Genomic DNA, 72,089 nt, shown 5'->3' on the forward strand with positions numbered 1-72,089 from the left:
AGTATAGTCGCATAGATCGGCATTTCCAACAGACAGGGTTTGTGCGAAGTGCTAACGAACCGATGGTGTATAGAAAGCTTTAAGGGAACTCAGACATTCTGTTGCTATGACTGTATGTAGACATTGTTATTTATATGAGCTCATCATCAAAAATGTTGATCAAATTCAAAGAAGAAATGTTGAGAACCTTTGAGATGCCGGATCTCGGGCTGCTAAGATATTTCTTGGGTCTAGAGGTAAAGCAGAAACCAGGTTCCCTGTTTGTGTCTCAACATAAATATGCCGAAGATTTATTGAAGAAAACTGGAATGTTACAGGCAAGGCAATCTCTACTCCTATGAATTCAAATGAAAAACTTTATATGAAGGATAACTGCGGGAATGCGAGACTCATCTCGCTATAGAAGAATTGTGGGAAGCTTATCAGTATCTAACACACACGGACCCAGGACCTTATGTACGCCGTTGGGGTGGTTTCTCGGTTCATGCAAGTTCTTACATCATATCACATGGGCGTTGTTAAATAAATACTACACTATATATCAGGAACAATGAGTTTTGGACTTCATTACACCAACAATGATCAGTTCAAGCTCCTTTGGTTATATAGATAGTGACTGGGGAGGCTCGCTAGACGATCGGAAGAGCACCACCAGTTGGGTTTTCTCTCTTGGATCAGCTGCAGTTGCTTGGAGCTCAAAGAAGCAACGAGATCACGGCTACATCGATCTTGAAGCCGAGTACATCTCTGCTACCTCGGCGGCGTGTGAAACTGTGTGGTTGAGACGTTTGCTTGAAGGCTTGGGAGAAAAGCAGTCACGGCAGAGCATCATCTATTGCGACAACATGTCGGCTATATCCATCACCCGAAACCCAACCTTGTACGGCCGCACGAAGCACATCGACACTCGATTTCCACTTCATCCGTGATTTGGTGAAAGACGACGCACTCGATGTAATTCACTGCAACACAAATGAGCAAATCGTTGACATTCTTACCAAGGCGTTGCCTATTCATAAACACGAGTACTTTCGAAATGCTCTCGGGATGAAAGAGTTCTGAGTAAGGGGAGGATGTTGAGATTGTCAGGCTGTTGCTCATAACTAAAGAAGCTAAGGAAGAGTTGACAATTCACAAAGATGAGCTACTGTGTACATGCATGGCTTAGGGTGGCTCTGATTGGATGGAACGTATGGGTAAAATGCAAGCTGATTGGATGTTCCCTTTCTCTGTTCTTACTTTATGTTTTTTCTTCTTTGCTAGTTGTTTAGCTGGCATGCCTTTTGTTGTCTTTATATTATGTTGACTCTGTAGTACTTCAAGTATGCTCAATAGATTACCAGCTTCAACTACTTCTTTGTCCAAAGAGTGAAAACCTGGAGAGAGTGTAAGTTAACATATTAGTCTTATTCTCATCAGTTGAGCTCATTGGTTGAAGACATCCCTTTAAATTAAATGCTTCTCTTAATAGCAGTGGAAGACTCCTTCAACTTTTGTCTCTAGATTTTAGGAGTTGTAGACACCAGCAAAAAAAAAATAAAATATGCCACTAATTCTCTAAATGATCAGAGAAGGTGTAAGTGTCATAAAGTTGAAGATGTGGGCATTTTTCTCAAGCCAAATATGCCAAGTGATGGCACTAGCTTGCAAATCCCATGTGAAAAAATATGCCACTAATTCTTTAAGTGATTGGAGAAGGTATAAGTGTCATAAAACTGAAGATATGGGCATTTTTTCAAGTCAAATATGCCAAGTGATGGCACTAGCTAGTAAATCCCAAGTGACTTTACTTGGGAATATAAGATTTCAAAGCTAAGCTTTCTAGAGATCGGTCAAGGATAAAGGAGTCTGAGGCAGCATCTAGACATGCGCAAATTGATACCTAATGGATGATGCAAAAGGGCGATTGATGAGAAGATGGTCCACCATCTCAATTGCAGTGTGATAAAAAACACAAGTGATTATTGGAAGCTTATTACAACACCTAAAAGAGAGGTTGTCAACATGAAAATTCTATTGTTTCAGGCAAGCTAATTAAATATATTAATTTTTCGGAGACAAGCATCTTGGGATAGTAGGAGTCACTGAAAAATAATATCCTCTATCATTTAAAAACCCATAATAGGAGCTAATAAAGAATCTATCCTTAGGGCCAGGTTTTAGAGTTTGTTGTCAGGTTACAGAATTTACCACAAAAGGGACACTCTATTAGAGGCTAGAAAATTACAACATGCTCGTTAACAAACCCCATTGGGTAACGAGAAGTTCAGAATTCTTCTAGCAAGAGGTTGTTACTATCATTTTATGAGTCAAATGTTTTTATATTTACTTTCTTTTGAAGTTAAAATAAATAAATGAAAGATCCTGGCTAATTTTTTTATCAATTGAGTTTAATGATGGTTCTTATCAAATATTTTTATTTTTATAAAGTAAAAATAATAAATTAGAAAAAAAAAGTATTAATATATAATTTACAATATATGAAGAAACCTATTAAATATGCAATTTCAACTTTTACAAAACATTAATATTTAAAATTTACTGCAATAAAAATATTAAAACAATACCGATATCTTATTATGCCAAATGCAAACTTAGAAAGTTCATATATTAAAATTTAATCAGTTTCATTTAACAATTTCATACGAACCCTTTTTAAAATAAATGTAATAATTCTTTTTAACAATTATATTATGTATACAAATAAATATATCATTAAGCTAACTACTGACCAAAGTAAGCTGGAGCTTAGATTATCTGAATTTTCTGGGCCTCGATACTATTTGTGGTATTGTTTAAATGAGTCTAATATATCCCCCTATAGGAGGTACCGTATCTTTCCCCTCCAAAGTTGTGTAATAAGGGGATTTATTATTATTATTTTTTTTTTGGTTCTTGAACATTTTCTTAGCATGTACGTGGTAGCACTTTTATCACCTCATATGATGTCTATCTAGATTAATAAATTTCTAGGTGAGTAATAAGTCACAGTAACTAGTGCAACACCATACCACCTATCCCTTGATAACTTTTTAATAGGGCGGCACTTGTCGCCGCTATCCAAAACTAAAAAAATAAAAAATAAAATCTAGTACAGAAACACATACACTTTCCTTTTAAAAGTAATCTTGAAAATATTATTTAGACTTCATGCGACAATGCAAAAGTTGAGCCTTGACCATGCAAAAGTTAACAGTCACGTCTGAGAAAACACAAGCATGCTCATTGAGCTATAGTAGGCATTCCTATTCATGACCCTTATCATATGATACAGTGCCGCTTGGAATCACTGTGTCTCTACCCAATTAGGCATCTATCATGTCACGTCACTCATGCATATTAGTCTCGGTCACACGTTCGCCTGCCACACCATGCTCATTGGCCTCGGCACAGTGAGTTCCTTCTTGATCATGAACTTGCCTCGCCCGTGTGCCACTGTCATAGCTTAACCCCAACTTGCCTTGTGTACGCCTGCCCCACATAAGAAAATGATTAAGTGCTGGTTGTCAACCTTTATTCTTTCACGTCTGCTCGTGTTGCTCTCAGTCAAGCCTGTACGCCCACGCCCTCTCGTGGGCTACTAGGTTTTGGCCAATATTTTTAAAACCGGACCTGATTATGAACCTGTCTCATATTTGGGTCACGGATCAATCGGTCCGACCGGATGATCCATTCTGGTCGGATCGAATGTCGTCATATATATATATATATATATATATATAATAACAAACGTTATAATATTTTTAATCATAATTATCTTAAATATTTATTTTAGTATTATTATGATTTTATGATAATCGTTGAAGATTCAAATAATTAATCTAGAAGAAGCAACAAATACAACTCCCTTGATTTTTTGTTTCTTAATCTATTAATCATAAACGGATGATGATAACCACATAAGTTAAACCACCAATTAAGTTACTAATTATGTGAGGATAAGACAAGACATGAACAAAAAAATTCAAACTAAAGCTAAAACTAAGTATGCTTAATTTAATTCTCAGATTTGATAGACATTACCATTAAAATAAAAGTATAGAATAAAATAAGTCCTAAATAATCTATATCTCTTAAACAATCTACAAGTTTCTTCTTCTGCTCATTTTCTTATACCTCCAAACTCCAAAGTTCCAAGAATCCAAACAACATTTTCAACAAATCAAGACTCAAAGAGCATCATTAAATCAAGAAAAAGAGCTGATTCATGCCCTAAGTCCTTTCCTAAAAAAAAATGAAAACGGAAAACTGTGTTTTATCCGCTTTTGGTCCGACCGACCGGTTTGTCGGGTTTGACCGGTTAGCAAATTGGTCAACAATTATACTAAAACCAGATCGGGCTATAGGCGGTTCTCGGTTTTTATCCGACCGGCTGGTTCGGTCCAGCTTTTAAAAAAACATTGGTCTTGGCCCATGATTGTATGAGATGACACACCTACTCTTCAGCAAATGCCCCGGCCACACGCTTACATGTGGTGCCCAATTCATGTAGCTCTATGCTCACGCGTGCTAACTACCAACCTGCCTCACTCACTTGGGTAGGCTACCCTGATCGAGAGCGGCACTCGCCCATGCCTAAGTGATCAGATTGATCTCGTTGATTTTGGCACATCAAAAGATCATGACTAAGTGTAAGGGCACAATCCTTACAAACTACCCAACTTTTTGAACCTAACGCTCTCATCATCTTGTTTTTAAGATGACTTAAACTAATTCCTCGAATTACCAAAGAGATTTTGACAATTCCTTCCATTTCACAAGGAAGAAGACTCGTAGTTTCTTGTTACTTTGGCCTTTGACCTTTTGGTCTAAAATCCATTTATCCACTCGATTGACCTCCTTATGAATTGTTGGAGGTACCCAACTTACCTTAGACCACTGTAGATCACTAAGATCTTCATGCCATTTTTTTCAAAAAGCTGACATGGAAAGTGGGGTGAAGTTTTAATCTATCATAGAGATTTAGTCTATAAGTCACATTGCCAACTCGTTGGACCACATCAAATGGACCATCAAATCGGGAAAACAACCCCTTGTGCATAAATGTACGTATGGTTGATTAGATTTGATATTAAAGTTATGTTATAACAATCAAAAAAATTTAATTTAATATTTTTGTTGGGTGTTATAGCAATACATGAACTAATATATTTACTTATAACAAACAATGATTAATTGTGAATGTACATATAATAAAAAAAGTTTTTCAAAAAAACAAATATAAACATAGTCTTATTAGTAAAAACATTAACAAAACCATCCAAAATATATGTACAAAGTCCCCCAGAAGAACACATATATTTGACATATTAAATACAAAAAATAAAAAATATATATACAAATCCCCAAATCCCTTACCATGTTTTGTCATTAAGTCCTCAGGAAATCCATTTCTTCTTCTAATCTATAAATTAAATTACTCCATAAAAATGTTTCTTAATTCCCAAGCTATTTTGAAGCTGGAATCTCAAATATTCATACTAACCACTATATGAGTCGGTGGCATATAGACATCAACAATAGCTTGTCTTTTCATACTAGGCTCTAAAGTAGATTGACTTATTAACCCTAAGCTAGAAGTTTCTAAGTTAGAAGATTCTTTGGAGGCAACTTGGCTCTAAATATTAAGCTCTGGAGTGGACTGATTTATTAATTTATGGGTCCCACCATATTTTTTTAAATTCTAATGTTAAATTCAGTGTTACTTTTTTTAAAAAATTTTATACTTTATGTTTCAATTACTTATTTCAAACCCTACCCACCTCTTCGTCTCCTTCTGTCTTAGTCTTGTCATTTGAGAAAAGTTAGATCTAGTGTCTCTCCTTGATTACGTGTAGTATCGAGAACGAGGAAGAGGAAAGGATCTCACCGTCAAGGGTTTATTTCACTATTATTATTCAGGTAAGGTTCTAATTTATTTTGTTTCTGCTCTTTCTTATGATTGTTGTGACATGATACTAGTTAGGGTTAGGGTTTGGTTGAGAATTTCGATTTGATTTAATTTGAGGATAAGATTCATAAATTTCCTGTTAGCGTAGCAAAGATCCCTCTTTAATTTGGGTGACCTAGAGACTGGTTTTGGAGGAGATCAAAACACGGAATTTGTAGATATCAATCTTAAATATCTTACTGAAAAATTTCAGAATGTTTGCAGTTATATCCTGTAAGATATAGTTTTTGAATACAGGTGCCTCTAGTAGGATTTTTGTGTAGGCCTTTAAGCATTTTTTATTTTCGTTATAGGTTTGAGTTTGATTTAGACATGGATTTATATAAGAAAGTTGTAGAATATAATTTTTTATTTGGCTCTACAAAATTTCAGAATTGTTATGCATGTAGGTTATGAGATATGACTTTATTAGTAAACTAACTCGGATGGGATGTTTGTGCAGAACATCAAGATTAATGGGTATTTTTGGTGGTCATAAGATTGAATTGGGTAAGGTGAAAAATAAAAAAAGTTGTTTATTATTAAGTTATCTGATTTTTAGTAAAATATTGCTAATTTTTGAGCTACAGGTTGAGATATATGCATGTTTGAAAGGAGTATGTCAAAATTGCAAGTCTACAGGAATAGCTGGGCATTCAAATAAATTTATGCATTGAGTAGTGCTCTAAACCATGTGAAGTTTGGATATGTTATAGCCTTGGTTGTCTAATATCCTTAGAGTTTATAATTTTGTGATTTGGGAAAAGATAGACAAACTTATGGCTGATTTAGTACTCATGGGTCATGATAGAATTCTAATATGATTATTTAGAGTGGTTAAATGCTATTATACCCTTGGAAATAACCAATATTTGGGAGAGCAAAGTGATAGCTTGACATTTTGCATTTGTATCCTTCTTTCAATTTTCTTGCTTGTGTTAAAAAGGCTTTTGATATCTTTGGAAATTATTCTCAAATATAGGGTATTATTAGAAAACTTGTTTGATTTGGGATTTAGAGTTTTGGGCATTAACCAGGTAAGTACCCGTATATAAATTATACTATATATATAAACTTAAAAAGTTTTGGCTTTTTCGTACCTCTAAAACTGTCAAAAAGAAAAGAAAAAAAAATTATTATTATTAGTATATATTATTACTGCTACTTGGAAGCTTTGATATTTAATGTTATTCTGTTTATAATTTTTATTTTTATTCATTAAATTATGTATTATTGAAATTCTCTATGAGATATTTGTTTTCTTAAATAAATGGAAATATTTTTTTAGTGAAATTGGGATCATTTGAACCTTGGTATTTTCGACTTTGTTGAATGTTTGGATAAGAAATATTTTTGACGCGAGCACTCGTAGTCCCTAGGATTAACTTTGCAATAACTCTCGTTATTGGGGTAAACACCCGACCATGTCGACATGTATTTTTGATCTAGAAATTATAATTTCACACTCGTCTCCGTCGGTGAAGAATAATGGCCTCTGATAAATCTAGCTCGGGTCTCTGAGGTTAAATAAATGAGCTCTGATATTTTGGCTATGGCACCAAGGGTAATTATATGAATTCTATTATTTTGCCTTGACAATAGGAATGCAAGTGGAGTGGGGCGGGCGGAGGCGGGCGGGGGCGGGGAATGGGATCCCCATCCCCATCCCCGCTTCCCACGGGGCGAGGATTCCCCGCCTCAAAATTCCCCGCGGGGGAGAAATTGCCCCCACTCACTCCCCCGCGGGGATCCTCGTAGGTCGGGGAATCCTCACGAGGGACGAGGAATTCCTATTCCACTAAATTGTTTTTTTCCAAATTACACATATAACACATCATATATGAAATTACAAAATATTCCTCAAAATAAGTATTATTTAATGTATAAAAATAACAAACTAACAAAGTAATCGATGGTATGAAGAATTGAAGATGGGGAACTCATGGAAGTTGGGATTTCATAAGAGATGTTCTACTTACAAGTTGAGATTTTATAAGAGATGTTATACTTACAAATTGAGATTTCAATAAAGTTGATAAATTTATCAATTTAATATTAATTTTAATATAACATATTTATCAATAATAGGAAATAAAAAGTTTTCAATAAAATTTTTAAATAATTTTTCATATAATTATCTCCAAGTATTACATTGAAGTAATACTTAGTTTGAATTTTAATTTTGTAAATATATTATATAATAATTTTATTAAAATAATTTAATATTTTATTAAATAAATATGTTTTAATGAAATATATAAATATAAATAGTTAATAAGTCGTATGGAATAATTGTGAGTCCCATTTTATAATATAAAGATAAATTAATGAGCAAGAGTTTAAATGTTTAATGGATTGAAAAAATAATATTTATAATATATAATGTTATTTCAAATTTATTGTTACGATTATATTTAAACTCAGTTATTTAAATTAAGTTTTTGTTAAATATGATAGTTATATTTACTAAAACTTATTAATAACTAAAAAATATTTATTGATTATATATATATAATCTTATATTAATGTTGAAATAATCTTAATTAAATATACTAAAAATATATAATTTTTGTTGGGGAATCCCTGGGGTTCCCGAGGAGCAGGGCGGGAGAGCATTCCCGCCCCGCCCCGCCCCACTAGGCAAGGAAGAATTTTTTTCCCCGCTCCCGCCTGGTGGGATGTTTCGAGAATCCACTCCCATCGAGGGCTCAGGGGCTCGAGCAGGGGATTCCCGCCCCACTTGCATCCCTACTTGGCAGTAGTTGTTTTGGGGATCTATATGCTCAGTTTTTGACATCTGTGTTTATTTGAAATAAATTTGATTAATGGTTTTTTATTTTGATAAATTATGATTTTTGTAAATGATCACAATATTTTTAGTGGGTGCTTACTGAATTGTCAAGTTCATAAATGTTGTTGATATCTCTTTTTAAATCAGGAGTATAGTTGAGTGGTGGATAGCTTAGCAAGGATTATTAGTCAATGCCTAATAATTAGCTTATTATATGAATTCTGTTATTTTGTTTTGGTAATAGTTGTTTGGGGGGACCTATATGCTCGGTTTTTGACACTGTGTTTATTTGAAATAAATTTGATTACTGATTTTTTATTTTGATATATTATGATTTTTGTAAATGATCACAATATTTTTAGTGGGTGCTTACTGGACTGTCAAGCTCATAAATGTTGTTGATATCTCTTTTCTGATCAGGAGTAAAGTTGAGTGACGGATAGCTTAGCGGGGATCATTTAATAATCGCCAAATAATTAGCTTGTAATAAGTTCCGTTTATTGTAGGCCTAGGTTTTATTTGAATAAGTTTGTATTGTTTTTGCAAAACACTTAGTATGGTTCTTTGTTCTTTTTTTATAAGGTTTTGAGGCCTTATATGTCTACTTGGCTTCGGCCTTGTAGGTGTACGGCTGTTTGTCGGCGTATCGGGTCAATTGAGCCGGGTTCGGGGCGTGACATAATTATAAGGTAAAAGACACTTCGGAAACAACCCGAGCTTCTTCTGCCTCTTCTCTTTTTGCTCTTCTAGGAAATACCTTTCTGTTCTTTCCATTATAAAAGGCACATCATCTAACGTAATATAATTGACATAAAAAATCCAAATCCAAAAATAATAATTTATTTAAGGAAAAAAAGAAGATTCGCACACACAAAAAAAACCTTCATATCATATGTAACATAGTTTTCGGCAGAAAATAATAATGATAATCGATCAGGAAAAACAAAATTAAAAACCAACAATATAAAGGACTATATCATAAAAAAAAATTAATATTTGCACTTAATTCCACATTTTTGTGCAAGATAAATATGGCATTATCTTAAATCTTTATGTTATAACGCTATACTTAGGGGGTGTTTGGTTGCAAGGAATGGAATGTGAATGGTTCTTTACATGGTGTAATCCCTTGTTTGGGTGTGCATTAATGGGGGGATTGTTGGTTGATTCATGGATGAAAAAATGACAGTATTACCCTTGATTAAAAAGTTTCTCCATCACTGAGAGGTCTATATCTCCATTGTCCTGGCAACTGTGATAGAACACCAACCATTATGGCTACAATTTGGTGAGCTAATTTGGCTTTCTAATGGTTGGATCTTTTCTATCTTCTGATTTTCAATATTTTTTTGGAATTTGGATTGATTTCTTTATCCAGAAGGTTGTGCAATTGTTTTTTAGGAATGAAAAGTTTGGTTTTTTGGAATGAATCATCACCTTTTTTAATCAAATCTTCATGAAAGTTAGCATCTTGGGATGTTCCACTAGTTAGCATCAAACTCTCATGCAGTATGCTTTAAATGGTGAATTTGATGAAATTTAGTGAGACACTAATTTGTTGAAATGATTTGATAAGTCAAAATGAGAATATTAAGAGAAGTATGTTTGTAGAAGAAAGGATGGGTGTTTTTTTGTTTCTAGAAGGGGATGTCTCACTTTCAAGTGTATTAGTAAATTCTTTTTTATGAAGATTGTTTTGAAATGACCTTCTTTTGCTTTGTATAGGATTGTGTATGATTGAAGAACATGCAACCATTTAAATTTTAAATTTGTGGTTACATTTGCTAATGTTATTCATGGATCAATAAGGTCTTGTGAATAGTGGTAGTTGTTGGAGGTGGAGTTAGGTATGTTTCTGTAGTTACTTTTGCTTAATGTAGCATAGCTGATTAAATCTATCTTATATGTTTATACTTCTTAATGGTGTGAATTTTGTTATATTATTTTAAACAAACCTCTCTAATGGTTGTGAAATTTTATCGTGCTTTCTTGTTGTGGTGATACATCTATCTTTGTTTGGTTTAACATAGTTAAAAGTCATAATTTTTTGTCTTAAATATGGAAGTTTTCATCTTGTACTTTGATAAAATTTCCCCTTTTCTTATGGAAATCTGGGATGCGACAATAGCACAAGGACTTGTATGAATATATTTCACAAGCTTAAAAATTATAGGAATGCCCCAAGACATTTGTTTTGATTGTCCACATCAGTTGGACCCATTAAGCTCCTTAAGAAAAATTAAAATTAAAAAACTCAAAAGTTTGAAGGCTGAAAGAAAAGATCATCCTCACAACAACAACAACAACAACAACAACAACAACAACAACAACAACAACAAGCCTCTTTGACACAATAAGATAAAGAGTAGAGTGACAGTCCTCAATTGGTTCATCTTTTATTTTTTCTTTTCAAAATAAGAGAAGGAAAATAATTTATTGTATGTCTTACAGAAATGCTTTACTTGAGTTGGTTGGTTTTCTTCTCATCATTTATAGTTGCATTTCCCATGGCTGAAGATTGTTTCTTTTTTTTCATTTTCTTTTTTATCATTTATTGTTTTTATTTCACTATATCTTTCTGTGTATATATATTGTGTGGTTTCATGTTTATAGAAAGAGAAAGAGATAAATGGAGAGAGTTTTAATTTCTTTTTTCAATTTCTTTCTCATCATTTATTCATATATTATTTCACTGAATCTTTCTTATATGTCAAGTTTCAATTTAATAGTGTCTCTTAAATCCTATGTATCCATTACAAAGTCTTTTATTATATCTATTCTCTTTTCTATTATACCTTTTTACATATTCCATGATAATAAGATGCCATTCGTTCCAGCATTGGTTTCAATTGAAAATGTATACGAATTAAAAAAAAATTGCTAGAATTAATATATGTGTTAATGTTCACTTTAGATTTTGACAACATAACCAAGATTAAACAACTTCGACTATATTGCACAATGATCATATGCTACTTCTATGTAATGACAATCATGATCACTACATGTTTGACGAAACTACATAATGATAGACAAAGAATGATTTGACATGAGATTTTTGTGAACATCTATTAGATCCTCAGTAAGCAACTTAAGTACTTCCACTGTATAGTTTTCAAAAGTGATAATAAGTGCATTGACAAGATACATATGGATCAATGTTGTTTTCATAATTTGTGTCAAGTGTTAAGTACAATTGATGGGCTATGAAGCAATGTTTCTAAACATCCTACCCCACCATGTCAAGAATATAGTAATTAAATTTGACTTTCTCCAATTGGACGAGATCGTTAGTCGGCAATTCCATGCCGTGTTAAAAGTTAGTCAGTCTACGCCATTACGTTCTTTTTGAAGAAAACTAGAACATGTACCAGAAAAATTCAAATAACTTTTAGATGGAAGTGGTTTAAGGTAAGAATCTATGCCCACATACTCTATTACTCATAGAAATTTCGTAACTAACAATTCATTTTTTATTCAATGAGTAATTCACTTGGAGCATTAGATGGGACACATATACACTTGTATGCACCTAAAGTTGATCGTCCAAGATATAGATCAAGAAAGTCCAAAATTACTACTAATATCCTCGTTGTTTGCAGTCAAGACATGCAATTTATATATGTATTGTCTGGATGGGAAAGGTCAACTCATGATGGTCGGGTCATTAGGGACCCAGTAACAAAGCCTAATGGATTGAAGGTTCCAAACGGTAAAAAACAAATCATGTTTCAATTGCTTTTCAAATACTGCCAATAAATTAATTGTAAAACATTAACTAACAAGAAATGTTTATCTATTAACTATGTTTTTACTACTTAGTGGATGCCGGCTATGCAAATCACCTAGGTTTTCTTGCACCTTTCCAAGCATCAATAACTTTTAAGATTGCTTCGGCCTTTACCGTTTCCCAAGTGGAAGTGGGAACATGTGACCATGGATTTTATGGTTGGTTTGCCACATCTACCTCAAGGTCTTGAAGCATTGTGGGTGATCATTGACCGTTTGACTAAGTTAGGAGACCGCGTGTTCTTAAAAATTTCACCTTGGAAAGGGTGATTCATTTCTGTAGTGGAGTGAAGTTAAATTCCCCGTATATTGGACCTTTTCCCATTGTTGAGAGGATTGGATCAGTCGCCTACCACTTTGAGTTATGGGCAAAGTTGGAGAAGATCCACAATGTCTTCCATATCTCCGTATTGAAGAAGTATGTGCCCGATTCGTCGCACACACTTGAAGCCCCTCTGGTATAGTTGCAAGAAGACTTGAGTTTTGCTATGCAGCTGGTGAAGATCCTTAATTGGCAAGAGAAGATACTCTGTTGGAAGATGATCCCAATGGTTAAAGTGATTTGGAGGAGTTACTATGTGGAAAAGTTAACGTGGGCGCCTAAGGCGGCATTGAAGTGAAGTCATCCTTTTTTTATTCAAGAGCAATATAAGCTAGAAATTTTGAGGATGAAATTTCTTAAGGGAGGTAGGATGTTATAACCCAGCTTTCCAAGCCTATTACTGTAATACTTTTAACCAGTATTGTAGCTATTACGTGGCACTATAGACTGATACTGTAGTAACCAGAGGTTTTCTTTGCAAGTTCAGCCCTTGTTTGTAACAACGCCTCTTGCGTATGTTCCGCAAGTGCACGGGTTTGTCAAGTAATAAAATCCCAGGTGAGTGTGTATCATATCCACAGGGAGTAGGGAGTAAAAAATACTTAAATTGTTTCTTAACTAAGTGAAGATGAATAAAGATTGTGTTGACAAGATGTAATGTAAACAAGAATAAAAGAAACAAGAGAGAGAAAAGCACAAGTAAGTGAGAGATAAGGCAATCGATATAAACGGGATACTCGGATATTATTCCGCCTAGGACAATCGTTTCAAGTGCAAAACTGACTATTATGCCTCCCAACTAATGCATTAATGAGTCATAGAAATCCTTCAATATACGGTCCCAAATCTAAGGTCAACCATGACTAACTCTATACCATGTCCCGGAGGAGAATCGAACAATCTCAACACCTCTTACTCGGATAGAATCGCATGGAGTTCTAGAGATTCCAAGTGATAAACCCTCTTCCTAGAAATAGACCTAACCATTTGGTCTAGGTGAGAGGCCCCTAGTCACAATTAAGCCCTAGGTGCTAAAATCACTTCAACACTTCACTCCGTTGCCTCTGCAACTAAGCCCCAATGGAAGGCCATCCCTTAGCCCATTCACTCTACTATGACTGCAAAGAGATCAAGGAAATGGAGTTAGGATAAATCACATCGGAGGGGAAAGGGGACGCTCCACTACCTCTCGACTCACCATCTCGACCCTTTGCAAACTAGCTTTGTCAAACCTTCGTAGTGTGTCACTCACTCATAAGGGTTACTAATATGAACTCTCAACCCTAGTGTCACTCTAAGGGAGGATTCAATCAATCAAGCATTCAAGATTGGAACTCAAATAAAATATCAATTAATGAAAGCATAATAGAAGGTTTAATGAAACAAATACATCCTAGGGTTCACAAATCCAAGTACGTACCCACTAGGGGGTTTAGCTCTCCATGGAGCTCATTACAATCAATAATGAAATCGAATGTAAAAACAAGTAATCCATAGAAAACCCCCTCGATAGCCATGACGATGGTCTTGTGGAGAAGCCTCGGCTCCTCCAAAGGTCCCCTTATCCCGCCTAGGACACACCTCGCCGGATCGGTGCCGACAAAAGCTCTCCTAATAACCTTCTTCCAAGTGGAGCGCGATGTCGAAGCCAAAAAACCTCTCCAAAAACCCTGCCAATACCTCTCAAAACCCTAGCCGCAGCCCCCTCTCAAGTTTGGGAAAAAATAGAGAAAAGAATGCTGAATCAGGGCTGAATCAGGGCTGAATCGCGGCTTAAATCAGGCTGGAATCGGGCATCCACACGCTCCTGTGGATTTGCCACACGGGCCTGTGGAATTTCCGCACTTGCGTGGATAATTTCCACATGCCTGTGTGGATTCTCTGGAATTCTCTTTTTCAACCGGTTGTGAACAGTACCTGCTACAATAATTTGCTATAGTGTCCTTCTACAGTACCTGCCCGAAACACTCCCGAATCCATGTTTTTCATCGAGGTAACGCCAACGAGCACACGCTCACGTCGTAGATCGCTTTGTTTTTCAATAATCGACCCTCATTGGTGAAGATCTTACTATCAATGCACAAGCCAGGATACTCGAATGTGACTGTCTTTGTGCCCCTCCAAACCATTGTGCTAGCTTGAATACACTGAGGTTAGCACATATTCTTGCATCTTAAACCCGACTTATGTCTTCGCGTTTGATCCTTCTCAAGATTTCCTCCAAATACTGCACTCACGATCTACATTAGCTTCTTTCTTTAACATTCGACTTCACAACCTTATATGCATGAAAGTAACACAAATGCACAAGTATTAGCACTAAAACCTGATAAAAGTAATGCTCATCATAAGGAAAGAACACTTCGCATTCTTATCAGACAAGCACTTATCAGTTTGCTTTGTGTTTTCTTTTCTCTCTCTTTTCCTGTCTTCCTCTCATCTTTCTTGAATTTCTCTTGGAGGAACAGAATTTGGGATGATCCCTTTTTTCTTGCTAGTTTGAAGCTTTAAGATCCTTCATCCTTTCTCCCTGAACCTAGAGGTAAGTTGTCCATCCTCTCTTGGTTTTCCTTGGTGCTTGGATGGAAAGATGGAGCTAGGATTTGAGTTATGAGTTTGAGAAAGCTTGAAATTTATCCTCCTTTCTTGCTTGATGATTGTTAGAATTTGAGAAGATGTTTTACATTGTTATTCTTCCATAGTTGAATGTAACCTAAAACAAGATTTGTTTTGCAGGAAAACTGTGGTTACTGTAGCAGTATTATAATACCGGTAAACTATGATTGTTTCTTTGGCTTCTTTGGTTTAGAGTAAACCTCAGACCCTTATGAGTTCATTGAAAACCCTAGAACCTTGTTTTGAGTCAACCCTAGGCCAACGTTCTTGGTATTTCTTTTGCTTACTTTGTTGCTTGTGTGTGCGTGATTGGTCAGTTAGGTGGTGAGGACTCGTCACGAGGCCAGGAGCTAGCAGACGAGTAGTTTGTATGTGGGTTTCTCGCCTGAGTTTGTGAGTGGGTTATGTGATCGCATAATTCTATTAGATTATATTGTTTGCATACCTTAATCTAATGAATGAAAATGATTCTTGGCTTTATCATATTGAACAAAGGTTGTGATTGATTTGGATTGATTTTCCATATTATTGAGGTATTTATGAAATCCTTAACATTTGAGTGAAAATGTTAATGACCATATATATATATATTGAGATTGAAATAATTTATGAAACCGTGCTTACATATTAATGTGCTTTTTCCATCGACACTTGCGAAATCGGTTTTCATTCTCAGTATAGGGATGTTGCCTTGGATCTGGACTTTAGGTATGATATGCATATTTTGTATTATTGAGCTTCTAAAAGTTTTGATGGAGACCGGACAGTCTTTACGGCTAGCCTGTAGAGGTGGCGTTGATAAGTGCTTGAATATGTATATTTTACATATCATTTACACTACATATAGCATGAAATTTCTTATGTTTAGCACAAAACTAGTACCGAATTACATTCTTTCGTTCACCATGGGATCTAATTGTATTTTAGGGCCAAAGAAGCATATATTGACCCAATTTCTGGTAAATCGGGCTAAAATATAACTTTCCGAACATCACCAAGGCCTCATCACAGCCATGGTTCAATCGTGAAAGTGTATAAATCCATAGGAAGACATCACTGGAGCCACAATGGCCTTCACAACGGCCATTGTGTATATAATGCCCGTGGTTAGTGCATGAAACACCTAGAACCAGACCTTGCTAGGACATAGCTTATGGCCCTAGAAATCAACTTTGATCACAACGGCCGTTGTGACCCCGTAGTGGACTTGGACTATAAGTAACCCTAGATTTTACTATTTGAGGGGGATTCTTTTGCTAAATATATTCAGAGATAGCTGGATTTCTAGAGAGCCGTGCAGCTAAAGACGAGGATTCAACTTCTTTTAGCGGATTTCTCAAGAGGGATTCAACGTATATTGGTAGTGGAAGGTGTGTGAAAAGATTCGGTGTTGTCTTGACATTATTAGGATCTTCTCAACCTCAACCATGAGAGAACCATTGGAGAGAGTTAGTTTTAGGATTCTTTTTAATTTTCTTGTGGATGATTTATTCTTTAATCCTTAATCTTTATCCATAAGAGACCCCAATTCGAGTGGAATTGTATGCCGTTGTACCTAAGTATTTCTTGCGAATATTGATTTCCATTGGTAATATATTTTCATCTAGTTAATTGTGATTTATTGCATATTTTCTTATTGATTAATGTGTTGATGTTGTGAGGAAGATATTCCCACTCATTAGAACACACATGCCTTGTTAGATCTATGCATGTGCTGACACACCCCTTGCGTGTGACCCGAAAGTGCACGGGTTTGTCGAAGTAATAAATCCCAGGTGAGTGGGTATTATATCCACAGAGAGTAGGGAATAAAAACACCAAGATTGCTACTTAACCAAGTGAAGATGAAACAATGATTGTGTTGATAAGATGTAATGTAGATAAAATAAAAGAAATAAGAAAGAGAGGCACAAATAAGTGAGAGGAAAGACAATCGATAAGAAGTGGGGTACTCGGATATTGTTCCGCCTAGGATTATCGCTTCAAGTGCAAAACCAACTATTATGCTTCCTAACTAATGCTCAATGAGTCGTGGACATCCTAAAATACACGGTCCCAAACCTAAGGTCAACCGTGACTAACTCTACACTATATCCCAGAGGAGAAATCAATTAGTCTCAACACCTCACACTGTGCAAAGTTGCAAGACGGTCTAGGGATTCCAAATGATAAACCCTATTCTTATATGTAGACCTAACCCTTTGGTCCAGGTGAAAGGCCCTTAGTCACAATAAAGCCCCAGATACTAAAGTTCACTTCAATGCTTCACTATGTCGCTCGCGCAACTAAGCCCCAGCGGAGTTCATCCTTTAGCACTTCACTCTATTGTGACCGCAAAGAACTTTATGAAATGGAGGTAGGATAAATCACATCAGAAGGGAAAGGGAACGCTCTGCTACCTCTCGACTCACCCTCTTGACCCTCTCCAATCTAGCTTTGCCTAGCCCTCGTGGTATGTCACTCTAATATGAACTCTCAACCCTAGTGTCACTCTAATGGAGAAATCATTCAACAAGCATTCAAGATTGGAAATCAATTAAAACATCAATTAAGGAAAGCATAATAAAAGGTTAATGAAACAAATACATCCTAGGGTCAACAAATCCAAGTACCCACTAGGGATTTAGCTCTCCATAAAGCAAGATACAATCAATAGTAAAATCAAAAGTAAAAATAAGTAATCCATAGGAAAACCCCCTTGGTAGTCATGTCGATGGTATTGTAGAATAGCCTCGTCCTCTCCAAAGGTCCCCTCATCAAGCCTAGAACACACCTCACCAGATCGGTGCCGAAGAAAGCTCCCCCAATAGCTATCTTCTAAGAGAAATGCGGTGTTGAAGCCGTAGAACCACTCCAAAAGCCTTGCCAATACCTTTCTAAACCCTAGCCGCAACCTCTCAAATGTTAGAGAAAAGATGGGGAAAAGGATTCTGAAATCGGGCTGAATCGTGGCTTTAAATAGGCTGGAATCGGACATCCACATGGCCATGTGGATGTTCCACACGCCCCATGGAAATTTCACACGGGCATGTGGATTCTCCCGAATTTCCCGATTTTTCTATCGGGTCGTGAATAGTAACTACTGCGAGTAACTCCTGCTACAAGATCTAACCAAAAAAACACTCCCGATTCACACTTTTTATCGAGACAACATAAACAGGCACACATTTATACCGTAGATCGCGTCGGTTCTTCAATAAAAAGGCTCATTGGTGAAGATCTTGATATCATTGCACAAGTAGGGATACGCAAATGTGACTGCCTTCGTGCCCCTCCAACTCATTGTAATTGCTTGAATACATGGAGATTGGCACACATTCTAGTATCTTTGAGCCCAACTTGTGTCTTCGCATTTGTTCCTTCCAAGATTTCATCAAATAGTGTATTCACGATCTACATTGGTTTTTCTTACATATTTGACTCCATAAACCTACTTTGTACCAAAAGTAACACAAATACACATGTATTAGTGCTAAAAACCCGATAAAAAGTAATACTCAACGCAGGAAAAGAATACTTCATATTACTAATACACAAGAACTTATCATGCGCTAAGAGATGAGGTATTTCTAGATTTCTGGATTAAGGTTTGATTATCCTTTTAGAGTTTTTGACCTTAAGACGGACATAGGAGGCTGGGGTAGAAGAGATTCTATCTTAAGTTACTAGTGCTTTAACCTTATTGCCAAGAGATTGGGACCAGTATACATCTAAATTCTCCCGGTCCATCACTAGATAACATTACTATATTTCAATTCACATCATAAAAAATTGCTAAGGGACTTCCCATACGGTTACCCATTGCTTCCATTATACTTCATGATCCTCAATTGTATTTTAGTAACTAGTTTGTAGAAGTAGATCTAAGAAACACCATAGACGTTATGCTATTGATTAAGTGAAAGGAAATAATATTTTCCTTTCATCGTTCCCTGAGAAATACGACCCTCTTGTTCACCCACGAGGTATTCCTTAAGGACATGTATACTTGCAGTGTTACACGCAACAAACCATTCATGTGGTTCGCGTATATTTGGTGTGAAGACCCGGATTTCTAGTCCACTTTAGGTGACACATAGAGCCATGATTGGATATACATTATCAACTCGGCCGAGTCACCACACGTATTCCCGGTGGGTCAATGTCAAGGGCTTGAGCACCTTGATGACTTTTGCACTTAGCAAATGGCCACGACTAGAGTTTAGAGAGGTTTTTTTAGATTACAACTTAATGATTAAATGTTAAATTTCATATTTTTTTAAAACTTGATGTTTCCAAGCAAATGAAATTTTTGAGATGTGATCTCTTGGATATCTTTTGTAATATTGTTTTGATGATGAGTTTTATGTGTTAGGGTTATTTAAACTCGCTTTATGCAAATCCATATATTTTAAAATGTTGAAACTCTCACTTGAGCAAAGTGGGTCTTTACTGAAATTTATGATTTCATTCAAGTATATTATGTTTATATATACTTACGTTGAATGTCAAAGACTTGATGTTTTAATGAAAGAGTCTATTTATGGATATTTATTGGTTTATTTTGTGCATTCTTTTAGAATTGTGCTTGCCCATTCACTGAGTAACTACTCCCTCTCTCTCCCTTCCAAGCTCTAGCATCAAGCAGTGTTATGTATGCTGGGTATTCTCTTTCTATCTTTCTTCATTTCGAGTATTATGTATGTTACGCTTTGAGTATGAACACATTGTATATGGTATATGGATCTGCTAGTGTGCTTGACTCTCTTATGTATTACTTGCACATCTATTCATTTTTCATATAAACCTTTGGTTGTATTTGTGCTAGTAAACATCTTTGAACTTTAATGTCCGATTTTTTTATGATGTTACTTCCCTTGTGTTGTCTTGTGTTTTTATTCTCAGAGATTATGTATTCTTGATATTTATGATCGGGGATTGTGAAAATCTAGAATTTGGTTTTTTCTTATGGCGACTAGGTGGTTGTGTGGTGTGTGTATCCCTCCTTGGGTTATCGCGTGTCGGGCCAATGGATCGGGCGTTACACTTCCAACCAAAACATAATTTTCATTCCCATGCCTTTTTATTCCCACCTCATTTTTATTCCTCTTCCAATCCTCTCCATTCTATTCCTTCAATGTCACACCCCAAACTCGGCTCACCAAATCCAGTGCACCGACAAACGGCCGCACATCCTTAGTGCATAGCACAATAGGCATGCAAGGCCTTATAACCTATTACAAAACAAAACATACAATTAAATGATACTATAAGTTTCAAAAGTCAAGTTTCAAAATATACAAAACTTCCAAAATATAGAACTTAGAATTTACAAAACTAGCAAAGATTTGATCTCAACTAGACCCGGAACAAGTCTGCTATTTGCTCACTCCTAGTAAGCTATTTTATTCCTGATCTGCAAAAAAAAAACAATCCGATTATGAGTTTGACGACCCAGTAAGTAACCCATTAACAACGTTGGGATCGTAAAAAGTCTCAAAATATTCAGAAGAAAAAAAAAATCAATAATATGATATAGCACAACAATTTCCAAAATACAATTTTAGAAAAAAAAAAACAAAAACATCCAACAGAGCCTGATTTATAGATAAATGCAATACATGTTTCCCAATAACTATGGTTAAAACAAAAATATCAGAGTTTATTTGTTTACCCTCGGTGACCCTAGCTAGAATATCAAAGGTCCTTATTCTTCACTGACGAAACGGTGTGAAACTATTGTCTCTTAACAGCATTACATGTTGACACGGTAAGTGTTTAACCCCTAGTGACAAGGTTAGCGCATAATTTATTGGAGACTAAATATTTTATGAAAAAATAACTTCATTGTCCGAAAACTAAACAAATATCAGAATTTTAAAAAGAATAAGATTTGCATAACAAGATTTACAGAATAATTTGTCGAGCAAACGTACAAACATACGCATGATCCCATTTCTTTATAGTAAAAATAATCCAGATATATTCAAAACAATTTACAAACAGAGTAGTTCAAAGATTAACAAATATGATCAAAATGTGAGAATTAATATTTCAAGGAAACAAAAGTAATTAAAAAATTTAATAAGTATATAAATAACAAAAACTTAATAAAAGCCCAACAAATGTTTTAATATTATATAAGCAAACTTTAAAAGAATTTAAATAAATTCAAAATTGTTGATAATCAGATATATATATACACATTTATATGTGGTGTTACCTACCTAATTAACGCCCAAAACAACCCGAATTCTAAGGCAAATCAAGTTCCTCCATTATGCCCTAAAATTGGGAAGTAATTTATTAGTTTCACCAACAATATGAATTTCACAATAATCATGGGTTTGTAAGAAAGATTTCAGAAGTGTACAAAAACAAAAGATCAAGCTATCACTCAACTCCCCCAAATATGGATATTGCAAGGGTATAATAGCAATTATCCACTCTAAGGGCATATGAATAATTCAAATGACCATTGAGTACTAAATCCCTCATAACTTTACATATATTTTTTTCAAATCATAGATTTCAAGATTCTAAGAAATGTAGACACCTTATAGTATAACATATATGAAATTCAGATTATTTAGAGTACTACTCAAATTATAGCATTCAATTTAATGCCCAGCTATTTCTTCAGACTTATAGTTCAGACATACCCCATTCAAACATGTATATCTCTCAACCTACAACTCTCAAATCAGTAATATTTTACTAAAAATTAGATAAGCTAAAAAGGAACAAGTTTTCTATTTTTCACCTCACCCAATTCAATCTCCATGACCATTAAAAGTACCCTTCAATCTTCATGTTCTGCACAAAAATTCCACCCAAGACAGTTACTAATAGGGTTATACCTCACAAAGCACACATGTATAAAATTTGAAATTTTGCAAGTAATTAGGTAACATCAAAATCTACAAATTTCATATAATTCTCTATCTATAATTCGGACTCTACAATCATGAAAACAATTAAAAAACACTCAAAGGCCTACATATAAATCTTATCCAAGATACTTGCATTTAGAGCTTATATCTTACAGGATACACATAAAAAAATTTTGTATTTTGACATCCTCCCAAATATGTCTCTAGCTCTCCCAAATTAATTAGGGATCCTTGCTATACTACTAGAAAACTTCTCAATCTAATAATTATCCTCAAAGAAGAAGCTAATCTAACCCATCCATCACTAACATCCGACATTAACAAATCAAGATCTAGAAAATAACAATAATAATTCTATAATTTGGCCAAAGATCTGAGGAAGAGGATGCTTACCTCAACAATAAAAGTGAACCAACCATGGATAATGAAACCCTTCTCCTGTCCTCTCAGCTGACACCACCCATAAATAGGGAGAGAAGGAGGCTAGGTCTTTCTCTTTCCCTAAATGGCGATCTAAATTGGAAGGAGGCAAAGAGGTGGGTGACAATGCCCCTTGCGTGTGACCTGCAAGTGCACGGGTTTATCGAAGTAATAAATTCCCAGGTGAGCGGGGTATCGTATCCACAAGGAATAGTGATCAAAAACACCAAGATTGCTATTTAACTATGATGAAGATGAATCAATGATAGTGAGAATAAAATTGATGTGAAAAGAACTAAAAGAAATAAGAAAGAGAGGCACAATAAAATGAGAGGAAAGGCAATCGATAGAAAGTGGGGAACTTGGACATTGCTCCCCCTAGGGTTATTGATTCAAGTGCAAGACCAACTAGTATGTCTCCTAACTGATGCTTAATGAGTCATGAAATCCTAAAATACACGGTCCCAAACCTAAGGTCAACCATGACAAACTTTACACTATGCTCGGCGGAGAAATCGCTCAGTCTCAACACCTCATACTGTGTACAATTGCAAGAAGCTCAAGGGATTCCAAGTGATAAACCATATTCCTATATGTAGATCTAACCCTTTGGTTCAGGAAAAAGACCTCTAGTCACAATTAAGCCCCATATACTAAGGATTACTTCAACGCTTCACTCTATTGCTTGCGCAACTAAGCCCTAGCGGAATTACTCTCTTAGCACCGCACTTTATTGTGATCGCAAAGAACTCTAAGAACATGGAGGTAGGATAAATCACACCGGAGGAAAAAGGGAACACTCCGCTACTTCTCGACTCATACTCTCAACCCTCTCCAATCTAGCATTGTCTAACCCTCATGGTGTGTCACTCATCCACAAGGACTACCAAGATGGACTCTCAACTCTAGTGTCACTCTAAGAGAGAAATCATTCAACAAACATTCAAGATTGGAACTCAATTAAAGACATCAATTAAGGAAAGCGATAATAAAAAAAGTCAATGAAACAATAACATCCTAGGGTTTAAAAGTCCAAGCACCCACTAAGGGGTTTAGCTCTCCATGAAGCAAGATACAATCAATAATGAAATCGAAAGTAAAAACATGTAATCCATAGGAAAAACCCCCTCGGTATTCATGCCGATGGTCTTATGGAGTAGCCTAGTCCTCTCCAAAGGTTCCCTTGTCAAGCCTAGGGCACACCTCGCCGGATCGGTGCCGACGAAAGCTCCCCCAATAACTATCTTCCAAGATAAACGCGGTGTCAAAGCCATAGAACCACTCCAAAAGCCTTGCTCAAAACCTCTCTAAATCCTAGCCGTTGGCCTCCCAAAAGATAGAGAAAAGATAGAAGAAAGGATGAAAGATGGATCCCTAAATCAGTACAAGTCACGGTTTTATAAAGGGCTGAAATCGGGCATCCAAACGGGCGTGTGGAATTTCTACACGCCCCTGTGGATTTCTGGAAATCTGATTTTCTAGCAGGCTATGAACAATAACTGCTACAGTGAATTGTTACAGTGATTTGCTATAATAACCTGCTACAGTACTCCGCCAAAATACTCCCGAATCGACACTTTTCATCGAGGTAACATAAAATGGGCACACGTCTATGCCGTAGATCGCATCGTTTCTTCAATAAAATGCCATATTGGTGAAGATCTTGCTAACATTGCACAAGTCGGAATACACAAATGTGACTGCCTTTGTGGCCCTCCAAACCATATAATTGCTTGAGCACATGGAGGTTGGCACACATTCACCTATCTTCGATCATAACTTGTGTCTTCACATTTGTTCACTCCAAGATTTCATCAACAATGTACAATCGCAATCTACTTTGGCTTCTGATAAGGTCCCCTTGCATATATCCCACAAGTGCACGGGTTTGTCGAAGTAATAATCCCGGGTGAGCGGGTATCGAATCCACAGGGAGTAGGGAATAAAAATACTTAATTTGATTCTTAGCTATATAAAAGATCAATGATGATGAGTGTGATAATGATTCAATTCTCAACAATAAAAGCAACAAGTAAGAGAGCAAAAGTAAAGAAGGGGATAAGGCAATCGATAAAGATGGGGTACCCGGATAATGCTCCGCCTAGGATAATTGTTTCAAGTGCAAGAACCCTCTATTATGCTTCCTAATCAATGCAATGGTGAGTCGTGGAAATCCTTAATTACATAGTCCCAAATCTAAGGTCAACTATGCCTAACTCTATACATGTCCCGGAGGAGAAATTGAACAATCTCAACACCTCGCAATGAACTCTAGGGATTCCAAGTGATAAATCTCTTCCTTATTATAGACCTAACCCTTTGGTCCAGGTGGAAGGTCCCTAACCACAATTGAGCCCTAGATACTAAGATCACCTCAACGCTTCACTCCATTGCACGCGCAACTAAGCCCCAGCGGAAGTTCATCCCTTAGACCATTCACTCTATTATAGCCGCAAAGAACTCGAGGAACGGAGGTAGAATCTATCACGCCAGAGGGGAATGGGGACGCTCCTGTACCTCTCGACTCACCCTCTCCAACCTAGCTTTGTCTAACGCTCATGGTGTGTCACTCACTCACAAGGTTACCAACAAGAACTCTCAACCCTAGTGTCACTCTAGGGGAAATGTTCATACAATCAAGCATTCAAGGTTGGAACTCACAATAAACATCAATTTATTGAAAACATAATAAAGAGGTTCAAAGAAACAAATACATCCTAGGGTTCACAATACCCGAGTACCCACTAGGGGTTTAGCTCTCCATGGAGCTAAATACAATCAAAGAAATAGAATGTAAAAGCAATGAATCCATAAAGAAACCCCCTCGATAGTCGTGTCGATGGTCTTGTGGAAAGTCCTCTACTCGTTGTCCAAGGATTCCCTCATCCGGTATAGGATACGCCTCGACGGAAGCTCCCCTACCAACTTCTTCCTAAGGAATGACAATATCGGAGCCGTAGAACATCTCCAAAACCTTGGCCAATACCCCTCGAAACCCTAGCCGAAGCCCTCTCTCAAGTTGGGAAAAAGATGGAGAAAAGAATGCTGAAATCGGGGCTAAATCGGCTTTAAATAGGGTTGGAATCGGGCGACTACACGGGCCTGTGGATTTTTCACACGCCCATGTGGAATTTCCACAGGGCATGGGTAATTTCCACACGCCCGTGTGGATTCTCTGAAATTGTCATTTTCGGCCGGCTGTGAACAGTAACTGCTACAGTATTTGCTTCATTGATTTGCTACAGTCTCTCTGCCAAAAAATACTCCCGGATCCACTTTTCATCGAGGTAACATAAACGGGCACACGTTTATGCCGTGGATCTCTTTGCTTCTTCAATGACGGATAAGTTGATGGAGATCTTGTTCTATGTGCATAAGTCGGAATGCTTGAGTGTGACTGCCCTTGTACCCCTCCAAATGGTTGTGCAAACTCAAATACAGGGAGGTTGGCACACACTCTAGCATCTCGCACCCGACTTATATCTTCGCGTTTGAACTTTAGCAAGATTTCTTCCAAAATCGGTGCATTGTGATCCACATTGGCTTCTTTCCTTCATAATTGGTTTTACAACCCTACCTGCATAAAAGTAACATAAAAACACACATATTAATGAAAAAACCCGAGAAAAGTAATGCTCAACATAAGGAAAGAATGCTTCGCATTCATATCACACAAGCACTTATCAGCTTCACAACCCTTGATGCACGAAAGTTCACAAATACACATGCATTAGCGCTAAAATCTGATAAAAGTAATGTTCATCGTAAGAAAAAAATAGTTTGTATTACTAATACACAAGCACTTATCAGTGGGTAGGGTTTTGAAACTAAAAACAAAATCAACGGCTAGGAATAAAAATAACATCAACAGCTAGGATTTAATTAAGGGGCGGGGCTCACATACAACCAAACACCCCCTTAATATAATTTCTATGGAAAAATACAAAAATAAAAAAGTCAATTAGGAAAAAAGAAGTCTTAAATATCGAAATCTTCACCAGAATTTCGATTTGTTTTTAAACTTATGTAACTAAATGCAATCCAATATATATATAATATGAATATTTGAATTTCATTATTCGTTTTCCGCAAGATCAAAATGAAGTTATCAGAGATTTTTATGTTATAATTGAATTTGATTCCATGCTTTGTGAAAGATAAATGTAAGGTCCAATTTCTCTTAAATTCAAATTCTCACAATAATGTAATTAATAATAATTAAATTTCATGTAAGCAATAGGAAGGAAGAACTATATAATGAAAAATATGATTATTTGAGTTTAATTCCATTTTTTGCATAAGATAAATATTAAATTACAAGAATATACATAACATAGTTTCCGTAAGAGCACCCCAAAATAATAGCCAATGACGAAAAAAGAATCTTAAAAATTAATGTTACTTACCTGCTTTCACCAGATTATCTCCAAAGATAAAACTTGTCAGTATATTTGACAAAGACCAAGCTTGCAAACTTGCTTTAGTTTCTCAAATTTTTCTTCGTTACTACTTCAGGTTGCTTGCTATCTTCCATAATAATTTGACAATTATTGAAAATGAAAGGCAAAGAAACAAAAGTTTGTGTTTCTTTACTTTATTATGACCCTGATAATTTGCAATGAACCAATAGACATATGATATTTGTTACAGTTATAAGAATACATTTGATATATTGTGTTTCTTTGGGTTATCCTTAAATGTTGTGTTTCTTAAAAAAAAATGACCATGTAGCAAATGATGGTTGGAGAAGGCTTAAGGAATTATTAACCAAGATTAATAGTATATAAAGCTAGCAAGCTGGTGGCCCGCCAGCACTAACGCTACTGTAGTGATAAATATATTAATAGATTGTTTTATAAATTGGAGTTACTAATAGGGATAGAGCCTCATAACAATATAACGTAGTGTAGTTTATATTTTAAAATAAAGCACTTAATGTTTTCACATGCGGAAGAGTGATTAAAAATTATAAAATCCGTCAAGATTATAATACAGCAAGATTCATATGTAATAACAGATATTGTAATTTATGTAAGAAATTGTTTATAAATTAATAGTTTTTCTTTTTGTGGGTTTGAGATTCAAGACACATCTTCTATTTGCTCTTGCAAATAAATGTATTGAATTGTTATTTTTGTTGTATTAAAGAAGGAATTGTTGTTTTGGGAATGATTTGTGACACAGGCTCGCATTATGAGTGAACCGCAAGTGCATGGGTGTCGAAGTAATAAATACCCCTGTGAGTGGGTAGTTTAATCTATAGGGAACAAGGTTACTAGTACTAACTGCTTCTCTCCTATCTAGCCTAATGATAAATGAGATGGTGTGGTGATCTATTGTGCGAAGAAATGAATACCGGTGATGAATATGCAAGGGTAAAACAGAGGGAGATCTCAATCAATAAAGATGAGGTACTCGGGCAATGCTCCCCCTAAGATGTAACATGAAGTTCAAGACTTGCTAAATGCCTCTAAACCGAGTCTAATGAGTCGAGGTAATCTAAGAACAATCGGCCCTTACCTCCAAGCCACCGGTACTAGTCCCCTACAAGGTCCCAGTTGAGAAATCGCTCAATCTCAACACCTCACACCCCATATGACCGCAATGAGCTCTAGGGATACCTAAGAGTGAAACCGATTCCTAAAGATAAATCCAACCCTAATTCCTGGAGAAGGATCCCTAACCCCTTACAAGGTCCCAGCGGAGAAATCTCTCAATCTCACGCTTCACACCAAATATGGTTGCATAGAGTCTAGGGAATACGGAGATAAGAAACACTTAATCGGAAGGAAAAGAGGACGCTTCACTATCTCATGACTCACCCTCTCAACCCTCTTTAACTTTGAAGTTCTAACTCTAATGGAGACCTCCCATATCAAAGTAACAAATCATCCAATGTAGATCAATCACAAAGATCTATAACACATGCAAGCAATGAAATCACAAGGTTAAAACTCAAATCAAGTCGGATTAACTACAAACATAAAGCAAATCAATACAAAAGAATAGATCCTAGGGTTCACATGCCCAAGTACCTACTAGGGTTTAGCCCTCCATGGGGCAAGTTACAAAACAATAATGAATACAATGAAAAGCAACAAAAACTATAGAGAAAACCCACTTGAATTCGTGAAGATTGGCCTTGGTGGGTAGTTCAACGTCTTCAAGGACTCCTCTCCTAAGCTAGGTCGCCGGTGGCTTCCCAAATGCTATAACGGCGAAGTAGACTATCAAAGTTGGTGTAAAACACTCTCCAAATTGGCAAATACCTTCTCTCCAAACTCTAGTTGTCTCACTCCTCAAGAGCCGCACAAAAGATGTCAAAGAATAGGGCAAAACGGCTATTTATAAGCCTAAACCGCGTAGGCTGCAGAAATTTTCACGTGGGCGCGTGAACAGTAATTTTGCTACAATGCTTCTACAGCGAAATTACTTTAGTGCTTTACTACAGCACTTTGCTACAATACCTTTCGCACACACGGTCCAAACATTCTCCTCTTGAGGCCACATAGTCGGGCACACAATCATGTGGTAGGCTATAAGACTTTTCTTTCTCGACGCATCTTCGAGAGATCTTGCAATCTTCACAAAGAGAAGGAACATAAAGATGTGACTGTCTTTGTGCCCTTCCAACTAGTGAATTGACTTGAATCTTCTTGGAATTTGGCACACATCTTCACATTCATGAACTTCTCTAGTTTCTTGGTCTTTGAATTGCACAAGAACTCTCAACATTACGCCTTTATAGCCTATCTTTGCTTCCTTTTAATTCTTCAAGACATTCACAATCTAATTGCACAAAAAAACACCAAATACACAATATCAGACATAAACCATGATAAAAATGACGCTCAATGCATGTAAAACATATATAAAAATATGTCTAGTCAAGCACTTATCAATTTGTTTATTAATAATTTTTGTCACATGCTTTTAAATTTTTTTGTGGAGGTTCTTCAAGGGATAGCTCTATTGAAAACTTGGTGATATGAAGTTGTTAAGTACCATAGACCCTATAGTTAAGGGCTCTTTCCTAGATTACTTTTTCGGAGAGTCCTACAACGAATGAACCTTCTTTCCCATTCTTCAAGTGTTCTTTGGTATTCATTGTAAGCAATATATTACCAACAACTATCGATATCTTCAATTTTGATAGCCACTGGAATTGAGTTTCCTAGAGGAATTTGTAAATATATATATATGATTAAATTGGAGAATGTAAAATGGAGTAAATTTTTTTTTTAAGGGAAGACATTTACCTAGATGACACTTTGATCAAAACTGAGAAGGTGTTCAACTGATGCTATTCCAAGTTAGTTATTTTGAATAAGAGGCTCAACATTTTCATTGTGAAAGATCTGAACATTTTTTTATGACATGTGTATTTCTATAAAAGAAAAAACAAATTCAAATACACCTTACTAGTTTTTGAGATATGCATAATACTATACAACTACTATTTGTGAAAATATTGGCCTTACGTCTTTTGCAGAATTGTTATAATATTTTTCTTCTATTGACTTAGCCTTAAATATAAGTAGATGGAAAAACATAATCTGAAGACATAAAGGCCTAAAGCATTCACCCATGTGAACCTATTAAATGAATTATTCACCCAATTTAGTAAATATTTTCATGTCCCTAGTGAATATTATAAAGCCATACTTGTGACCCTAATTTTTTTTCCATGGCCCCAGTTTAGGCAACCACTCACCCAATTTAGCCATACTATACCGGGCCTATACATTATTGCTCTTTTTGATCATTTTAAAAAGCTTATATTATAAAGCTACATTCATTGATGTACCTACTGCACAGCTCTGCATCAAAGGGGTGAAAATGGAAACAAAATCATGAAAGAGAAAGCATCAAAATAAAAAATAAATAAAGATTTTATTTTAACGTTATGAATAGATGAAAATTAGTGTTTTTTTCTTCTCATAATTTATCATTTTGGCATGTTCCATGATATGTTACCATACAATCACAATAGGAAACCTGTAAATATTAATATAAGTTATCTTTCTTTTATAATAAACTCTTGCTTGGTGAGCAAAAATCAAACAAATCAATGTACAATTTTTTTAAGGAAAATTATTACTTGAATTTGACCATATTCTAATTAAACTAATGTTAGTAAAAAAATCAATATTTTGAAAACAAAAATTAAGTTTATTATTAATATTATTTTTACTAATTATTTAAACTATTAATATTTTTTATCAAAAGGATATAATGATAAAACTCATATATATATATATATAGATAATTCCAATATTTGATTGCACTTGTTAGAGTAATAATATTACTTGTATATATATTGTATACTTATATGTATATACCCTAAAGTGTACACACTCTTGTATACATCATTCTTGTATTTATATGGGTTGGTTTCAGTCTAATGAACACACAACTCATTCTTTCTCTCATATTTTGTCTATCATGGTATCAGACGCCCGTTGATCCGGCAGGAAAGTTGCTCCGTTCAGTCTTTGACAACAAAGTCATTTGTTTAGTTCTCCCTTATTTTGCCGGAGCTCTGGAAGCGTCATTTGTTTGGTGTTCTTTGTTTTGTTACACCTTTGTAAGCCACTTTGTCAACCCACCGACACCTTGTTAGCTCGCCACCAAGCTTTGTCTGTCCTCCGACGAGCCATGAAAGCTCGTTCTACTTGAAGCACTACCGTTCTTCCATTATTTTTCTCTCTCTCCACAAAAAAAAACCCTGTAAACCTGTGCTTCGCCGTTGTCGGATCTACTGTCGTCGCAATCCTACACCCGTACATGCTTCACCCTGCCACCAGCCGGTGCTTGCCTTTTCATTCCGTCGATAACAAGCTCCAAAGCATTTAATTGACATCACCCACACCTTCAGCCCGCTGCTGACTAGCTCCAAAGTCCACGCCTTCCATTATTTTTCCATAGTCCAGAGGAAATCAATTTACCTCAGCTTTTCCTTGATCCCGACCGGCGCGCTTTTTCATCAATTCAAGGCCCAACGCATTTGGTCATATCTCCTCAGTATTGATTCTCACCTTTATTCCATTTTACAGTACCCATATTATATTTATATATAGATATAGATATATTATAATATCTATATAAATATATATATATTAAAAAAAATTCTCTTACACATCGCCAAGCTCAAGTCCCCGAGTTGTTTTTGTATTTACTTTCTCTCCTGACTCTTTGCTCTTTCTATTACTATTTATTATATATATCTATATATATTTATATAACTCAAAAACAAAAATAAAAATAAAAAAAATTATGACATCATCTTCTCCACATTTTTTTAGCTCCAACTGATATCAAATTAAATGGTTCCAACTACAAAAAGTGGTTTACTACTGTTCGCATTGCCTTACTTGGTATGGATTTGTTTAACCATGTCAACGGTACCTCTCCCCAACCGTCTACACCCGATGCATCGTGGACACTTAGTGATCACCGTTCTATGACCATTATCTGTCAGTCTTGTGAGATTGATATTCGTATGGAAATTGGACATCTTCCCACTGCTCATGCAATATGGGAACACTTAGGTGTATGTTTGAGTATTCTAGCTCTGCTCATCAATATTCCATTTTATAAGATTTTACTCATGTACAGCAACGTGAGCGTTCTGTTAGGGAGTATGTCAGTAACCTGCGATCCTTATGGTGTCAACTTGATTCTTTAGAAGGATTTACCTGTTTGACATGCACATGTTGTAAAACTCGCACTCAGTCTCACCAAACACAACGTACCTTCACATTTCTGATGTGTCTTCGTCCCGATTTTGAGGTTGTTCCAAGGCAACTGGTCAATCGGGACCCTCTTCCATCCTTTGAAGATGTCATTCGTAGTGTTATTGCTGAAGAAACTCGTCTCAACACATTATCTCCATGGCTTATCCCTACAGACACAGTTCTTGCTGTGACATCTCCACGTTCCACTCGAGTATATTCGTCCTTTTTGGGCCACCAGCTCCTGCTTCATCGATCTCTTCTCAGTCTTCTGTTATCTGTCATTATTGCAAGCGTCCTGGTCATATGAAGAATCAGTGTCTGAAGGTTCAGCAACGACTACAACAACAGTCATCCCAGCCTAGCCATTTGCCTCAATCTCCTACTTCCTCTCCTCATACTTCAACTGTCTCAGCCTCAGATTCTCCTTCCTCTATTGATCTTCTTTCTCAGGTTGTTTAGCTTACTGAACAGATTCATGTCATGCAACACGCTCTGCCCTCCAGCATTTCTTCTGCTATGTTTGTTGCCTCTGGTATGTCTTCCTCTTCCTGGATTTAAGATTCTGGTGCCACTCATCATTTAACTGCTGATACTTCTAGCCTAGTCTCAATTACTATGCCTCATACCTTTTCCAGTGTTCACACAGGTGATGGGAGTCTTCATCCAGTCACGCAGTGTGGACGTCTTTAGTCCACTTCATTTGATATTCCTGACGTCTATCATGTCCCTGGCCTAGCTATAAACCTTCTTTCTGTTAGTCAGCTCACTGATCATGGTCTCACAGTTACCTTTTCTTCCTTTACTTGTACCGTGCAGGACCATCTTACAGGCCAGAGGATTGGGATCGGACGTAGAGTTGGCGGCCTTAGACTATCTTCATCTTCCCGCTCTTCCATCTTCTGACATTGTCACCTCTGTATGTTCTCTTAATCATTGGCACAGTCGCCTCGGTCACTTGTCTGGTTCTCGCCTGAAGCTCTTAGCCATTTCAGGTAATCTTGGTTCTGTTTCTTTCCTTCCCTCACATCCATGTCTGGGTTGTAAACTTGCTAAACCCACTGCTCTTTCTTTTTGTTCATGAGAATCTATTTCTGAATCTACTTTTGATCTAGTTCATTCTGATGTTTGGGGTCCTACACCATTCTCCTCTCTTGGTAGTTTCTTCTATTACATATCTTTTATTGATGATTTCTCACGTTATACTTGGATTTATTTAATGCGCTCCTGATCTGAGGTTTTGCCATTTACTCTCAATTTGCGCAAATGGTATATACTCAGTTTGGTAAACTCATTAAGATTTATCGCTCTGATAGGGCACGCGAGTATCTCTCTACATCCTTTCGCACATTACTTTCAACTCAAGGCACTCTTCCACAGCAATCTTGTCTTTATACACCTACTCAGAATGGTGTCACTGAGCGCAAACATCATCATATCTTAGATACTACACGTGCACTTCTTTTTACTTCTTCTGTTCCTCAATCCTTCCGGGTTGAAGCCATCCTTACATCTGTCTATCTAATCAATCGCACTCCTACCACCACTCTCTCTGGTATCACACCTTATGAGTATCTGTACTCCATTCCTCCCTCCTATGGCCATCTTCCCACATTCGCTTGCACCTGTTTTGTTCTTTTACCCACTATCGAGAGAAACAAACTTTCTTCCCGTTTTGCCATGTACATTTTTCTTAGATATAGCTCTAAACATAGGGGTTATCGCTATTATGATCCTCATTCTCACCGTCTTCGTATTTTCCGTCATGTCACTTTTCTTGATGATATTCCTTACTTCTCTTCATTCCTCCCAAATCTTTCCTTTCTTCAGTCTTCCGCTACTACATCCTCTTCTCTCCCCTTCATAGTTTTTCCGAGTTCCACCACCACTGGTAATTCTATACCCCTTCTAGATGTCTCCATAGACACTTCCTGCGTTCCTCTTTTCCCTTCTTCTTGGTGCATTGATAATTCTGGTGATTCATCTCCTCTCTCTGCAGACCCATCCTCTCCTAAAGATGTTCTTGTTGTCCCCCATCATTACCCAGACCATCCTCACCGCTCTCCTACTCGGTATGCCCTTTCTCTCTCATCTACTTACTCTCCTGATTTCCAAGCCTTTCTTTCTACTATTTACTCGCATTCCGAGCCACAGTTTATCGTAAGGCAGTAAAACATCCCCAGTTACAATAGGCTATGTCAGAGGAACTTGATGCTCTTCAGCGCATGCATACATGGGATCTTGTTCCTTTTCCATCTGGTGTTACTCCTATCAGCTGTCGGTGTGCCTATCGAGTCAAGGCCAGAGCCAATGGTAGTATTGAGAGCCACAAAACGCGTCTTGTTGCTCGTGGTTTTACTCAGGAGTATGGCATTGATTATAAGGAGACATTTGCTCCTGTGGCCAAGTTGACTACGGTTCATGATCTTTTCGCTATTTCTGTTGCTCGTTACTGGCCACTTCATCAGTTAGATGTGACCAGTGCCTTCTTACATGGAGATCTCTCTGAGGACTTTTATATGACTCCTCCTCCTGGTTTCTCTCATCTTTCTCAGCATGTCTATCATCTTCACTGAGCCATCAATGGGCTCAAACAGGCTCCTCGTGCCTGGTTTGAGCGATTTCACAATATGGTTCTCGCTCTTGGTTTCACAGAAAACTCTCATGATTATGCCCTCTTCACTCGGCAGACTACTCGTGGCATCACTATTCTTCTTCTTTATGTTGATGATATGGTTATCACTGGTGATAATGTTGATATTGTTCTTTCATTAAACCAATAATTACACACCGAGTTTCAGATAAAAAATCTTGGCCCTCTTCGTTACTTTCTGGGTCTTAAGGTTGCTTATTTTTGTCGAGGTTACTTAGTGTCTCAATGAAAGTACATATTTGATATTTTTTGATGAGCTAATATCACCGATCTCCGCACTGCCTCTACTCCTATTGAGCTGTATCACCAACTCTCCTCTTCTGATGGTGAGCCTCTACCTGATCCTACTCGCTATCGTGCGCTTGTTGGTTCTCTTATCTATCTGACCATTACTCAGCCTGATATTGTATATGTTGTTCGTGTTTGTAGTCAGTTTGTGAGTGCTCCTCGCTCTACTCATTACGTTGCCCTCTTACGAGTTCTTCGTTATTTTTGTGGTACTATATCTCTCTCTTTACTTTTCTCTGCCACGTCTTCTCTTGAGTTGCGCACCTATTGTGATGCTGATTAGGCAGGGGATGCCTCTGATCGACGTTCTACTACTAGTTTCTGCATTTTTCTTGGAGATTCCCTTATCTCTTGGAAAAGCAAGAAACAATCTAGTGTTGTTCTTTCTACTGCTAAGGCTGAGTACGGTACTATATCCTCCACTGCTAAGGAGGTTCTTTGGTTATGACAGATTTTGATGGACTTTGGTGTTTCTATCTCTGTCCCCACTCCTATACACTGTGATAACCAAAGTGGCATTAAATCACTGCCAACTCAGTATTTCATGAACGCACGAAGCATCTTGAGGTCGATCTTCACTTTGTTCATCATCAATATCTTGCTGGCGATATTCTTCTTCCTTATGTTGGCTCTGCACAGCAGCTTGCTGATCTTTTCACTAAGGCACATACTGTCTCTCGGTTTCAATTTCTAGTTAACAAACTCTCTATTTATGACCCACCTTAAGTTTGAGGAGGTGTGTTAGAGTGATAATATTACTTGTATATATACTATATACTTATACATATATATCCTTAAGTGTACACACTCCTGTATTCATCATTCTTGTATTTATATGGGTTGGTTTCAGTCTAATGAACAGACAACTCATTCTTTCTCTCATTTTTGTCTATCAGCACTTATTTTGATAAGTTGAGATGTTTGAAAATTGAAAAATAACAAATGATAAGAACCTATTAGTTTAATAGCTCACCCAATTTAGAGAATATTTTGATGCCTTTTAAGTTTTAACCATATTTGTGGACCTTAGTAAATGATTCATGATGTCAAGTTTTCTTGAATATTAGTTATTTTTGCATTCTAAGATAAATTGGCCTAAAATTAATTGCTTGGTTTTTTTTGTATCTAATAATTGTGCCTCTATCTCTCCTTATCATTATTTTGAATTCCCCTATTAATGTGTGTAGTAGCGTTCTCTTGATGTGTCACGATATTTATTTCATAAATCTTATTAATCAGTTACATCAATCCTATATATATATATATATATATATTGTTTCATATGTCACATAAATCTTTATTTTATTTAGTTTTATTTATTTATTCATTTCTAAAAAAATAAGTTTATATAATTTTTTTACTTAAGAACAAAGTTGGGCACATAGTTGGTTCTTCATTCTAGAAAGTGTTTGATAGATAAAGGTATACTGTTTTTTCTTAGTGTCATAATTATAAGGGTAAACTACCTAGATAGTCCCTAAACTATGGGGTTATTCCTATTTTGGTCACTGAAGTTTAAAAAATTTCTAAATTACCAAAACATATAACTGCATAAATAGATAGACACAAGTTATAGGCTGATAGCATAGATTTTTGTTTGAAAATGGATTTCTATATTAGCAAGACATAACTTCAACCATTCATACAAAAATTGATAGTATCATGTGATCTATTTCCAACAACATATAATTCAAAACCTTTGTAAATATAGTTTGATTCAAAAACAAACAAATAAATAACAAAAATACTTGACCATTATAATCTAAAAAGTAAGCTTAATCAATGCTTCCATAGTGTGCACAACCTCCCTAGTAGTAGTCTTTTTGCACATGTGCACCCTTGGACAAGTCTTTCTTGGTCTGTTGCTGAGCATTTTCAACAAATTCCCACATCTTTCTTTTTTTCCTAGCCCCACCTTTGAAGCTTGAGATAACCCTCCCATATATCTTGAAGGCACTTGTCTCCCTTTGTAGCTTTTTGTTGTTACTTAGGTGGATGTGTAAAACCAGCTTTTGTGACATGGCCTTGTTGTGTATTCACAGTTTAAGAAGTACCCTATACAACCCCAAATATGACAAATTATCAAAGCAAAAAGACATTGAAAGGAAAAGTTATTAATGATTAATAACAAACTAGACTTACATCAGGCATCTATCTTACAGTCACTATATGAGCTTGAGTGGATATATTTTGCCCAGCTAAATTAGGCCTCTGACTTGTTGAAATACAGAATTAATATCTTATACAAGTTAAAAAAATCTCTAAGAAAGAAATACAGATTTTTACCTCATGCCTAATATTTTATCTTGGTGGTTGAAATGAGTTGTTGAAATTTTTGACCTTTTGATTTGCATCAGGCATCCACCTAGCTGAGAAAAGCTATTTTGTACAGGTGGACAAGGACCCTGATTGAGAAAAAATATTAAAAAACAAAAACTAGTGTATGACAAATGTGAACCATGAAACATAACTAGTTTTACCTCTTGAGTTGCAACCTGATGCATCATTTCAAATCTCTATTGCCTTAAAGCTTGATAATAACCCTATAAATTAATTACACAACTTGAGAATATCCTATTATTATCCCATAAGATCTGATTTTAATACAGTGGAAGCCCTACCTCTTGAATTGCACTTAGTTGAACCCTTCGAAATCCATCTTCAGTTATAGTTTGTGAATAACCTGAAAAACAAGCCCATAATTCACAAATCAACAATTTTGACAATTATTAAAAAAATATAAAGGACCCAAAACAACAAACTCACATCAGGCATCCATTTAACAGTAGTTGTAGAACTTGAGTTGTTTTTTCTTCTCAAAGGATGTGTGCTCACTAACCTCGGACCATGTGTGCTCACTAACATAGGTTTTTTATTTGCCAAGTGCTATTCAAATTATCTCTTAGATTCATTTTTGAAACCCAAACTACCCATGGACAATCCTCCTTACATATAGCTTTGATTCTGTATTTGTTATTCTTCACAAACTTGACATTGTATCTATTCCTTCTACCTTACTACTTGATAAGTGCTTGTGTTAAGAATGCGAAGTGTTCTTTTCTTATGATGAGCATTACTTTTATCAGGTTTAAGCGCTAATACATGTGTATTTGTGTTCTTTTGCGCATGTAGGGTTGTGAAGCTAAGTATTAAGAAGAGAAGCCAAAAGTAAATCGTGAAGGTACAATTTAGTGGAATCTTGGAAGAAACAAATGCGAAGACACAAGTTGGGCTCTAAGATACGTGAATGTGGGCCAAACTCCATGTATTCAAGGCATTACAATGAGTTGGAGGGCCACGAAGGCAGTCACATTTGTGTATCCCGACTTGTGCATTCATAGCAAGATCTTCACTAATGAGGCCTTTGATTGAAGAAGAGTTGCAATCTACGGCATAAACGTGTGCCCATTTATGTTGCCTCAATGAAAAGTGTGGAATTAGGAGTGTCTTGGCGGAATACTATAGCAGGTACTGTTGCAAATCACTGTAGCAGTATACTGTAGCAGTTACTGCTCACAGTCAGCCGAAAATCAGGTTTCCAGAGAATTTCCACACTGACGTGTGGAAATTCCCCACGCCCATCTGGAAATTCCACAAGCCCGTATGGAAAATCCACATGTGCGTGTGGATGATCGATTCTAGCCCTATTTAAGCCCGATTCTGCCCAATTTTCGGGAACATCTTTCATCCTTTCTCCCAGCTTTTCTCTAACTTTTGAAAGGCCAGCAGCTAGGGTTTAGAGATGCTTTGGCAAGGCTTTTGGAGTGGTTCTACAGCTTCAACACCGCGTTTTTCTTGGAAGATAGTTATTGGGGGAGCTTTCATCGGCACCGATCCGGCGAGGTGTGCCCTAGGCTTGACAAGGGGACCTTTGGAGAGGATAAGGCCACTCCACAAGACCATCGACAAGAATACCGAGGCGGGTTTACTATGGTTTTCATGTTTTTACTTTCAATTTCATAATTAATAGTATCTTGCTCCATTGAGAGCTAAACCCCTTAGTGGGTACTTAGATTTGTGAATCCTAGGATGTATTTATTTTATTAACCTTTTATTATGCTTTCCTTTATTAATGTTTTAATTGAGTTCCAATCTTGAATGCTTGTTGAATGATTTCTCCCTTAGAGTGACACTAGGGTTGAGAGTCTACATTGGTAATCCTTGTGAATGAGTGACACACCATGAGGGTTAGACAAAGCAAGATTGGAGAGGATCGAGAGGGTGAGTCGAGAGGTACCGGAGCATCCCCTTTCCTCTCCGGTGTGATTTATCCTACTTCCACGCTCCAAGAGTTTTTTTGTAGTCACAATAGAGTGAAGGGTTAAGGGATGAACTCGCTGGGGCTTAGTTGCACGAGCAACAAAGTGAAGCGTTGAAGTGACTTTAACACCTGGGGCTTAATTGCGAGTAGGGATCTTTCGCCTGGACCAAAGGATTAGATCTACACATAGGAATAAGGTTTATCACTTGGAATCCCTAGAGCTTCTTGCAACTTTACACAGTATGAGGTATAAAGACTGTTTGATTTCTCCACTGGGACATTGTTTAGAGTTAGCCACGGTTGACCTTAGGTTTGGGACCGTGTATTTAAGGATGTCCATGACTCATTAAGCATTAGTTAGGAAGCATAATAGTTGGTTTTGCACTTGAAGCAATAATCCTAGGAGGAACAATATCCGAGTACCCCGCTTTTATTGATTTCCTTTCCTCTCATTTATTTGTGCCTCTCTTTCTGATTTTCTTTAGTTTGTTTACATCGATCTTTATCCATACCATCATTATTTCATTTTCACTTAGTTAAGTAGCAATCTTGGTGTTTCTATTCCTTATTCCCTGTGGATATGATACCCCACTCACCTGGGATTTATTACTTTGACAAATCTGTGCATTTGCGGGTCACACGCAAGGGGCGTTGTCAAGTTTTTGGCGCCGTTGCCGGGGAATAGACGTTTTAGAAGCACTTTGCACTTTGCTATTTTAGCTATTTATCATTCATTCTATTTCACACTTTCTTATTCTTCCATCATTCTCATTTGTTTTCTTTTGTCATGTCTTACTCTTTCTTGCAAGGAGCTTAAATGATGATTGATTCGCTCATTGCTCTATATTCTCAAGTTGAAGCTTTGAGTAAAAAAGATAATAGAATTGTTACTTCACAACAACAGAGCAATCCATGTTGCAGCACATATCATCTAATTGAAGTGGGCTACCCAAACCCATTATGGAATAATGATGGACAACACTGGGAAGCACCTCAAGGTGAATGTCAAAAGGGTGAGCTACTTGGAGAGGATGTGTTTCAGTTGCAAAAAGTATTAGCTAATTTTATTGAAGCAACCGATGTCCTTTTTCCAAAATATAGAGACCACATTTAGATGTCATGAAGCCTCCTTTAAAACCCTTGAGCATCAATTAGGAGGGATACTTGGCACACTCTCTAAGGAACAACAAGTATTTGAACAAGCAATTAAAATTCCTTATAGAAATGATGTGATAGTAAACAACAATGAAGAAGTTGGACAGAATGGGTATGATGTTGTAGAGAGTGAGAGGATGCAGGAAAAACCTTTCTTTCAAAGTGGGGATTATTTCAATGGACAGTGTGTTTCTGAGCAAGGAATGATGCAAGAAGGCTTGGTGAAGACATATCGCTTTCAAGTTGAAATGGAAGAAGAAGCAAACCCTAAGGTAATGAAACAAGCTTCTTTCTTTGGGATTGATCAACTCATAAATTGTAAGAAAGAGATTTTTGGGAATGGGAGAAGATATGGGTAAGAGATTTAAACCATCCAATGACCCACCTGTGCTCAGCTTGGACAATTCCCAACCCAAATTGTTTCCTTCGTGGCCAAAGGTAAGATGGTTGGACTCTCCAACAAATATTCCACCCCGGCAAGTTGATTTTTGGTTTAACAGAAGTGGCTATGCAATGTCTAGTCGGGATGAACACACTCTTTTCAAGCCTCCATAAGGTAAGGAAGAGGTACATCAAGCTTAGTGACGTAAAACAAGCGCTTCTTGGGATGCAACCCAAGTCTTTACTATTTTTTTCTAGTTTTTAGTTTAGTAGTGTGCATGAATAAGGCTTTGAGTGTTAGTGTCTTGATTTTTATATGCTATTGTTGTGTTTTTCTTGTGGATCATTGATGTTTTCATGTGCATAATTGTGTGTGCCGAAGTTTCTTGGTCACTTGAGCATGTTTTTCATGATTCTCTGGTTAAATTTGCATTGCATAAGGAGGCTATGAGTATTTATACATGTTTAGGAATTTTATGCTAAGCCTACAGATTTTTCTAAGTCATCCAGAGAAGACACACAGCCGTGTGGAATTTTTGCACTGGCGTGTATCTCTACTATGAGCTCATCCCGAGAGGACACAAGGGCGTCCGTCTGCCCCTGTGAACGACCTTGTGACGGTCGCATGCCCGTGTGGAATTTCTGTACAGGCATGTGTTTCTCTGCCGAGCCTTAGAGCTCCATCCGAGAAGACACAGGGGCGTGCGCGTGCCCCTGTGGATGACCCTATGGATGGCACACGGGCATGTGTAATTTCCACACTCCCGTGTGAATTTCTATAGAGAGTTCTCCTCCATCCCAAGAAGACATAGGGGCGTGCGAGTGCCCCAGTGAGTGCCCTTGTGAATTTTCAAACGCCCGTGTAGAATTTTCACAGGGTCGTGTGGATAACTTAGAGAAATTTCTCGGATGGATAGAGAAGACACATGGGCATGTGGGTGCCCCTGTGGTTCGGGCACACGGGCGTGGGAAATTTCCACACGCCCGTGTGTATGTGTTCGGAGGCTATCCCAAAAGTACACAAGGGCGTGTGTCTGCCCCTGTGAACCCTCATGTAGAGTCACACGGGCGTGGGTAATTTCCACATGCCCGTGTGGATGTGTAGATAGTGAGCAGGTGCGAATTTTCTCTATTAATCTATTGCGCCCCTTCATTCTTTAACTCCCAAATACTTAAATGTCGCCTCTCCTCGCTTTCCCGACCTCTCACTATCTATTTATAGAGTTCTAGAATTGTTTGCCGGCTATTTTTAAAGCTTTTCATCCTCATTTCGTCGGTAAGCATGTCTTTCTTTTTCTTCACTCAATCTTCATTTATTTTGCAGCACCAGCATCATATTCACCAGTAGCAGCAGTAGCGATAGCACTCGACACTGACGCTTGAGGCGTTTTTACTTTTAGTTGTCTTTATGTTTTTGTACTTCATTTCTTCAAGTTGTATTTCATTTCTATATCTTTGTGGACTCGAGTTTGATTTTGTTTTTATTGAGCTTCATTGAATCCCCTTGTTTATGTGTGCAGATGGTCTTGTCAGTATGGAAATTGAGGATTAGTCATAGACACGGCCAATGTGTTTTACACATGGCCGTGTGTGCTTCACAACTCGTTGGAATTCAACTCCCAAGGATCTAGCTCCATCAAATGCACCACTAGGAGTTCAAGGGAGTATTAATTCAATTGCCCACTCCCACACATAATTTTGAGTGATTTATTTTTTATTGTTCTTGCATGCGTACATTGAGGGCAATGTACATCTTAAGTGTGGTGGGAGTTCACATTGCACATGTCCTTTATATAAATTTTGATTGACGTACATACTCATGAAGCCAATGGCGGTTCACCTTAGTTGCAATGATTGTATTTGTTAGTGCAACCGCACTATTTAAATTGGCATGATTTGACACCAAGGCAAGATGACGTGGCAACCATGGTGACAAGGCATAATTGATGACATGGAAAGCATGGTGACATGGCATGGAGACTTGGAGTGCAAGGCAAACATCTTGAAGATCTTGGTGGAGCTATTTTTAGTAAGTCTATAACATGGAGGCAAATATCTTGAAGATCATGGTGAAGCTATCTTAAAGATCTTGGTGGAGTTATTTTTGGTAATGCATTACATTTTGAAGACAAGATCATATCAAGACCATACTTAGAGAGATATGATTGAAAACTAAATATGGTGGAGCTTATTTGAAGAAATATCTATTCATGGTATGAATGAAGGAGATATGATTTGAAGAATCCTTGATGATTGAATTGATTGATTGAAGATCTATTATTGGGGAGATTTGAAGACCAAACTTGGGTGAATTGAAGATCAAGTTTGGAGAATCTTTGAAGACCAAATTTAAGTGGATTGAAGACCAAGTTTGGCAAGTTTCATTGAAGACGCATAAGGACGTGCGCCCCTTGTGAGGGGACTGCATGATGAGGAACTGAGGAAGTAGGCTAGTTGCCGGTAGTCGGGATCGGGAGATTTGGCTGCATCGACTCAGACTAAGCATGACCGAGAGGTTGATGGGTCTTTAGGTCATCCGCAACACAACCAGAACTCAGTCAAGTCAGCAGTCAGGGCCATATTGCAACTTATGTTACAACAGGAGTTACAACAGCTAATTTCGGAAGGTTTTTAAATTAGTAGCCGCGGAGATTCTAAAAGAGGTATGTGCTATATTTGGGACGTTGAGGCATCTATATAAGCTACCTTGCTCGTAGATTATAAGTATGACTCTTAGGTGACTCTTGGAGGAGAGTGTGTGAGCACCAGACAATCTAGAGAGGATAGTGATCTTTATTGTTGAGAGTATGAGTGACAAGTATTTGTAATCATCTATTTTTTACCTCTTTTAGTGGATTGTTTATCTCCGGGTTTGCCCCCCCAGACGTAGGCGAGGTGACGCCAAACTGGGTTACCAATCTTGTGTGTTTCCTTCTTGTTTTGTTTGTGTGATCCTTCTTTGATGGTTTGTGTGTGAGATCTATGAGTGCTTAAGTATTCCTCAAAACCAACAAACCACTAACAGTATTCTTGAATTTAGGAGAATTTCTAACATTAAATGTTCTCATGCTCTAGTTTTCACTTGAATTTCTAGGAATTTTTGCCCTATTGATATTTGTTGCACCACTCACTCATGAAACTGTTTTGGAAACTCAAGTTCGATGTTTAAGGGACTAATTAGTTTTGTTTCTTATTCGATTTTGCTGAAAAAAAAAAGAAAGAAAGAAAGAAATAGATTGTTTAGTTATACATTGGGGGTGGAAAAAGCTACCACCTATGAAGTATGAAGCTACTCTCATAAGTCGGATACTAGTTATGCCCTAATGAGAGAAAGAGCTATCTCATGGGATGAGGAAAGCTACCACCCTGGTAGAAAGAGCTACCACCTCGAAAGTGTGAAAGCCACCTTAGCGGCCGCTGTGAAAAGGGCTACCTTAGAGGATGTGTGAAGCAACTACCATCTTTTTGTTTTGTTACATTTTGTAGATAAATAAGTCCCTTGTACTTAGAACTTTGAGGAGTATACCTTGGGTTGAATTGAGTGAGTTTACACATACTTACACGATGTCGGGTTTGTTGTCCTTTTTTATTCAAGTTTTTAGCTAGAGCATTGATTTTTCGTATTTAGTGTTGAAAGTTCCCTTTCTTGTAGAATGCTCTCCTTGCATGCTTTGGTGAACCTAAGGTGAAGCACTTTCAATTTTTCCTTCTTCTATGCTTCAATGTTTTATTTCTTTGCTTGAGGACAAGCAAAAGCTTAAGTGTGGGGGAGTTTGATAAGTGCTTGTGTGTTAAGAATGTGAATTGTTCTTTCCTTACGATGAGCATTACTTTTATCAAGTTTAAGCGCTAATACATGTGTATTTGTGTTCTTTTGCGCATGTAGGGTTGTGAAGCTAAGTATTAAGAAAAGAAGGCAAAAGTAGATCGTGAACGCACTATTTAGTGGAATCTTGGAAGAACCAAACGCGAAGACACAAGTGGGGCTCTAAGATACGTGAATGTGTGCCAAACTCCATGTATTCAAGCCATTACAATGAGTTAGAGGGGCACGAAGGCAGTCACATTTACGTATCCCGACTTGTGCATTCATAGCAAGATTTTGACTAATGAGGCATTTGATTGAAGAAGAGTTGCAATCTACGGTATAAACGTGTGCCCGTTTATGTTGCCTCAATGAAAAGTGTGGAATTGGGAGTGTTTTGGCGGAATACTATAGCAGGTTACTGTAGTAAATCACTGTAGCAGTTACTGCTCACAGCCGGCCGAAAATCAGGTTTCTAGAGAATTCACACGGGCGTGTGGAAATTCCCCACGCCCGTGTGAAAATTCCACAGGCCCGTGTGGAAAATCCACACAGGCGTGTGGATGATCGATTCCAGCCCTATTTAAGCTGCGATTCAGCGCGATTTTGGGGGACATCTTTCATCCTTTTTCCCAGCTTTTTTCTAACTTTTGATAGGACAGCGGCTAGGATTTAGAGATGCTTTGGCAAGGCTTTTGGAGTGGTTTTACTTCTTCAACACTGTGTTTCTCTTGGAAGATAGTTATTGGGGGAGCTTTCGTCGGCACCGATCCGGCGAGGTGTGCCCTAGGCTTGACAAGGGGACCTTTGGAGAGGATAAGGCCACTCCACAAGACTATCAACAACAATACCGAGGGGGTTACTATGGTTTGCATGTTTTTACTTTTGATTTCATTATTGATTGTATCTTGCTCCATGGAGAGCTAAACCCCTTAGTGGGTACTTAGATTTGTGAATCCTAGGATGTATTTATTTTATTAACCTTTTATTATGCTTTCCTTTATTGATGTTTTAATTGAGTTCCAATCTTGAATGCTTGTTGAATGATTTCTCCCTTAGAGTGACACTAGGGTTGAGAGTCTACATTGGTAATCCTTGTGAATGAGTGACACACCATGAGGGTTAGACAAAGCAAGATTGGAGAGGATCGAGAGGGTGAGTCGAGAGGTACCGGAGCATCCCCTTTCCTCTCCGGTGTGATTTATCCTACTTCCACGTTCCAAGAGTTTTTTGTAGTCACAATAGAGTGAAGGGTTAAGGGATGAACTCCGCTGGGGCTTAGTTGCACGAGCAACAAAGTGAAGCGTTGAAGTGACTTTAACACCTGGGGCTTAATTGTGAGTAGGGATCTTTCGCCTGGACCAAAGGATTAGATCTACACATAGGAATAAGGTTTATCACTTGGAATCCCTAGAGCTTCTTGCAACTTTACACAGTATGAGGTATAAAGACTGTTTGATTTCTCCGCTGGGACATTGTTTAGAGTTAGCCACGGTTGACCTTAGGTTTGGGACCATGTATTTAAGGATGTCCATGACTCATTAAGCATTAGTTAGGAAGCATAATAGTTGGTTTTGCACTTGAAGCAATAATCCTAGGAAGAACAATATCCGAGTACCCCACTTTTATCGATTGCCTATCCTCTAGTTTATTTGTGCCTATCTTTCTTATTTTCTTTAGTTTGTTTGCATCGATCTTTATCCACACCATCACTGTTTCATTTCCACTTAGTTAAGTAGCAATCTTGGTGTTTCTATTCCTTATTCCCTGTGGATATGACACCCCACTCACCTGGATTTTATTATTTCGACAAACCTGTGCACTTGCGGGTTACACGCAAAGGGCGTTGTCACTGCCTCACAGCTTCTTTTAGTGTCTCTCTACTAGAAAAAAATCATCCCTTTTCTTATTTTGCTATTTCCATATCAGTGTCATTATTAAACTCTGGCCATCTTCTATTTGAATAGACACATACATCTCAGGGTCATCACACTATGTAAGCAATGTGAATTATCATTCTCTGAGTTTTCAATTTCCTGCAGTCCTTTTGTCACAGCACCAAGTAAGGAATCTGATTTGTCATTTTCCTGCACATCACCCATATCCCTCTTTATCCCAAGATTAATATTAATCTCATATACTTGGTCATCATCATCCTCCATGTCAAAATCACTTTCATAATATTCAGAGTCAGAACTATCATTGTAAGACCTAATCTCTTGATTAGAACCGACATTACACTCGTCTTCTTCACAATCAAAAAGTCTACTATCAAACCCTGAGCAAGCATAGATTACTTCCTCTGGACAGTTAGCATCAACCTACAATTTTTTTTCAATCACATGCCACTATCATTCACTGAAAGAAAATTACAACTAATGATACAAATATTCCCTCCTTGGTACTTTGTGATTAGTCTCTAATAAATTCTAGAGGAACCAAAACTAGGAGGACTTAACATCTTTATTTAGAAAATACAAGAGTGGATTTGATGATGTCTGATTCTCATAGCAATTTTGCAATTGTCAAACCAAGTTAAATGACATAGAAGCATAACAATTTGGCAATTCAAGAATATAAGCACATGTGTGAAGTACTTGTGTTCATGGATTGTTACTTAGATTTTGTTTAAAGAACAATAGCATAACAATAAAGTAAGGTTATGCTGTATTTATATAATTTTGATTTATCACAAATTTGGTAAATTTAATTGGTTATAAGTATTTAATAGAGTATGTAATTTAAGTTCCCTCATTATTTTTTTATTTTCTATAGATTAAGTTGAGTGCCACTTTGAGACATGGAGTATTAACATTCCTAATTAATTTTAAGTATGAATTAGCGGCAAGCTTGAACAAGCTACACCAGAGTCATGCATCTAATGAGGATTAAAATCAAAAACATTCGAGAAAGATTTTGATAGACTAATGGATGAACTAAAACCTTCCAATGTTTTAATGTTGCTTAAAATGAATTTAAAATGAATTGCACTATTGACCGATGAGGTTACTAATTCTAAAAATGTTCTTATAAGTATAAAATCAATCTAATAATAGCATCTTAAACACAGATAAGCCTGTCATAGCTTAAAATAATTTTTGTTTGATGAAGAGAGTCACAAATGTTGCATTAATCCATATGGAATTCTATGGCACTCATTCACCGGATAGCAATCTATCATTCAATGCCATCCACCAAGCAATTACCATATACCCAGTAATATTGAGAACACAAGAAATATAGACAACTAGATATCTATCTTAGAAATTTCTTTCCATAATAAAAAATGTCTTTGAATTTGATTGTAGGACTCTCATAAAAATAATCAGATTTCTATTCCATCACCCAAACACCAAACAGAAAAAAAGGGCATGTAATGGTCACCTCCAAACTTGATTTCATAAGACAAAAATCAACACCGAAATCACCTTGTTCGTCAAGTTTTCAAAACAACTTAACAAGAATCAACATTGAAATCAGACACGAATGTCATTTTAGGGCAGGGAAAGAGAAGAGGATGGGCTTCGGGAAAGGGCCTCTACCTCAATATTATTCTACTCCATGATACCACTCCGATGATTGCTCAGTCTTTTGGATTCGTGATTGCTTGGTCTTTTGCTCGGCGCCATGCTCATCAAGTCTATTCTTCGTGGATGAATGAAAGTGAAAGTGAGAAGTCTAGGAAAGTAAAACAGTTCACTATAGAGGTAAAACAAAGGGTAAACTTTTGGAATGAAATTTAATAAAAGAAAGGGTGACAAAATAGGAACAACCTCATAGTTTAGGGACTATCTGAGTAGTTTAATGAAGCCTTGTGGAATTAGCAATCAAGCTGATGTGGAAAGATGCCAATGACGTGGCGAGCCACGTTAGCTTTCTATTAATGTCTTTTGCTAGAAGGACTTGATTGGAAGGAAATAGATACTTTAAGGATGCAATTGAAATTTTTTAAACTTCAGTGACCAAAATAGGAACAACCCCATCGTTTAAGGACTATTTGGGTAGTTTACCATTTTTGGAATAATACAAATGTACATTAGTGTATAAGACTATAGGGGATCGATTAATCATAATGAATTTACACTTATTTTTATTTTCATTTTTATCAAGTCAAAAAGTAATTTTGTATAAAAAAATTAATTAATACATCGAAACTTTCATCCTATCCAACCAAATTCATGGGCTCCCATGTGAACTTGTCCTATTCATTACATGGAGATTCAAATATGTATATATATATAAACAATTACTAGAGAGAGAAATTGTCCTATTCATCAATATGTATATATAAATATAGAGAGAGGAATTGTTCTATTCATATATATATATATATATATATCTGTGTGTGTGTGTGTGTGTGCGCTTGGCCTATTTGATAAATGCCTAAATGTATTATTTTATACATATACATTCATACTATTCATATGTATTTTGATGATTCGATGCCTTTATGTGGTTTAATCATTTCTATTTGTGTTATAGATTAAAAAGAAGCCTAGGTGAGCCCAAGAACACGTTCAGAAAGAAATCTATACCAAAAATGGCGTTTTAGGGCATCAGCTGTAGCAATACTGTAGCAAGCACTGTAGCACAACAGGATGAAGAATTTATGAAGTCTTCAATTTCGTTGACCGACAATCTGACGGTCGTGAAAACACCCACAAGCTGGCTGAAGAATGTGTAGTTATTGTAGTAGTTTCTTTGTAGCAATTCATTTGTATCATTTTCACCGTAGCACTTTACGGGGAATTTTTGGCGAAATCCGGAGGCTCTCACGGGCATCCTTATGACCGTGAACCGGGCTCTGAAGCTCTCCTGAAAAGACCTTTAAAAATATTTTTAGGACAGAGGAATGATCTTCTTCTTCGGCCTATTGGGCTGCCACCCCACCTTTCTCGCGGGCGATTTTCAGCAATCTACCATGCAATGCTTCACCAAGAGGGAGGCAAACATTGGAGGAGGAGATAGGGAGAAGATCCAAGGCATCAAAGCATCGTTTGAGGGGAGATCTCTTCAAACCTTCAGGATCTTCAACATCCAAGGAGATCTAAAGCTGAGGGAGTAGTTCTTGCTTCTTTTCTTGTTTATTTGTTCCTTGAAGTTGTATGAGTGTTCCTCTTTCATGATGGACTAACTTATTTGTGGTTTGGACATGATGAACTCTAGGGTTGCTTGTTTGTAATTTGGATGATCATCTTTGTTGATGCATTATTGGATATTATATTTCTTTTATGGAATCTTGTAGTTTGTGATTCTTGCTATGTGTTCTTTGATGTTTTGGATTACATGAGAACTCTGTGGTTCAAATTCTAGGTTGTGCTAGGATGTGCAAGATGCACCCTTATATTAGACTCACATAGCTTGAAAGGAATACATGTACCAATACACCGAGGGATTCGGGTATTTGCTACCCCTCCAACCATTAGGGATGAACCTAGATGTGTGTTTGACCCTAATTAGAGATTTATTGACACTCAATGCAATCATAGGAGGATTTGGTTGGAAGAGATTCTGAACCAATACTTGTATGGGATTAGGGGTAATCACCGAAGGTTTCGAGATTACCTACTTTAGAAATCTCTTGGCCCAACTAGCATCATAATGTTTCATCCTAAGTTCAGGACCTAATGACAACCCTAGGGGGATTCACTGTCCAAATCACCCCTTCTTATATTTGACTCTCCCTTGATTGTAAATTATGTGTAATAGTAGTCCGGATTTCATTTGAGTTATTTCTTTCTCTTTTTGTAATTACTGTTCATCATTCGAAGTGTTAGGCTAGAAAATAGATGAAAGAGAAGTAATAGTAGCTCCTTGGCCCCGTGGAATACGACCCCTGTGTTACACACAAGGTATTACTTGACGATCCCGTGCACTTGCGAGTGTTTACATCACTATTTATTACAAAAAGTTGGAGGGAGAAATTATTAGAGAGCGATAGACAGAGGGATGAAGAGAGAGTATGGGCAACAATATTACAAAAGGTATGATGGAGAAATTATTAGAGAGTGATAGACAGAGAGATGAAGAGAGAGTGTGGGCAACAGTATCAGAAAATAGGGACAAAAGGTGGGTAAATCTTTCAAGAGGTGACTGTGCTATGGGTATTTTTCATTTTGACCACTGTGATTCAATTTGTATTTTTTTTGTCATCATTTATTAATTTCTTTTCACTGAGCGGTCACTCGTGGATTTGGAGCCAATTTTGACTAATGTGTGATGAGTGAGAGCGCAACATGCTAAAGCGAGCACACTACTCCCCATCCACAAGTGCATAGGTCGTCAAGTAATAACTATCATGCAAGCATAAGAGGGTCATATTCCTTAAGGTCCTGAGATGCAGAATTATCTCATGCAAACTAGACCAAATCCTGGAAATATGGTGTTTTCGCTACAGCTGCTTGGAATGGAGCAACATGTAAAGGAGGGCTGGGTTTTATACTAATTGATACTAATGCTAATGTTTGTTGTGCAGGTTTGTGTCCAAGTAATATGGCTGGCAAATTGGAAATGGAACTGAGGACTTTAAACTTGGCTCTACATCACACCAATAACTCAAGGGAGAAGTGCTCTAACATTTATATCAGCTCGGATGAACTTTGGAAGGTGATACATCACTCAGAGGAACCTGTTTTTTGGCGCCAAGATGATTCTCTGGCAAACTTGCGGCAGCTATTGCATCAGTTAAATCAACCCCGAATCGAGCTCATCCCTCATCATTGGAATCGTATTGCTGCAATTATGGCTGGTCATGGGATCCATGCGACTCATTTGTCTCTATTTCACATGGGCATGGAGAAACCGAAGTTTCTGATGAAGTTGATCTACCAATCTGGCTTTTCTTGTTAATTGTTACTCCTTTATTTATTTCTAGTCCCCCTAATGTCTAGAGTTGTGTTTTTCTTTGTTTCTTAGGTCTTGTTCTTTTGGTTTAGTTTATCTCTCGTTCTATTGTTTGAACCTTTTATTTGCTTTAATAATAATTAGCTACCCCTAGTAACTCTTTTCCCAAAAAACAAATATTGTGGGGAATGCTTATGATGTGCCTATGTTTAGCTGCAATAAATATAGATTTTTTTTTTTGATAATTTGTAAATACTATATTTTTAAAAACATATTATGCTATAATTTCAATTTGTCAAGAGCCATTTGGATTTTTGGAATCAATAAATAAAAAATAAAATAAAATAAGTAATGCATGCATAGAGCATTTAAGAAAGACAAACATGTGCTGCTATTCTGTGTTGGCATTGAGTGAGTAATCTCTCTCCTAACCTTGTTTGATTGAGATATTTTTGACTTTGTGGCATATTGTATACTTTCATTTAATCTTTAATATAAACATGTTATAACAACAACATGCTATATGTGTTTTTTTAATTTCTGAGAGGGACATGATTAAGAGCGGGATTTGCCATGTGTTATTCTTTCAACGACATAGAGAGGGGTTACATATATTTTTAATAAGAGAAATAGGCGAGGAAGAATAATTACTCTAAGGAGTTGCTAGCCGAACATGCCACACAAAAACACTAAATCAAGACTTTGCCACCTGTCAGGCTCTCAAATTACCAGGAAAAAGAAAGAGAAATGAATTTGGATTATTTATGTCTTCTTATAGAATCGCTATTAGTGTCGATTCATATTCTTTTTGTAATTTTAGATGTTAAAAGTAGACAGATATATAAGAATAATGCGAGTGGGCCAATATTAGTTCCGTTTCAAAATTGATTTAATTCATAAAGCTTTTTTTAGCATGCTTTTCATTTTTTTTTTTAAAGCATAAAAAACTATTTGGGCAAATCACATGACAGGCATCTTGAGATGCACCTGTTTCATTATAGATATATTTTTAAAAATTTAAAACAATAAATAAATAAAAATAACATAGCATGAAATCTAGAAACTCGAAAATCTATCTTTATGTTAGAAGTTGATTCATTTAAGGTGCTGTTTGTTTGGGTGTATTTTCAATTACATGTAATTGAAAATACGGCACTTTTAAAAAACTAATGTTTGTTTAGATGTAATTGCAAATCCAGATGTAATTGCAAATAACCCCAAATCCATTATCAGCTGTGTTTTGAATTACGATGAATCCACCTTAATACTAAATCCAGTGTAATTGAAAAGCATCTCCAGCCTTGTTTGCTCACCCCCTTTTGAAAAACCCACCTCTTTCTTCATCATTGTTGGTCTTTCCCCTGTCGCCTCGCCGGAACCACAGCAGTAAAAATACAGCGGAGATCGCCCGTGAAGGACGCCCCAGCCCGTCTTGGTTTTCTCCTGTTCGTCGCCGGAACCGCAGTAGCAACAACAGCAAAACTAAGGAATAGATCGTCCATCAACGACGCCCTAGCTTGAGCTACTCTTCTCCTGTCGCGTTGCCGGAACCCGCAGCAGCAACAACAACAAAAATAAGGAGGAGATCGGATGTGAAGAACGCCCCAGCTCATCTTGCTCTTCTCCTCTTCATCGCTAGAACCGCAGCAGCAACATCAGTAGAACAAAGGCTAGATCGCGTCGCCATCGTGTATTTTCTGGTTTGTCTTCTTAGATCTTGTTTAACTGACACCCATTTAATTGCAAAATCTAAACCATTCCAGTGGATTTAGTATTATGGAATGGTTCAGATGCTTGTTGACATGAGAATGTTCTCAGAATCATTCAGTCTTATTATAAACTATAATAATATGTATTTAGGGTTATTATCCTAGTTAATGAATTGATTGGATGGAAAAACAAGAAAACAAGTAACTAATTTTCTTGTTTTCCATCCATTCAATTCATTAATTCCTCTACTGTTTGTAGTGTGTGTGCCAGTGTGCTTGTGTTTCCCTTAAATCAAAGTTCTTCATGATTAACAAGTGATTAAATATTTTCTTTGTTTTAGTTATTTGTGCTTTTCATATGTGCATGATTTTTTTTCAATCAGTGATGGGGAATCCAGCCTGACCATATAAGTGTATGCTGTGCAAGCACATCTTGCTTCCATAAAAGACATATACTACAACAAAACTAATTCAATCTATATAATAAACATTGATGAGAATTTACTGTGTAACTGCATGAAATTTATCTTTCTAATTGATAACTTATAAACAATGGATTCATGCATGATATGCAATTATAACATCTTTCTATTTTTGTAAGGACAGAGCACTTGAATGAATTCTGCATGTTCATTGCATCTGACTGACATTTGAATGTCATTATTCAAGCTTTTGATACATGTGCTGCAATATTCTATCCTCTTTGATCTGTTCTACTATTTTCAATATATATATATATATATATATATATAAATTAACTGATTGTTGGCATTGTAGAAATAAATCATAATTGCTGCATGCAGAGGGGTTTAAGTCAATGCCAAAGAAAACAAATTCAAATGAAGTTGAAAATCATACACTTACAGTGATGCTATCTGTGGAATAAAGTAGAGTGAGCAACATATATTTGACTAATAACAAAATTTTGCAACGCATTTCATTGAAAAAGTTTTGATATCATGATGTAAATGAATCAAGTCTTGCATTGGAGACATTATTATCATACAATAGGAATGAAATTCCGTGAGACTTGATATCATGAGATAGTATATACTCAAAATCGAAAAGCAGGTATGTGCTTTAGCTAACAAAAAGAGGGTAATAGTGCTATCTTGATGCATTGGCATGAATGAATGAACAAAGATGAGTGCACCAATGGGTATTTTTTTTCCCATTGATCGTAATATGATTCTGAGAACTCTCTAGTGCTAATGTTGTTTGGTTTAACTGCAATGTCTTCCTACCTATAAATCTGCCTATTAGAGAAAGAGAGAGTAAGAGAGAGAAAGAGTGGTTAATTTGAAGATATATGGAGACACACACATATATATATATATATGACCGAGTGGTTAATTTGAAGATATATGGAAAGACACACACACACACACACATATATATATATATATATGTATGAATAATTTGAAAATATATGGACAGACACACAAGCATGCTTTGATGTGTGGTCCATATATGTTCAAGCATTCAATTCCCTTATCTTTTATTATTTTTGAGAACACATCTTTTATTTTAAATATTCTGATGGGCTATCTATAAAATGCGGGTATATGCAGATTGCTTTCTTGGTGCATATATAGATACATATCTTTCATTACTTCTTCGGTGCATGTAATAATTAAATTGATGTTTAGAATTGAATACATTAGAAGAATGTTATATATGTTTATATAGTTTAATTTGTTTTCAAGCAATAATTAATCTCTATGTTTATACATTGATCCTGCTAATTACTTGAACATATATACATTGATCCTGCTAATTACTTGAACATATATGAACATATATGGACACACACACACACACACACATATATATATATATGTCATCGAGTGCTTAATTTGAAGAAGATGACAGCTGTTTGTTGGTGCATATCCTTTCTTGAATATTAACTAACAACCACTAACTATTATTTTAGATGGATGATCACAATGGAAATGATGAATTATACCTATTACAAATAACGGTTTTGGCCGTGGCCTACCCCGTGATGTTACATGTGCGCAACAAATGACGTCGAATATCTAGAGAACCATCCCATGAGAAACTACAAATAAGGGAAACATATTTGTCTAGGTTAGTAAATGGGAATGATGCCACCAGTATAAACATGGTTCGAATGGACAAATTTAGATTTTTTTAATCTTTGCACAATACTACGTGCAAAAAGTTACGTGCGTGATACATTACACATGACTGTAGAGGAACAATTGCTTATGTTTCTGCATACTATTGATCATAATCAGCGCAATCGTGTTATTGCCCACAATTTTCTGAGGTCAAGTGAAACAGTTAGTAGATACTTCCACCATGTCTTATTTGCTATCGGTGAATTACAACATGACTACATACGGCCACCAAGTATGCAAACACATCCATACATAGTAGTGAGGAGGACATTATACCCTTACTTTAAGGTATCCTTAAATTAGATGTTTCATATAATTTTTTTACGATTAATTCTAACATAATACACTCGATGTTAGGACTACATCGGGGCCTTGGATGGAACACACATTCATGCTTCTGTCCCCGCATCTGATGTTGCAGCATTTCGAGGAAGAAAATCATACCCAACCCAAAATGTCCTAGCAGCTGCAGATTTTAACTTGCGTTTCACTTATGTTCTAGCTAGTTGGGAAGGTTCAGCACACGATGCTTTAGTGCTTCGTGATGCTCTTGAACGACCTAATGGACTAAGGGTCCCTGAAGGTACATAGAGTCATCTTTTTTTAATAAAAAAAAATTCCCCCTAAATAATAATCTTATTCTTATAATTTTTTTATTAGGAAAGTATTATTTTGTTAATGCGGGATATGTTACTCGTCCGGGTTTCATACCCCCCTATAGAGGGGTTAGGTATCACTTGAAGGACTTTGGCTCAAGGACTCCTCAAAATGCTAAAGAGCTTTTTAACTTGCGGCATTCATCTGCTCGTACCTCTGTTGAGCGTGCCTTTGGTTCTTTAAAAGGGTGCTTCAAAATTTTATCTTCTAGGCCTTTTTTCCCATTTAAGACACAAGCAGAGCTTGTGTTGGCATGTTGTATTTTACACAATGACATCACTAGTGGTGGTGAGGATGAATTCATTCCATCTGAGGAAGATTGGATACCACAACGGAATTCACAAAGAACTGCTAGGGAGCAAAGAGAAGAAGCACAAGAGTAGGCTGCTCGTCGTGATGAAATTGCAACTGAAATGTGGTCCAACAACTAGATACTTTCCAAGTTAATTTCGATGAACTAATGTAGTATTGTCTTGAAAATGCAATTTGTTTTGTTAATCAGTGATAACCCTTGACTTAAATATGTTTGTTACTTTAATTTTGATATGTTATTTTTATTTTATTATGTTATTGTATGGTAACATTTGACTTGCATGAATAAGTAGAATGGAGGGACACAATGAGTCTGAATGCAGCCACGCCTCGTTAGTTAAGAAATCCACATCAAGGCCATCAGGGACCAAGAGATGGACACCGGCTGAGAGTCGCTATTTCAAATGATTCATAGCCAACCAAGTTGAACAAAGGCTAAAGGTAGACAAAGGCTTCAAACCACAAGCAATTCAAGGTGCAATTCGAGCTATGAAGGATATGTTTGGGGTGATAGTCATAGAGGGCAATGTGGGAAATCATTTGAGAACAATATGGAAGCAGTGGGCAAGGATTAAAAAATTAAAAGAAATGAGTGGTGTAGGTCGGGACAACAACCTTAAAGTCATTATCAGGGGTGAGGCTGAATACAGAGACTACATTCAGGTATTTCTTTTCTAAGATGAAATAGTTTTTTGGTAATAAATTGTAATGCTTGGAAATTGTATTGTGCAGGTCCATGTACAAGATGAACCATATCTGAATAAGCTAATAGAGGATTATGACCTATTGGAGATTATATGTGGCAATGATCAAGCACGTGGTCATTATGCCATTCAAAATGATGGAACCCAAATTGGCACAAATATGGACTTTGAGACGGCACCAGGACCAAGATCCCCGGATGACAATTTTGTTGATTTGTCATTCAGAGATGAAGATGCACATAATGCCTTCCCATTTGTTAATACTCAAGCTGGCGCTTCTGAATATACATCAGCGACTAGTCCCCAGAGAAAGAAAAGTAAAAGCAAACGCAAAGCAAACACTGACGATGAGCCAATTCGCAAGTTAGCGACCACCATAAACAAAGTATTTGAATCGGTTAGATCGAGCCAATCACTTACCTTTACAAAAGAACTTTCAGAAGAATGCATGAAGCTGAAAGAATATGGCTACTCTACACGACAAATTCGGAGGGTATATGAGCATTTGATGATGGATGATACACGAGCTCGAATGTTCTTTAGCATGGCTGAAGAAATGCGCAAGGATTGGTTGGAGCAATTTTTTGAATCATTTGGTTGATATTCTTGAGTTGTGGGGATGGTAAGGAATTATGTTTTTTTTTCATTGCAAAATTTACTTGAACATGAAACCTAAGGTGTGTTAATTTGTTTTACTTGCAAAATTAGGTCAACATGAAAGTGGATGAATCTTACTCATCCTCGAGATGGCTTCTTTCTAGTGGGAATTTCTCATATGTATGGTTATGTGTATGTTTGAATTTGTGGACTTCTTGAACTTATGTTTGTATTTTTTGACGTTTATGTGTATTTGAAGACTTTTATATGTGTGTTTGTAAGAGTTTTTATATGGAATTTACATGGAGAATTATATGTATTTATTGGACTTATATGAGTTGTTGTTTGAAATTAATATGTGTTTTTGATTTGCTTTCATATGTTATTGTCTTATGGTATTTGTTTGTATTTAATAAATTTTTGTATTTCATAGTGATGTTGTTTCAAAAATTATAGATTGTCATGCTTGATTTGGTACTAGTTTACTTAAAAGAGAATGAGTTGCAAATGCATCACTCATTTTTTGATCAAATTATACCAATAACAATTGGAAATAGATAAAATATCCATGCAAATGTTTAGAAAGCATATATGAAAAATTTTATACTTACTTTTTAAGATTAATAATAATTGGTTCTTAGGCTTTTGTTAATAGTTAAAATTAATTGAAATAATTCCAACAATAATAATTAACATTCCATACTATTATAAACTATAATAATATATTCACAAATTAATTTAATAATAAAATTATGATTTTCTTAATGTTACGATTTTTTATTTTATATATATATATTAAAAAAAATGAGATGTTAAACATGTGAGGGGTAATCTCACCATGGTGATCATATACCTCAAATACATCAAAGCGAAACACATTTTTACAAATTCAGATTCTACAGATCGCTTCAGACCAAACACAAAATTATAAAATCCTACATTCCAGATACATCCAAACAAACACTGGATTTGTTATTTCACTGCATTTTCAATTACGAGTTTCATAATTACTGTACATATGAAATCCATCTGTCTTTTCAATTCTCGCTAACCAAACGGCTTAAGTGGCTCTCTAAACCCCATGCCAAGCATCACATACTTTTTCTCTAAATATATTTTTATTTTTAGTTACTAGCTTAATTATTCTGATATTACCGTTAGAAGCCACAAAAATTATATACTTCTCTTCTCCAAATAAAATTTTAAAAAGGAGATATTTGAGAGATAAAATAAAGTGTATATATATTTAAACTACTTAAAATTTTGACCATTAGTCATAAGTAACTATGTGAGGAGCAGGAACGAGGGGCTAGCGAGGGCTTGCACGCCCTCGGCCGAGCAGCGAGGGGCCTCCTCTGGACCTCCGCAGCTCCGCTCCTCGGCCACCAACCTGGACAAATGGACAATGGGAGAGGGGGTGGGCAAGGGGGGCGGCCTTCCCCCTGTTGCCGGCCGGCCCCCCTCTCTCCCTTATACCTCTCTCTCTCTCTCTCTATATATATATATATATATATATATATATACTTCATAGATTTTATTATTTTTATAAATATCTCTATCTTTAATTCTTCATAGATATTTTTAAATATCTCTCTTTATCACTATATCTTCATAGAATTTTTATTTTTTATTTTTTGTAAATATTTTTTTTAGGTTTTTATTTTTATTTAAAAACAAATCATTTTTTACATATTAATAGCTATACTCTAAAATATAATAATATTTTTAAAAATATTTACAAAAATTATTATTTAATCTATGGATATGTTATAAATTACTTTAAAAAACCAATTAATTTATATAATATAAAATTATATTATTAGTAGAATTTTTTAAAAATTATTGTTTGACACTTAATTTTTATAAACTAAAATACAAATTAACATTTAAATAAATTTAAAAAATTATAAAAATTTTATTAATTGAATTTATGGGTGAAATAAATAGAACATGAATGATAAACTTCATTTTTATAAATATGCCTACAATGTGTTCGATTAAATGCTTTAATGAGTTAAAATGTTGAAAATATCAATTATCAAATATTAATATGTATCATAAATTCATAATGTATATATGTATAACTAAATAATGTTTAGTGTTAAATCTATATAGTAAAATGCATGATTGTCTATATTGAGAAAGAGGTTTTTGCAACTATTGACAATGAGGCGATTCTACAATGTTTTCGAAAAATGCAAACTCATCGTATTCAATTACCTCCTCTGAGTAGCATGCGTCACACAGATGATAGTTCTAGCTCGAGTGTGCGTGAGATAAAGCGTTTTATGTTTTTTTGTAATTGATTTAATTAAATGTCACAATATCGCACTATTTTTGTATCGAATACAATTGTTATGTTGGTGAAATAGTTTTTGACATTTTACCCTCGATTTCCCCTTCCCCCATGAATAAGTCCCGGTTCGGTCACGACTATTATATATGTGAATCCCTCAACAACTCTGTGAGGCATGGTTGAGTAGGAGAGCATTGGATGTTGAAATCATCTCCACCTTTTCACTTACCCATGCAAATCCGTAAGTCTTTCTCGTTAGTTTGAAGTCTAGTGAAGATGATGAAGTTAAGACAACGGAGTTTACTCAAAAACAACAAAATACTTGATACATGATTACAACAAAACACTCACTACTTAAACAAAGTGAACTACTCATGACCAAGGACTGAATCACAGCTAAGAAAGTAAACGACACATAATAGATAAGCACCCATTGTTGGGTGACACATCAAACAGACAAGACCTTTGCTTTTCTCCATGCATGCATGCACAGACGTAGCTCACAAACACTGTGAAGTCAACCCTCCATAGACTAAGCTTCTGAATACTCCTCAACATGCTCCCTCATTCAGAAGCTTCTTACACCAAGAAGGTCACTGAAGTACTCATGCTTGAGTATAGGAAGCGCTTTTGTCAGGATGTTTGTTGCTTTCTCGTTTGTTCTACAATGGATCAGTTGAATAACTCCTTCATTTACAAGCTCTCTAATGAAATGATAGCTTGTGTCTATGTGCTTGGTTCTCCCATGAATGGAGGGGTTTCTTGCAATGGAAATTATGGATTTGTTGTCACAATACAGAATGGTTGCACAGTCATGCTTAACACCAATGTCACCCAATAATCTTGGGAGCCAAACACCTTGGGAGCCTGCTGATGTGGCCTTAATATATTTGGCTTTAGCACTTGATAATGAAGTTACATCTTGTTTCTTAGAGTACCATGCAATTGCACTGGACCCCAAGCTAAAAGCTCATCCTGTTGTGCTTTTGCGATCATGTAGTGACCCACCCTAGTCACTATCAACATGTCTGGTTAACTTAAAATCATCCACATGCTCATACATAACCCCACAGCTAATGGACCCAAATACATAGTGTAGGATGCACGTTACAGTGCCCACATGATGCTTGGATGGATTTTGCATAAATCTGGACACCAAGCTTATTAAAAACATAATATTTGGGTGGGCGTATGTTAGATATAGCAAATCTCCCACTATTCTCCAATAGATTGTTTCATCAGCCTTTCCTGTACCATCATCCAGCTAAAGCTTCTCATAGGTGTTCAACAACAGCGTGGGATAACTCTTGCACTTTGTCATCCCACACTTCTTCAATAGCTCTTCAATATATCATATCTGACTAATAAGCACCCTACCTTCCAATTGTTGCACTCCTAACCCAGGAAAATAATGAAGTGAACCCAAATTGGTCATCTCAAAGGTTTGCATCAGATTATCCCTGAATTCTTTGAGCATAAACAATAATGAGCTCATATAGGTGATGTTTTCTACATTAAGACACACTAGTAACACTTTAGTGCTACACTTCTTCTTCTCGTACAGGCTTGGTTCATTGTTGCTCCTTTGAAGCCTAAGTTGATGAAATGTTGATCAACCTTGCTATACCACACTCTTCAAGTAACTCACAGTTGAGGAAGGTCGACTTCACATCAAGTTGAAACACCTCCCACTTCCTTTGAGCAGCAACTATCATGAAGATCCTAATTGTCTCCATCAGTGAAACTGGTGAGAAGACCGTTTTGTAGTCAATGTCTTTCCTCTGTCAGTATCCTTTTGCAACAAGGCATACCTTCTGCTTATGAAGTGATCCATCCACATGGTATTTGGATTTGAAAACCCATTTCAACCCTACGGCCTTTTCCCAATCTGGTAGATGAGTGACCTTCCATGTATCATTCTTTTAGATGGCTTGCAACTCTTCCTCCATTGCATCCTTCCATTCAACTATCTTTCAGGCCTCTTCAAAAGTATTAGGATTAGCTGCAGTGTGTGCAAGAGAGCATGAGTTATGGATCTCATGCAGAGTTCTATATTTCAGTGGCGATGCATCTCAACGTTCTGCAGGACCGGACTCTGGAACTCTAGGAGTATTTGTTGTATTGATGGTTGCTCTTCAGTCTCTACTGCCTCAGGCATTGTTGAACTGGTTACTTCTTCTCCCGCTTCCCACTTCCAGGCTTTTTCTTCATGAAATGTGACTTCTCTAGCACTTTGCTAGAGTGAGGATTGAAAAGCTGATAAGTTTTTGATTCGTCACTATAGCCAATGAACATGAGTTTCTCCATCTTTGAATCAAGCTTCCTTCTTTGGTATGGGTTAGTGAGAGCAAATGTGGTATAGTTGAAGACTCACAGATGTGTAACAGAAGGTCGCATACCTGTTAGTGCTTCATATAGTGTCTAGCCTTCTACAACAAGTGTTGATGCATAGTTGAGAAAATAGATTGCAGTGGCTCTCCACATAGATACTTAGGGACATTCATCTCTACCATCATACAACAAGCCATCTCAACGATTGTCCTATTCTTGCGCTCAGCTAACCCGTCCTATCCGGTGTGTAAGGAGAAGTCAATTGTCTTCTGATGCCACATTTTTCACAATAGGCCTTAAACTCCCTCGATAGGAATTCACCACCTCTATCTGTCTTTAGTATCTTCAGCCAATATTCATATTACTTCTCTGCCATCTGTTTGAAAATCTTAAACTTCTCTAGAACTTGGTCCATGTAGACAACTCTCACATGGTGCTAGTAACGTGATCTATGGCAATCAATCCACAAGGTTACTTCGTGATCATATTTGCACGTTATTATGGCTGAGGTGTCCATACTTGTAATGTTATAGTGACACACCCCTTGCGAGTGCGAACCACAAGGCACGGGTTGTCAAAGTAATAATGTACCCTAGTGAGTGGGTAGTCGTATCCATAGGGAATAGTGCTCAGAAACACAAGAATTGCTATTTAACTATAGTAAAGATGATTCAAGAGTGGTAAGAACAATATCAATGCAAATAAAAGTAAAAGAAGAAATGATAGCGCAATAGGGATATAATGAGAGACAATCGATATAAAATGGGGCACCCTGGCATTGCTCACCCTAGGACTATTGTTTCAAGTGCAAGACCAATCATTATGTCTCCTAACTGATGTCTAATGAGTCATAAAAATCCTAAAACACACAGTCCCAAACCTAAGGTCAACCGTGACTAACCCTCACACTATGCCCCGGTGGAAAGGGATACTCTCGACACCTCACACTGTGTGGCATTGCATGAAAATTTGGGGACTCCAAGTGATAAACCCTATTCCCTAATATAGATCTAACCCTTTGGTCCAGGCGAAAGATTATTAGTCACAATTAAGCCCCAGCACTAAGGATTACTTCAACACTTCATTCTATTGCTCACAAAACTAAGCCCCAATGGAGTTTGTCTCTTAGCACTTCACTCTATTATGACCACAAAAAACTCTTGAAACATGGAGGTAGGATAAATCACATCCGAAGGGAAAGGGACATTCCTCTACCTCTCGACTCATCCTCTCGACCCTCTCCAACCTAGCTTTGTCTAACCCTCATGGTGTGTCACTTATCTATAAGGATTACAAAGATAGATTCTCAACCCTTGTGTCACTCCAAGGAAAAATCAATTCAATAAGCATTCAAGGTTGGAACACAATTAAAAACATCAATTAAAGAAACAAAATGAAAGATCAATGAAACAAAATCATCCTAGGGTTTACAAGTTTGAGCACCCACTAGGGGTTTAGCTCTCCGTGCAGCAAGATACAATCAATAATGAAATCAAATGTAAAATCATGCAATCCATAAGTAAAACCCCCTTGTAGTTTGTATCGATGATCTTATGGAGTTGCTTTGTCTTCACCAAGGGTTCCCTTGTCAAGCTTAGGGCACACCTCGATGAATCGATGCCAACGAAAGCTCCCCCAATAACTATCTTCCGAAGGAACGCAATTTTGAGGGTCGTAGAACCACTACAAAAACCTAACCAAAGCCTCTCTAAACACTAGCCGTGAACGCCTCCAAAGATGGGGAAAAGATGAGAAAAAGATTGGAAAAGAATCCCAAATCGTGGCTTTTATAGGGGCTGGAATCGGGTATCCACACGGACGTGCGGAATTTCCACACGCCCGTGTGCATTTCCTGAAGTTGATTTCCTGCGAGCTGTAAAAAATAACTGCTACAATACTTTTACTACAATGCTTCACCAAAATACTCCCAAATCCACACTTTTCATCAAGCCTACATGAATGGGCATACATCCATGCGGTAGATCGCGTTGCGTCTTCAACTAACCCACATTGACAAAGATCTTGCTAGTATTGCACAAGTCGAAACACATGAGTGTAACTGCCTTTGTGCCCCTCCAATTTGTATAATTTCTTGAAGGTAATGGAGATTAGCACACACACCCAAATGTCTTTGATCACAACTTGTGTCTTCACATTTGTTCACTCTAAGACTTCATCAACAAATGCATCCACGATCTACTTTTGGTTTCTTTCTTCCACAATTATCTCCACAACCTTATATGCACAAAAGAACACAAATACACATGAATAAGCGATAAAATCTGAGAAAAGTAATGCTCAATGTAAGAAAATAATACTTCATATCACTAATACACAAGCACTTATCACATAGTTCAGATGCTTTCTTAAGTACCAAGTGCAGCATTGACTGCACCACCATCTTTACCCACAACTAAAGGAAATAAGATATGAGTCGGTATTTTCACCCAGACCAGAACTATATCAGCTTTCGGGTCTTTGATAACACATCCACCTTTAGCAAACAACACTATATAGCCTGAGTTGAGGAGATGGCCAACTCTTAGCAGGTTATACACCATACGTTGTACATATTGCACCTAATTTAAGGTCCTCACCTTCCCTGATCCTGACCGAGAATTAATAGACCCAACGCCAGCCACTTGGATCACATTATTGTCACCAATTCTCACTATCTCTTGTACCATTTCATTGAGGTCTTGGAATAGCTCACGGATACTCATTATATGGTTTGAGCATCTGCTATCAATGAGTCAGACATTCCCTTGTTCTTTAGCAGGATCACCATTAACCATGAAGAGGAAACGTTCCTCGACTTCTTTAACTAAGTTTGTAGACTTCTTGTTGAACCAACAGTGAGCTATTTTATGGCCATATCTTTTACAGTGGTGGTACTATATGTTTGGCCTGTGAGCTCTGTACGTATCATAGTTTAGTTTAGTTTCACTTTGAGCTTCATCTATCTCAAGGCTCTATCCTCTTCCTCATCCATGACCTTGACCTCTGAACATAGGTTGTCCACTACCTTTACAACTGAGTCTACTCTCACTCCCCGAGGCACCATCTCTGGAGACCACATGGAACACCTTCTCTTCCATCTTTTATTCAGTCATGTTAAGTCTTACTTCATGTGCCAACAAAGATCCACAGAGTTCTTCAACCGAGAGTGTTTTTAGATCCTTTGCTCCAATGTTAGAAGATGCAACATGGTTAAACTTGGTTGTGAGGCTTCTCAAGATCTTTGCAACTACCATTTAGTTAGATGGCATCTCATCGAGTACACAAATCTAATAAACAAACACCTGTATTCTGTTTACAAAGTTTTGTTTAGTCTCTCTAGCATTCATTCTTATTATCTCAAACTCCTGTCAAAAAATCTTAAGCTTCATTGTGATCACCTTCGAGCTCCCATGATATTCAGTCTTCAACAACTCCCATGATTTCTTAGCGGTTGTGGCTTTAGCAATGCGAGTAACTTCTTATCTAATACCTCCTGAATGAGATGCAAAGCTTTTGCATATTTCTTCATAACCACATTCATCTTGTTTTCATTTGCAGTTTCTTTAAAACCTTTTTTTACAAGGTTCTACAGGTCTTTTGATCTGAGCAATATTTTAAGGCATCAAAGGCTGTAGCTTTCTCCTCGTAGCATCAAAATGTGAAAGGAGGACCCCACACTAGTGTTTCCCTCCATAGCTCTGATATTAGTGTTAGTTTGAAGTGCAGTGAAAAGGATGAAGTTAAGACAATAGAGTTTACTCAAAAACAACAAAACACTTGCTACATCATTACAACAAAAGACTCACTAAAACTAAGTAAGCTATTCATTGTTTATTCTCTGATGTGAATGAACCAAAAAGTTTAGTGATCAATCCAAAACAAACTCAAAGAAAGCACAGAGAAAGCATAATTAGAGAAAAAAAAAAACACAAATAGTACACACTGATTTCATTCATTCTACATCTCACACATTTCCCTTCTTTCTTACAAGCATATATATATATATATATATATAAAGCTAACCATGAAAGGACCATAATACCCATAACTTAACACAGAACACCCACTAACATGCCTCGAACTTATACCATATCTAAAGATCTAGCCATCTCATCCATCCATTTCTCTCACTCTCTCTCATTCACAATTCAACTAACCAAACAAATATCAAACTCCAGTAACTATAAAGATACATCAATAGAAAACACAAGCAAATATAAACACACATCTTCAGCTTCAGCTCACTGACAACAGTAGCACCTTCAATCTCTAATCTCCATCTCCAACTTCATTCCAACAGCAACATCTTCAATCATGCAACAAGCTCTCCCTTGATTGAAAACTACAAACACCCAAACATTCTCTAAATTTATAGAACTGTTGCACACTTACACACTTTGTAAATACATCAGCTTGTTGATCAGTAGAATTGCAATAATGTAAACTCGCCACTTTGTTGTTAACCAATTCTTCGATGTAATGAAACTTCACATCAATGTGTTTAGATCTACCATAAAGAGTCAGATTTTTGGCTATTAAAATACAAGACTTATTATCACACCATATAGGTATAGCCTCTTCACTTTGAACACCGAAATCAACCAACACTTTCTTAAATACAAAAGGTCTTGAGTGAGCTAAATACAAAAGTTTACCAATTAAGCACCTATAATATGTTACATTTGCTTCTTCAAACTGTCCAAGTAACTGTTATTTAGTATTTGGACTTAAAGAAACAGAGAGTACCTTGCATCCTTGCATATTGTAGGCCTTCAATAGCTCTTCTGCATACTTCTTCTATGACAAATGTATCCCATACATATCTTGCTTGATCTCAAAGCCTAAGAATTATTTCATAAGTCCCAAATCATTCATGACAAAAAAATTTTTCATCTCCAGATTGAATTGTTCAGCCATCTTCAAAGATGGTCCCATATAAATTAGATAATCTACATACACACATACCAACAGAATTCCACCATTAGTTAAGGTTTTTATATAAATTATGTTTTTGTTTGACTTCTCTCGAAAAAGTCCGTGGACTTAAACCATGAGTCCTATTCTCGCATACCAAGCTCTTGGAGATTGTTTTTAAACCATACAAGGCTTTAATCGCTTATATACCATCTTCTCTTTTCTCGAAATCTCAAATCCCTTGGCTAAGACACAAAAACTTCTTCCTCAATAGTTCCATTCAAAAAAAGCCGATTTTACATCCAATTGAAAAACTGCCCATTGTCTATATGCAGCAATAGCTAAAAACATTCTCATTGTATCCAATCGTGTGACTGGAGAAAACACATCTTCATAATCAATTCCATATTCTTGCACATATTTTTTAGCCACTAACCTTACTTTCTATTTATCAAGAGTCTCATCTGCCTTGTATTTCATTTTGTAAATCCACTTAACTCCAATCACATTTTTCTCAGGTGGTTGTTCAGTCAATTTCCATGTTCCATTCCTCTAAATTGCATCAATTTCTGTAGCCATAGCCTTTTGCCAGTGTTTTGATTTTTCTGCTTCTTCGTAAGTTGTAGGATCAGACACATTCAGAGCAAAACTGTAGCTTTCATATATGTCTCTTAGAGATCTCACTCTTTGGATTGGAGATTTATCTACACTTGTATCTCTTGCTTGAACATTTTGTGAACCACTTTCATTAGTATCTTGTTCTAGTATAGTATCATTGCCAGGTAAACTAGATTGCACACGGTTTAAATCTTCAATTATAACTGAATTTTGAACTCCTGCATTTTTTAATACCAATTTAGTTGATGCATCTTCCTTCACTGCCCAAATCCAATTTTCTTCTTCAATAAAATGCACATCCCTGATGATTATCACTTTGCCTATGTCTGGAATAAAAATTCTATAAGCTTTAGCACTTGAACAGTAGCCAATAAAGATGATGCCTTTCTATGCTCTATCATCTAGCTTTTGCAATTTCTGGGAAGCAAATAGTGTATAGGCCACACACCCAAAAACCTTTAAATGATGCACCATTGGTTTTATACCAAACCAAACTTCATGAGGTGTATTTTGTTGAACTGCCTATGTGGGAGAAATATTTGACAGATAAGTTGATGTTTGCACTGCCTCAGCCCATAATTTTAATGGCAAATTTTTGGCCTTCAACATACTCCTAGCCTTCTCAATTAATGTTCTATTCTTTCTCTCTGCCACCCCATTCTATTGAGGAGAATAAGGTGTTGTTAGCTCACGTTTAATGCCTGCGTTGATGCAAAAATTATCAAACTCTCTTGATAAAAATTCTCCTCCTCTATCTGTTCTGAGAATTCTCAACTTACAATTTGACTGTATTTCAATGAAAGCTAGAAATTGCTGAAAACATATAAAAACTTCATGCTTATGCTTCAACATGTAAGTCCATACCATGAGTGAGTAATCATCAATGAATACCACAAAATATTTACTTCCACCACAAGACTCAGTCTGCATTGGACCACATACATCTGCGTGAACAAGATATAATTTATGTTGTGCTCTGCATGATCTTCTTGTATCAAAAGATTTTCTTGTCAATTTTCCCATAAACACAATCTTTACAGTGCTTAAATTGCTTTAAATTTGGTAACCCAATAACCATGTCATGATGTTTGAGAGCTTGCAGCAACTGGTGAGAAATTTTTGAATATGAGAAGAAACAATAATAATCTATATCTTGTGGAATTTGCTAAAACTGAAGTTGCAAATGTTTTTGTGAAAGAAGATGTGGTATCATTGCTTTGGCATCATAGATTTGGTCATCTCAATTTTCAAGGATTGCAAACTCTCAAACTGTCTTTGACCTCCCCTAACTAGTTCACGCTTGTTTCCAAATTTATGATGCCAAAGCAATGATACCTCATCCAACTGACCAACTGACAAATGCTTGTTTCCAAATTTAATCACATATCCACTGTTATCCAACTGACCAATGCTTAACAAATTATGTGCTAATCTTGGCACATAATACACATCATGGATTAATTTTTGTGCTCCATTATGAAGTATTACTGCAACTCGAACCTTTCCCATATACTTTCAATTCCTGATCATCTCCCAATTTGACTATATGACTCAAAGATTCATCAAGTTGTGTAAACAAAGTTTTCTTCACTGTCATATGATGAGAACACCCACTATCTAACAACCAAATTACCAAATTATCTTGCTTATCTTTTCTTTCACCATCAATTACCATAAATAGACTCCCAATCTCATTGGATGCTTGATCTTCTTCACTATTGTATTTTGATCTTGAGATCTACTTTAAGTACCAACAATATGCCTTTGCATGCCCATATTTCCCACAATTAAAACACTGCACACCTTGAAACTTTCTTCCACCTCTTTGCCCAGTTGGAGCCCTATAAAACTGTCTTTAACCTCCCCTTCCAAATTGTTGTTCTAACTGAAACTGCCATTGCCTCTAATCATCTGAAAAAACACCTTTAGAACCATCAAAATTTCCTCTTCCATAATCAACACCTCTTCCTCTGCTTCAAAAATTTTTGCATCGACCTCTTACAAAACCTCTGCCTCTAGAAGCTCCAACAAACAAAGCTTCACTCTCTTGAGGACCACCACTCCCTTGAGAACCACCACTACTTGATGCTTCACCTTTGATATATAACACCTTGTCTGTAGTTTGATCAGCAAATCTATTAAATCTGGATTCATAAGCTTACAGGCTACCAATCAATTCATTCAAAGATATCTAATCTATATCTCTAGCTTCTTCAATAGAAGTTATGATATGATCATACTTCAATGTCAAACTTCTCATCACCTTGGACATCATTTCTTTGTCTTCCAACTCCAAACCTAGACCTTTAATTTGATTTACCAAAGCTATAACTCTGGCAACATACTGCTGAACAGTCTCATCCTCTCTCATCTGCAACAATTCAAACTTTTGTCTTAAATTTTGCCTTCGAACAGAGACCATTCATGTAGTTCCATGATCCCAAGCCTCCTTTACAGTAGTAAATCTAATAATTCTATCAAAGATTGATTCATCAATTGCCTGGTGAATCAAAAATAGAGCTTTAGCATCATCTTTTTGGCTTTCCAATTTTTGTGCTTCAGTTCCTTCCTTCAAAACTCCTTCTTCTATAATCTTCCACAAATTTTGACTTCTAAACAAAATCTTCATTCGAACACTCCATCGATCATATGCTTCTCCTCTAAACATAGGCACAGATGTTTGAACTATCTCAGGAGTTGATGATGAGCTAGCCGTCATACTTCTTTGCACTACACACCTCACAAACACACCAACAACTTACACCTTTCTCAAATTCTGTCACACGAGTACCCAACACCCGCTGGATATGCTCTGATACCACTGTTGATTCTCTAATGTGAATGAACCAAAAAGTTTAGTGATCAATCCAAAACAAAGTCAGAGAAAGCATAATCAGGAAAAAAAAAACACAAATAGTACACACTGATTTCATTCATTCTACATCTCACACCTTTCCCTTCTTTCTTACAGGCATATATATATAAAGCTAACCCTGAAAAGACCATAATACCCATAACTTAACACAAAACACCCACTAACATACCTCGAGCTTATACCATATCTAAAGATCCAGCCATCTCATCCATCCATTTCTCTCACTCTCTCTCATTCACAATTCAACGAACCAAACAGTATCAAACTCCAGTAACTACAAAGATACATCAACAGAAAACACAAGCAAATATAAACACACATCTTCAGCTTTAGCTCACTAACAACAGCAACACCATCAATCTCCAATCTCCATCTCCAACTTCATTCCAACAACAACATCTTCAATCATGCAACATTATGACCAAGGACTGAATTACATCTACGAAAGTTAACAACGTGATAGATAAGCACTAATTGTTGGGCGACACATCAAATTAAAGTGACCTTTGTTTTTCTCCGTGGTCTAAGCTTCTAAATACTCCTCAACATTTCTTCCCGGGAATTGTCCATTATCTTATCTCCTAAACCTCTTCGAAAAGAAGCTTCTCTTCTTCATTTTAGTGTTTGGTGAGGGTGTATCTAACTCTATGAGATTTCAAGATTGGGTGCAGCTAGGTTTTCTTCTTATAATCTCTCTAATTCGGCCATTTAAGTAAGCTCCTTAACTTGCATTCGATTATCATCTATTAGTGCTTTTGTGTACCCTTAGAATATTGTCTTCTTGCTCTGTTAGCATGCCTAATCAAAGTTTTAAATGAGTTGGTTGTATTTAGTATTAGATTTTAGGGGTAGTATTAGGTATATCCTTATTTTCCTAAGAAATATTATTACTTTATTTTGGGACAATTGTTAAATTCTTAAAGTTCTGTGTTGTCCCAAAGCAATGCTTAGATGCTAGCATGTTTATATATAGAAATAGTCACATTGATTCTACAACCTTTGATGTAAGTATATAAGTATGCTTATATACAAGCTGAACTTTTGTTTATTTATTTATTTATTGATTTATTGGC

The sequence above is a fragment of the Dioscorea cayenensis genome, chromosome 2 (genome assembly GCF_009730915.1).
Source record: "Dioscorea cayenensis subsp. rotundata cultivar TDr96_F1 chromosome 2, TDr96_F1_v2_PseudoChromosome.rev07_lg8_w22 25.fasta, whole genome shotgun sequence".
NCBI lineage: Eukaryota > Viridiplantae > Streptophyta > Magnoliopsida > Dioscoreales > Dioscoreaceae > Dioscorea > Dioscorea cayenensis.